The sequence below is a fragment of the Engystomops pustulosus genome, chromosome 3, assembly GCF_040894005.1.
Source record: "Engystomops pustulosus chromosome 3, aEngPut4.maternal, whole genome shotgun sequence".
In the NCBI taxonomy this organism is placed as follows: domain Eukaryota; kingdom Metazoa; phylum Chordata; class Amphibia; order Anura; family Leptodactylidae; genus Engystomops; species Engystomops pustulosus.
Window position 1 is genome coordinate 216,294,733 of NC_092413.1, and position 72,089 is coordinate 216,366,821.

Here is a 72,089-nt window from a genome sequence, read left to right on the forward strand (position 1 = left end):
AATATAACTACTATAATGCTGCCCCCTATGTACAAGAATATAACTACTATAACACTGCCCCCTATGTACAAGACTATAACTACTATAATACTGCCCCCTATGTACAGGAATATAACTACTATAATACTGCTTCCTATGTACAGAAATATAACTACTATAATACTGCCCCCTATGTACAAGAATATAACTACTATAATACTGCCCCCTATGTACAAGAATATAACTACTATAATACTGCCCCCTATGTACAAGAATATAACTACTATAATACTGCCCCCTATGTACAGGAATATAACTACTATAATACTATCCCCTATGTACAAGAATATAACTACTATAATACTGCCCCCTATGTACAAGAATATAACTACTATAATGCTGCCCCCTATGTACAAGAATATAACTACTATAACACTGCCCCCTATGTACAAGACTATAACTACTATAATACTGCCCCCTATGTACAGGAATATAACTACTATAATACTGCTTCCTATGTACAGGAATATAACTACTATAATACTGCCCCCTATGTGCAAGAATATAACTACTATAATACTGCCCCCTATGTACAAGAATATAATTACTATAATACTGCCCCCTATGTACAAGAATATAACTACTATAATACTATCCCATATGTACAAGAATATAACTACTATAATACTGCCCCCTATGTACAAGAATATAATTACTATAATACTGCCCCCTATGTACAAGAATATAACTACTATAATGCTGCCCCCTATGTACAAGAATATAACTACTATAATACTGCCCCTATGTACAGGAATATAACTACTATAATACTATCCCCTATGTACAAGAATATAACTACTATAATACTGCCCCCTATGTACAGGAATATAACTACTATAATACTATCCCCTATGTACAAGAATATAACTACTATAATACTGCCCCCTATGTACAAGAATATAACTACTATAATGCTGCCCCCTATGTACAAGAATATAACTACTATAACACTGCCCCCTATGTACAAGACTATAACTACTATAATACTGCCCCCTATGTACAGGAATATAACTACTATAATACTGCTTCCTATGTACAGGAATATAACTACTATAATACTGCCCCCTATGTACAAGAATATAACTACTATAATACTGCCCCCTATGTACAGGAATATAACTACTATAATACTGCCCCCTATGTACAAGAATATAACTACTATAATACTGCCCCCTATGTACAAGAATATAACTACTTTAATACTATCCCATATGTACAAGAATATAACTACTATAATACTGCCCCCTATGTACAAGAATATAATTACTATAATACTGCCCCCTATGTACAAGAATATAACTACTATAATACTGCCCCTATGTACAGGAATATAACTACTATAATACTGCCCCTATGTACAGGAATATAACTACTATAATACTGCCCCCTATGTACAAGAATATAACTACTATAATACTGCCCCTATGTACAGGAATATAACTACTATAATACTGCCCCCTATGTACAAGAATATAACTACTATAATACTGCCCCCTATGTACAAGAATATAACTACTATAATACTGCCTCCTATGTACAAGAATATAACTGCTATAATGCTGCTCCCTGTGGGATAGTACATAGTTCTGTAATGACATTATATCCTCTCAGGTTGTAAGATGTCACTTAGTTATGGAGATAATTATTTGCTGGTGATTGTAGGATGTCACATCATTAGGTGCAGCTATTACAGTCCACACAGCCTTCAGCCGTTGCTTATAGAGTGACAGTAAGAGCTGTATTTTAGCCATTTAGATAACCTCCCTGCAGACAGCCCATTAACAAGAGAGAATAACAGCCGCTCTCCAGATAGAGAGGAGAAAAATCAATGCTGATCCTGGTGCTGAGAGAGTGCGTGGCCTGGTACAGACAGGAGCCATGGACTCTGCCGAGCAAATTCCATCTCAGTGTAATGTAGGAAATATTAACAGCCGGAATATGTCCATGGCAAACAACAGAGATAGGTCCTACACTGCATGTAGACCAGAAGATCTGGGAACATATCTGGACTTATATGGAGTCAAGATACAGTACAGACATCAGTAGATTGGTGGACACATCTAACCTTACATGGTGCAGAGATCAGTAGATTGGTGGACATATCTAACCTTACATGGTGTAGAGATCAATAGATTGGTGGACACATCTAACCTTACATGGTACAGAGATCAGTACATTGGTGGACACATCTAACCTTACATGGTGCAGAGACCAGTAGATTGGTGGACACATCTAACCTTACATGGTGCAGAGATCAGTAGATTGGTGGACACATCTAACCTTACATGGTGCAGAGACCAGTAGATTGGTGGACACATCTAACCTTACATGGTGCAGAGATCAGTAGATTGGTGGACACATCTAACCTTACATGGTGCAGAGATCAGTAGATTGGTGGACACATCTAACCTTACATGGTGCAGAGATCAATAGATTGGTGGACACATCTAACCTTACATGGTGCAGAGACCAGTAGATTGGTGGACACATCTAACCTTACATGGTGCAGACATCAGTAGATTGGTGGACACATCTAACCTTACATGGTGCAGAGATCAGTAGATTGGTGGACACATCTAACCTTACATGGTGCAGAGATCAATAGATTGGTGGACACATCTAACCTTACATGGTGCAGAGATCAGTAGATTGGTGGACACATCTAACCTTACATGGTGCAGAGATCAATAGATTGGTGGACACATCTAACCTTACATGGTACAGAGACCAGTAGATTGGTGGACACATCTAACCTTACATGGTGCAGAGACCAGTAGATTGGTGGACACATCTAACCTTACATGGTGCAGAGATCAGTAGATTGGTGGACACATCTAACCTTACATGGTGCAGACATCAGTAGATTGGTGGACACCTCTAACCTTACATGGTGCAGACATCAGTAGATTGGTGGACACATCTAACCTTACATGGTGCAGACATCAGTAGATTGGTGGACACCTCTAACCTTACATGGTGCAGAGATTAATAGATTGGTGGACACATCTAACCTTACATGGTGCAGAGATCAGTAGATTGGTGGACACATCTAACCTTACATGGTGCAGAGATCAATAGATTGGTGGACACATCTAACCTTACATGGTGCAGAGATCAGTAGATTGGTGGACACATCTAACCTTACATGGTGCAGACATCAGTAGATTGGTGGACACCTCTAACCTTACATGGTGCAGAGATTAATAGATTGGTGGACACATCTAACCTTACATGATACAGAGATTAATAGATTGGTGGACACATCTAACCTTACATGATACAGAGACCAGTAGATTGGTGGACACATCTAACCTTACATGGTGTAGAGATTAATAGATTGGTGGACACATCTAACCTTACATGATACAGAGACCAGTAGATTGGTGGACACATCTAACCTTACATGGTGCAGAGATCAGTAGATTGGTGGACACATCTAACCTTACATGGTGCAGACATCAGTAGATTGGTGGACACCTCTAACCTTACATGGTGCAGAGATTAATAGATTGGTGGACACATCTAACCTTACATGATACAGAGATTAATAGATTGGTGGACACATCTAACCTTACATGATACAGAGACCAGTAGATTGGTGGACACATCTAACCTTACATGGTGTAGAGATTAATAGATTGGTGGACACATCTAACCTTACATGATACAGAGACCAGTAGATTGGTGGACACATCTAACCTTACATGGTGTAGAGATCAATAGATTGGTGGACACATCTAACCTTACATGGTGCAGAGATCAGTAGATTGGTGGACACATCTAACCTTACATGGTGCAGAGATCAGTAGATTGGTGGACACATCTAACCTTACATGGTACAGACATCAATAGATTGGTGGACACATCTAACCTTACATGGTGCAGAGATCAGTAGATTGGTGGACACATCTAACCTTACATGGTGCAGAGATCAGTAGATTGGTGGACACATCTAACCTTACATGGTGCAGAGATCAATAGACTGGTGGACACATCTAATCTTACATGGTACAGAGATCAATAGATTGGTGGACACATCTTATATTACATGGTACAGAGATCAGTAGATTGGTGGACACATCTAGCCTTACATGGTGTAGAGATCAGTAGATTGGTGGACACATCTAACCCCTCATGGTGCAGAGATCAATAGATTGGTGGACACATCTAACCTTACATGGTGCAGAGATCAGTAGATTGGTGGACACATCTAACCTTACATGGTGCAGAGATCAGTAGATTGGTGGACACATCTAACCTTACATGGTGCAGAGATCAATAGATTGGTGGACACATCTAACCTTACATGGTGCAGAGATTCCCATCTCAGAGGACACAGTAGGCACGTAAGACGGGAAGCTGTCTATGAGGAGTAATACGGCTCATTTATGGCTAATGGGGGTATCACTGTGACTAATAGCTACTGGGGGTATCACTGTGACTTATGGCTACTGGGGGCATCACTGTGACTAATGGCTACTGTAGGTCATCTCTGTGACTAACGGCTACTGGCGGCATTATTGTCGTTACTGGGGACAGGCACTGTGACTAATGGCTACTGGGGGCTGCTGGTGTGACTATTGGCTACTGTGGATGGCTTTGACTGATGGCTTCTTTATGGGGGCATCACTGTGACTAATGGCTACTGGGGGCATCACTGTGACTAGTGGCTACTGTGGGGCATCACTGTGACTAATGGCTACTGGGGGTCATCACTGTGTCTAACGTCTATTGGGGGCCTTATTGTCCTTACTGGGGACAGGCACTGTGACTAATGGCTACTGGGGGCTGCTGGTGTGACTATTAGCTACTGTCGATGGCTTTGACTATTGGCTTCTTTGTGGTTGCACTGTGACTAGATTACCTACTGTCGGTGGGTGTTTTGACTATATATATACAAAACATACATTATTTTAAAAATGTATGCTTGAATATTTTGTCTGCTGTGCGGGGCCACTATTACCATATTGGCTGCTGTGCGGGGCCACTGTTACTATATTGGCTGCTGTGCGGGGCCACTGTTACTATATTGGCTGCTGTGCGGGGCCACTGTTACTATATTGGCTGCTGTGCGGGGCCACTGTTACTATATTGGCTGCTGTGCGGGGCCACTGTTACTATATTGGCTGCTGTGCGGGGCCACTGTTACTATATTGGCTGCTGTGCGGGGCCACTGTTACTATATTGGCTGCTGTGCGGGGCCACTGTTACCATATTGGCTGCTGTGCGGGGCCACTGTTACTATATTGGCCGCTGTGTGGGGCCACTGCCACCAAGTGGCTGAAATAGGGAATTACTTGTGCAATGTTATCTATTTGTAACCTATAAGGATTAATTCTGACAGACCAAAACCAGAAATATTGGGTCGGCCTACAGCTCTGGGTATTTGAGTCCTGTCTTTTGACTTAGTCTCTTATATGAGTTTTTTAGTGAGATAACTGAGCTACCACAGAGATTGCTCAGGTGCTGCTGATGCAGCAGAGCCCACCTGGCTCCATATCAGATTGTGCCCAGTGAAGTGGACCACTGGTTAATGCTGATGTTCCTGCAAGCCAACGGCCAATTCTTCAGTCCTGCTAGACCCAGAGTGAGGAGTTATCGCCAGCCTGCTGTGTCCCTGGCCTGTGGCTACTGTCACCTACCTTCCACATAACATCTGCTGGTGAATTAGACCCACACTGAAAGTGCCCCACGGGAATACCTTCTATACAGGCGGCTCCCCCTCTTCTTTTTTCTGACCTGCCAGCCCTGATGAGATCTACAACAGGACTCTAGGCTTCCGTGACACCTGCAGCCTAGCCACCATCATAGCCAGCCACTCCGGGTTCAATTTCCTGCTGCCCCTGGTTGCTGTCAACCTCGGTGGGGAGGATGCAGATCCATTGGCCCAGATCTACTAAAGGATGTGCGCCAGTTTTCTGTCTGCACTTTCTTTTATGTGCAATCCGCACATGTATGTAAGAAGTGTCCGCACCACACGCAACCCGGCGTGGCACAAATTTCTGCACATAAATGGGTGATCCGGTGCACATTCAGACCATCTACCATCTATTTTATGGCCACTATGTAACTATTTCTGATGGAAACATCAGGTGGTGGTGATGATGATGATGTTGAGTTTTGTAGCACCACTAGGAGGTGCTGGTGTTGCACCCATGACATGACAGGTAACTGTTGGTAGCTGCACAGGGAGCCTGATATTCCACATATAGGATTACAGCGCCATCTAGTGCACAACATAGAATTATTCACATAAATTCTATAGATTCAGGGATAATTTACTGGAGGTGACAGATGTGTAATAATACAGTCACTATACTCCGCAGGCGGGAACTGATCACATCCAAATCATATCACCATCCTATGGTTCTCCCAATATCCAATACTGGATAATAATTTGGATTGTTTGGTTTGCTATTACCCTGCATAGTTATAGAAGAAAAAAGCCCCATATAAATGTGAGCCAGCTCCTGACACAGATATATACAGGAGCCATTGGAGGACCCTACAAAGGTCCACTAGAAATCCTTTGGCAATTTTAGTCCTAATACATTTCCAGGTCATAAATCTGACCCAAATATTCCTCTGTATAACCCAGGACAATCCACAAAACCCGATCAATGCAATCCATACCCACAAGAACCGGAACATCGATGAGCTCCCTATGTGGTTTATTTAGACAGTATATGGGTGGGCACCCAAGTGGTTTAATTACTCACCAGATCCTTTTCAATCTCAGATCCCCAGGATCAAGGTAAATCCATGACCCCCGAACCCACCAACCAGGGAATGCCCACTGCCCGTATGGTTTACACAAACTCTAAGTCTTTTTGGTTTAGAACCTGAAAAATTTTAACAATTGCAACCCCTAAAAAGTCCTCCTATCCTGGAAACTATTATAGAACCGGAAGCTTAATAGGGTCCATTCACAAATAATAAATGGAGTGTTACTGCCCCCATATGGTACACGGAGGAACAATAAAACTGGAATTTTGTTGTGATATTTTTTGGATGAGAGAGACATTTATAGATTTATATTTCTGCCATATTCCGGTCACCAGTAATTATATTATGGATGTAAAATGATACATGGATGGTTACAGAGGATGTATGTGGAGGTGACAGATCATGGGGATATCATCTGATGGTCTCAGCAGTAATCAGGGGTAGAATAAGACCACCATGGGTCCTGGGCTGTATGAATATTATAGCTCCTACAATCTGGGATCACTTCCTACATCTGATACTAGAATAACTTTCTTGGGGAATGGAGGATGAGTCCCTTCTGCTGCTTTCAGTCTGTAGTTTCAGGACCTGTGGAGGACCTTGAAATGTCTCTTGTGTACAAGTGTATTCAGAGCAGGAACAGACTTACAAGGATTTAAATAAAAGAGCCCAGAGAGACACATAAAGAGACTATAGGTGAACTTGAAGCTTAAAAAATATCATCTGTTGTTGTTTGAACCAAAGTAGACTTACTTGGAAACAACCAAAGAGAACAAACCACTAAGCTTCTGGGAGAATGTCCTATGGACACTAAAATCAAAATTTCTGCCAAGGCACATCAGCTCCATGGTCACAGATGGAAAATGAAGCAAATCTAGAAAAGACACTGTTCCTACTGTGACACATGGAAGAGGCTGCTATGTTCTGGGGCTTTGCTGCATCTAGCACAGGGGTCGTGTATCTGTGCCGGATATAATGACATCAGGGAGGTCAACCATAACCTTACAGTTCCTTTTATTCCAGAACACGACAATGGAAACAACAGCAAATACCGATCCAACGGGTCCAGGGCTGCTGGTTGGATGGTGTTCGGCAGAGATTGCCCGGTGTAAGTAGCTTCAGGCTGGAGGTGATTGGCTGCTTCAGCAGTGGGTTATGCAGACTCCTGAAGGTAGAGACCTGCAAATGCCTCAGTTGTAGGCCGTGTATCTGGGCCTCGTACACATCTACTTTCTATTAACTCCTTAAAGGGAACCTGTCACCAGGAGACCCATTTTTAGCACTCCCCCAGTCCCCACAGAGCATAGTACATACACTGCCAAAGTGTTTTTGTATAAAAAATAGGTTTTACAGAAAAAAAGATATGTTATATTGTACCTTTCATTAGCATCTGCTGTGTGGCTAGACACTCATCCCCTGGGAGTGGCTGGAAAGAAGCAGTTTCCCCCCCCCCCACCCTTGGGAAACTGCTCCTCCCTGTGTCCTTTTCAAATATATGAAAACACCCATCGCTGGGCTTAGCGACGCCCCCTGCTCCTCTACAGCCAATCCCGAGTGTGGGAGTTCTTCATATATTTGAAAAGGACACATGGAGGAGTGGTTTCCCAAGGGTGGGTGGGAAACTGCTCCTTTCCAGCCCCTCCCAGGGGACGAGTGCCTAGCAGATGCTAATGAAAGGTAAATTATAACATAGGGTTTTTTTTTTGTAAAACCGATTTTTTATACAAAAACACTTTGGCAGAGTATGTACTATGCTCTGTGGGGACTGGGGACTTCTTATGTGATATAAAATGGTGTAAAAGTCGCGTTTCGGACATTTGGGCGCCATTTTCCGTTATGGGGGTCATTGTTTAAATATATTTTGATAGATTGGGCATTTTGGGACGCGGCGATGTCTGGTGTGGCTGTGACTTTTACTGTTTATTACGTTTTATATCAGTTCAAGGGAAAGGGGGGTGGTTTGAACTTTTAGGTTTTTTCCTTTTTTTTTGTATTATTTTAAAACTTTTTTTAAAACTTTTTTTTTTTTTACTATTTTTTTTTTTGGACACTAACACATTAACCCTAGATGGTCTGATCGTTCCTACCATATACTATAATACTACTATATTGCAATATATGACATTTTTGCACAGTATACATTACAATGGGTCACTGGCTCATTGTAGCGAAACTGCAGAAACCAGACCCGAGCCGGTCATGGCAATGAATGGCCGCCCCCTGATGACATTCGGAGGAGCGACAATCGGATCCAAGATGGTGGCGCCAGTTATTATCTGTGATTGGTGCAAGCAATATGCGACAAACCCCCCCTGTGTATGAAGAGGAAGGCGAATGTAGAGAAACAAAGAATGGGAGACAAGCACACTGTAGGATAAGAGACACTCTTTTCTATGTTTTTATGATATTTATTTCCATTTAGTTATATTACAATAATTTTTGGTTAAAAAAATGTAATTTAATTTTACAAACTTCTTCATTTGAAATATTCTGACTTTCCGAATACTAGTAAGAACCCCGGACAGATATCTGTGGTATCACTGCTTGTCCTGGAGACTGGGAACTCCAATGGTTTGTAACTCTAGAGCTGCACATACAGGACATTACTTATCATGAGTTATGCTCCAGAGCTGCACTCACTATTCTTAAAATGCTGGGGAATGGCAGAATTTTTATCACAGCTCTGGAGTATTAAATATGTACAGTAAATGTTTAAGAATTGACCTATGTCTACATGTATCCAAAGAAGTATGTGGCGATATCGAATTATGTTTATTTTGGGTTCCACCCTCGGTGCCTGCACTAAGGGGTAAACACAAAGTCGAAAACACAATGGGGCACATTTACTTACCCAGTCCTGTTGCGATCCAACGGCGCGTTCTCCGATGCTGATTCGGGTCTTCCGGCGATTTACTAAGGTCGTGCGCCCGATATCCAGCAGGTTTCGCTGCTGCGCCGAGGTCCGCCGGAGTTCACCATCCTATTCCTGGTGCATGTAAGTGCGTGTCAAGTGACACATTTTTTTTCTTTAAATATTGCAGTTTTTCCAAATCCGTCGGGTTTTCCAACGGCCACGCCCCCAATTTCCATCGCATGCAACCCAGCGCTGATGCAACACAATCCGATCGTGTGCGCCAAAAACCCGGGGCAATTCGGCGCAAACCGGTAATTTTCGAGAAATCCGACGAAAATGAGCGATTCTGGCCCTTAGTAAATGAGCCCCATTGTACTAAAATTGTACTAAAAATGTAATAACTTTTACATTACACTAATAATAGACAAAAATAATAAAGAACTCTACAACACAAATGTTTGGAAATGCGATTTCTTATCTGACAATCCAATTCTGTAGGAGAAACCAGTAAGAAGACTATAAAGATCAGAGACACCATAGAAATAAGGGCTCCGGAGAGGTTACAGAGGACCTAAACTAGTCCATGTCTCCTGGACATTCAATGTCATGGCTGCTCCAATGGAGGTCCAACACTAGACATTCTTCACAAAAATGTGTCGGCATCGATACTTTTTGGACCTTGGAACTTGACAATTCCACCTTGTAAGTCTTTTAATCACTTCTTGACAAATACCATAGAGACGGAGACTAAATAAATGAAGGTCCAGGTCCTCATGGAAGTCATGGACATTGACAGTTTCTGGACACTTGGAACTTGTCTGTTCCCTCTTGGTACTTCTTTTTTTTTCATTTCTTCACAACTTTTCCACATGTTGATTGTTGCCGGCCATGACAAGAACCAACCTGGTGTCCATAAAAATAACATGTAATCAGTCAATGAGTCAACAATTAAGAAATTGAAAGTAAAAAGTGGTCCATGAACCATAAACACGAGCGATTTCACGTCTGACAATCCAGTTGAATCAGAGAAACCAACAACAAAAACTATGGAGATCGTAGACATCATAGAACCAAAGCCTCGATATACACAAGGTCCATGACATTCTTCATGGGAGTCCTTGGAAAGTTTTGGACCCCTGACACTGGTCAATATCTGACATGACCACGATCAACCATACTGGACAATCCATGAATAGTTCAAACATATCCAACTGGTGACCATTGGGTGGAAGAAGTCTTCTCCGATAAACTTTTGGTCAGTTCTATGAAATATTCTGTAACATTTTTAGGGGCATAAGTGCGGGTATTTCTTATCTTCTCTCCTGGATCACATGACCTGGTCTCCATGGAAAGTGATCTGTAAAGTCATTGTAAGGGTTCATCCTCGTACTGTTTCTCAGTGGCCGTACCAAAATCTTCTAGAACAGACTGTAGGTAATCAAACGTTGGCCTTTCCTCTGGCTTCTCCCTCCAGCATCTCAACATGACGCTGTACATCTCTGGAGTGCAGTTTTCAGGACAAGGCATGCGATAGCCTTCTTCTAGGAGCTGGATCACATCTGGGTTTGTCATACCTGAAGGACAAGACATAAAACATACCGTCATCATCATCATCATTAATGCTAATTACACAATGGATGGAATTAGTAATACATATGCATTATATGGCTGTAATCTGTAGGGTAGGGTTTGTGACTGTGAGGCTAACCCTGCCCAATGGCACCATGTAATGTCTTCTACAGGACTCTAACTCTACATCATGGTACACATTGCGGCAGATGTACTTACCCGGTCTTGTCACGATCCCCCGGTGCGTTGTCCGACGAGGATTCGGGTCCGGTGCAATTCACTTAGCTTGTGCGTCCAAGTTCCTGCATCCGTCTCTTCTGCGCCGAGGTTCGCCGGAGTTCACCTTCTTCTTCCCGGTACATGTGAGTGCTTGATCTTGCGACACAATTCTAAATGTTAAATCCTGCGTGTTGTCCAAATCCGTCGGGTTGTCCGATGGCCCGCCCCCCTGATTTGGCGCCGATGTGCCAAAATCCGTTCGTGTGTGCCAAAATCCCGGGGCAATTCGCCACAAAACGGAAATCGTTGGGAACCATACGAAAATGCGTCCGACGGACCGTTAGTAAATGAGCCCCAACGGGTGCCATGGCCAACCGATGCCATGTTATAGAGGTATTCTACCTGGAAGTATAGAGCACAATGTCTCATAAAGAGGCTTAATAGTTTTTTTAATAGTTCTGATACATTGTCATATGGAAGTACCACCCCTTATATTTCATTGGCTCATTTGGTCCATCAACCATTGTGTCCCTTTCCCTCCTGGACCATTGATATGCAAAGTATGAGGAAGGAGGACGCAGTGACAAGAAAAAAACTGAAAACTGTGTTTTGAGAAGATTTGGATCTCCAATTTACCACTCCCTTGACAGCCCCATTAGGTACCTTCTGGAGGCCCACCATCAATGCATACAGAACTCATACTGACTTCTAATTACATTTAGTATTATTATTGACACATTTATCATCATGGCAAAGTTCTAAGATGTAAAAAAGTTTAGGATTCAATACATTTGAATAGGTTAAAATTAACCCAAAATGGTCACCAGCAAGGGAGGAGCTCCATATCTATTTTATATAGGGTTGTACCCATGCTGTACCCGAGGAGCCCCAAACCAAGGCAGAACATGAGCCCACTGGAGGTTCTTCTGAGGCTCACCCAACCTCAGCTCAGTAGACCCCTCCAAGACGACTCTTGAGTATTTGTCCATGTGGTATATTACCTGGGTATGGGACTCGACCATATGTCACAATTTCGGTGAGAAGAATTCCAAAAGACCAGACGTCGGACTTGATGCTGAAGACTCCGAAGTTAATGGCCTCGGGAGCGGTCCACTTGATGGGAAACTTTGTACCTGAAATTGGTAATAAAAGAAATTTTTACAATAATTTTGTACTTTTTTTTTGTAAAGGCTTCACAGAATTGTCCAGGAATTGGCGTTGGATCTCATATTCTTGAACATGTCTCAGCAGTAAGTAATTGGCTCCATTCTCCCTACAGCTACCACAGACGTTTCCAGTCCGATTTTGGGCACTAACAAGTCAGACATTGCTGGGCTATCCTGTAACTGGCTGCAGCGTTATCATTTGTATGGGGCACGTCAGGAGACACGTAGGTCATGGTGCTGCAATAATTGTATGGCCATTGTTTTCCCGGACCAGGATTCCAGTATATATGTGGAAGTCCCGATATGTTTTTTACGAGTTTTACAATGCATTAATTATTAGGATTATGTTTGGTACAGGGTCCCAAAAACTGGTTCTTGTGATCAGCAGTCACGGCCGCCATCATGGGGGGGGGGTAGTGGTCATGGGGCCCCACTGTTTTGCAATTAATGGTGGGCCAAGATGAGTCACCGAGCCTACAACCACACCCCCTCTGAGGGGACATGCTGAGGGGGCATGTGCTGGGGCTATGTAAATACTAAGAGGGCATGTGTTGGGGCTATCTATATACTGAGGGGCATGTGCTGGGGCTATCTATATACTGACTGAGGGGCATGTGCTGGGGCTATCTATATACTGATTGAGGGGCATGTGCTGGGGCTATCTATTTACTGATTGAGGGGCATGTGCTGGGGTATCTATATCCTGAAGGGACATGTGCTGGGGCTATCTATATACTGAGGGGCATGTGCTGGAGCTATCTATATAGTGATTGAGGGGCATGTGCTGAGGCTATCTATCTATAAACTGAGGGGCATGTGCTGGGGCTATCTATATACTGATTGAGGGGCATGTGCTGGGGCTATCTATATACTGATTGAGGGGCATGTGCTGGGGCTATCTATATACTGACTGAGGGGCATGTGCTGGGGCTATCTATATACTGACTGAGGTGCATGTGCTGGGGCTATCTATATACTGACTGAGGGGCATGTGCTGGGGCTATCTATATACTGACTGAGGGACATGTGCTGGGGCTATCTATATACTGACTGAGGTGCATGTGCTGGGGCTATCTATAAACCGAGGGGCATGTGCTGGGGCTATCTATATACTGACTGAGGGGCATGTGCTGGGGCTATCTATATACTGACTGAGGGGCATGTGCTGGGGCTATCTATATACTGACTGAGGGGCATGTGCTGGGGCTATCTATATATTGACTGAGGGGCATGTGCTGGGGCTATCTATATACTGACTGAGGGGCATGTGCTGGGGCTATCTATAAACTGAGGGGCATGTACTGGGGCTATCTATATACTGACTGAGGGGCATGTGCTAGGGCTATCTATAAACTGAGGTGCATGTGTTGGGGCTATCTATATACGGAGCTGGCATGTTCTGGGGCTATCTATATACTGAGGGGCATGTGCTGGGGCTATCTATCTATATACTGAGGGAATGTCCTGGGGCTATCAATCTATATAGGGGGGGGCATGTGCTGGGGCTATCTATCTATAAACTGCGGGGCATGTGCTGGGGTTATCTATATACTGAGGGACATGTACTGGGGCTATCTATATATTGAGGGAGCAGGTACTGTGCTGGGGCTAGCCAACTACTAAGGGACATGTGCTTGGGCTATCTAAATATGGAGGGGGCATGTGCGAGGCCTATCTGTATACTGAGGGGCATTTGCTGGGTCTTTTTATATACAGGGTACAGGAACATTGGGGGACATTTATCATATCGTGCGCTGCATATTTGCAGCGGGGTACATCAGGAGGTGGAATAGTGGCAGGAGGCTGCGCCGCTTTTATTCTATGCCAGGCAGGGCTTGTCGTAGAGCTCCTGGTTATACGCAGTATCTTTGGCTCCTGTGCCGGCATGCGCAGCAGCTCCATAAAAGCCAGTGGTGACAACGCGAGGATGAGGAGGAGAGTGTTGTGGACACACAAGGAGACGACACTCCTGAGGTTACTGGGGCGGGGAGTAGCCTTAGCTCCCGGTGCTCCGCCAGGCTTCTCCACACCCCAGTAGCCTCTGCAGATAATTTATACATTGCTAAAATAAAGTTTTTAACAAGTCAGGTTCCAGGATTATTGAATTACAGATTTAGGGGTAGGAGGAATCTACCATCACATCTACTTCTGACAGTAGAGTCCTCATGGTAGGTTTCCTTTAAAATTTTCGAGCACTCACTAGAGTGCACCCGGTATTAGATAGTGTATGGATTACATGGACGATATAAAGCAGAACCACCCATCCAATATGAGACCCGAGAGGAATAGACACAATGTAACATGTCGCTCATTGTACATCAGGGTCTCAAAAATATTTTTCCAAAAATTTTCCTGCAGGTTTATAAAACTTCTTATATATTTTTAATAGCCGATTTCTCGCACATCGGTGAATGACGAAATAATTTCCTCCCGGTTCCAGCAAAGTAAAAAATATCTCCCCACTTCGTGATTTCTTCGTGTCCGCAGCCAGACACATGTGAAAGTAGAACTGATCACCAAACCGTCAGTATCAATATGAGAAGGTGAAGCTCCTACTTCTGCTTTCCCCCACGTGATCACAAAGCAAACAAACAAGACCCTTGAAATGTTCTCTGCTGGAAGCTGGAAGGAGATTTGCCATTTATACTGCCCATGTAATGATCAAGAGCTTACAATCTAATGGGGGAGGGGTAACAAAGAAGAATCTATTTTGTTGTAACCCAGTTTTTAAGCTTTAAGAACTGTGGGGAGGACAATCCAGATGATCCATGGTAGAGCATTCAAGAGTTTAGGTGCAGCATGAGAGAAGTCTCAGAATGTGAAATTGTGATCAGGGACTCTGGGTAATATTTAAAGGGCATTTCAAGATATTAATCACCTCTGCATAGTATAAGTAATCAATATCAGATCCTATATGTTATACTCTCACTGATCAGCTGGAAATTCATGCAGTACAATTCCATCGTCTATGTAATACCAGTTGATTCATAAAGTTGAGCTGTGGTAACGCAAGTCACCCAGTACAAAGAAAAGGAGCTATAATAATAACTCAAGAGGCAACTAGAATCCATAGATCATGGGGGTCTCAAGTCTGGGTTTCCCACTGATCTGAAATTATTGGCTCATATTATGGGTGGGTCATAACTAGAAAACCCTTTGACTGTGAATTTTCCATATGATTATATGTGAGACTAACAAGGGTAAAGCATTCCAGGCTTTAGGTGCAGCACAGGAGAAGACTCAGGAAAAGATCAGTGACGGATTGTGATGACGACCCATGGATAAAACTAAAAGTATTATTTGATGATTCCTTTAATTATGTGGTTTTAATATCCAATGTAAGGAAATACCTACCCAGCATGCCCTGGCATTGTTATGTAATTCCGGATAAGCAATTGTCTTATATAATGTAACACCATCCCTTATGCTCGGTCACTCACCCTCTTTGGCTATATATTCGCTATCGATGATTCTGGCCAGTCCAAAATCTCCGATCTTGCAGCAGAGTATATCAGACACCAGGACGTTGGCGGCTCTCAGGTCTCGGTGGATGTAATTCTTCTTCTCGATGTACGCCATGCCCTCAGCCACCTGGAATCAGAGAAGAATTACTGAGAATTCCTTAATATTGGCTATGGATCATTATCCGTACATTATCATTGCATCGATGGGATGTCTGCAATCTACCGGAGCCGGTTTGGCTCCCCATCAAAATCTAGTAATAAACTTTTAGGGTGCAACAGAGTATGTGGCCAATCACTGATCTCCATGGTAAACTGCTGCCATTGAAACAGAAACCAATGTTGGCCACTAGGGAGGTGCAGGACTCTTAAGAGAGGCAGTGCTGACCCAGTCCACACACAGAGGACAGCAAGTCCTATCTTTTGTAGGTGAAGTAATCAGGACCATCACATCCAATCACTGAGTGGTAGTGTGGTAAGCTGGACTCTTATTGTCTCTCTCTTAATATTCAACCAATTAGATTTACAGTTCATAAAAGACCTACACCACCTTACACATGTGGAGATGAATATACCTTGCTGTAGGGGCTACAACATAGATTCTGGGGAACTTTGAATTTTCTTTATAGCTCTCACTGATGCTGAGATATCAGTCCTGGTATCTGACCATTATAATCCTCTCCACTGTCTGAGAGGAGGTCCCGGGATGGAGCATATGTTATGCTAAACTTGTGAAAGAACCCAGTAGAATGGACTTTGGTATTCCCGGCACTCAAAAACTTTTCTGACTTCTTTTTACTCCCCGGCCTCTGCTCCAGCTCCTCCTCTCTGACAGTGGAGAGAATTATAATGGGCAGATACTGGGGCTGATATCCGAGTAACTCTAGAGGTAAGAAAGAAAAGTCAAAGTTATGTTCATCTCCACATGTGTGAGGTGGTGAAAGGTCCTCTTTATGCACCAAACTAATTCTCCCATGGGGGGGGGGGGGGCATATAGGTGCTTATCTAATACATTCTCCTGCCTCCAACTGGGAGCATTTTGAGCTTTCCACAAGTTTTCGACAATGGAAGGCCATCAACACTTGACTCGTAAGGAAGGTTTATGGGGGACCCATCTCTTTTAGGTTTGGACTTTGTTGTGATCGATGGCATCTTCTACAAAAAACAAAGCCATGAGTGTCGTGAGGACCTTCATCTTCAGGTCCTAACATTGTAGAGCCGTTAGTCACCGTTATCTAAGAGGATGTTTTCTTACTCAACATCAAGGCCACAAAAACAGCCGGAGACCAAACTTTTTGACATGTTTTTGACTTCTGTGGTTGTCTGCTCAGTAGACCGTGATGGACACGTGGTCTGGTAAGAGAGGTAGACACAGGATCGGGAGCGCTGATGATACGGATGATATACAGGGGCACATCTGCTCATCACCTGCTCAGGAGATCCATATCTGTTGTGGTTCTTAATCTTTGAGAGGTTTCTACTAAAAGCTCTGACTCAAATTTCACATTGTGGAATGGAAAATAATATGAGCGTCATCTTCCTGCCGCCAAATGTGACCACAAGCTAAATTTATCCCGGGGGTTGTCTATATATAACCACAAGCTTTTTATTATCACATTATATTAGATCTTTGCAGCGTAAAATGTCCGGGCATCCGGCGACTGTTTTGTGGAAACAGAGAATCTCTTATCCTGTGATTTTGTTTGATGTTACATCCATTTGAATGAAGTCAAACTACAATACCAGGCATGACCTGTGAATTAGGGTGGCACCCTTTTTCAATATCGGAAACCCCTTTTTTTTTACTTTTAAGTGAGGTCACGTGACTCCTGACAGAGATTTGGAATAATGACAGAGTTTGGGAGTACATTTGGAAGGGTGGGGGTCCTACACTCAAATAAGGTTTATTATTTTTGGACAATGGGGTATTTAAAAGTAAAAGAATAAATCTTGGATAACCCCATGACAGGCCTTCGGCTGCGCGGCCGCGGCTCCGGGGCCGGAACTACTGTGCATGCGCAGTAGACGGGGGACTCGGACGAGGGAGCGCAGCTACCAGGAACCGCGCGCCGAAGATTATCTGGTAGGCAGAGTAATGTGGCTACTGGGGCGTGGAGTAGCCGCGACTAGTAGCCTCATGTCCGGCTACTCCACGCCACAGTAGCCGCAACAAAAAAATTAGCATATAGCTACAATAAAGTTTTCTAAAAGACACCCAGGACGTGAGGAATTAGCCCAAAAAAGGGCTATCCTCGCGTCCCATCCATCCACCTACCACCCCTTCTACCTTTTGAGGTAGAATCGGGGTGGTATGTGCCCTTTAAGTTGTCAGGGTTATCGTTGATAGATATAAAAGCTGTGCACAGCACACGGAGACAGTGTCAACTTTATTACTTCTGCTCCTTCTCCTCTCTCACAGCATACAGTCACAGCAAGAGAAGTCAGTTATTGCAACAGCATCTTCCTCCTATCCTCTCCTCAATGACCACTATATACTATGTTACCGTAGATGGATTTGGGGGACAGTGAAGGTTTATGAATAATTCCAGAGTTCTTGGAGGCAGAAAAAGAGTGGAAGATAATAATACAAGTCCCCATGTATTTCCATGTTATACTGATACATCATAAATATACCAGTACAGTCAATCAAAACCCAACAAGTTACAGTATAACTGTGGATGATCCTGTCACCTACCTGTGCCGCCATGTCCACCAGCTTCGGAAAGCCCAACTTTGCCCCTTTCTCAGTCTTCAAAAAATCCACCAAACTCCCTGAAATCATACATTTATATATTTCATTATTTTATTTTTGCACAAGTATCAGTAAAGTTGTTTTCTGCTCTCCTAAAAATGTGATAAAAATGATTAAAAAAAAAGTTCAGCCATAGCTCAGAATAGTAAAAACTACACCTCATTCAGCAAAAAACAAGCCCTTACAAAAAAAAAAAAAAAAATGATTTTTCATTCTAAAAAAGTAGCAAAATATAAAAAACTATATACTGGATAGATTGTAATATAAGTTTTATATATTATTTTTATGAGTAGCACAGATACAGAATTTATGTTTTTTTTTCCTATTCTGAGTTTGTGAACCACAACCAGAGGCTGTCTTACTGGGAGCTGTTTGACAGCTGTCTTTCAGTATCTGATCCCTGGAAAGTTGGGTGGTTCATTGACGAGTAGAAATAAGCAGACACAAACTTTAGGTTCAGAGTCCTCTGTTTGTCCTCCCAGGCATGTTGCGTGATGGGCTTCAAAGCAGCCAATATGGCATCTTTACTCCCCTTGCAGCTAGGCATGGCTGTGTTTGGCCAGGTGTATCCACCAGGAGCATATAACTGACTGACTGGATGCTCTGCAGCCCATCAAGCAACATGTGCTGGTTAGGTGGAGCTGCCACACCTAAAGTTCAGGTCTGCTCAGCTCTGTTCACAAGGCAGGGACCTAGCCAGTCAGCTGCTGGGGGCGACATCCAGGAACTAGATAAATAGCTAATCTCATTTTACCCAGGGCTGGTTATACTTTCTTCTGTGACCTGTGGTCCTTCTGTCTGTTTTTGTTTAGCAGGACTTGGAACCTATAACTGGGCCTGTATCCAGCTTGAGCCCCAATCTGTATCCAACCTGTACCCTAAACCCCAATCTGAACAGGAAAATGTATAATAATAATAATAATTTATTTATATAGCGCACACAGATTACACAGCGCTGCACAAACGAATCAACCTACCAGTATGTTTTGGAGTGTGGAAGGAAACCGGAGGAAACCCACGCAAACATGGAGAGAACATACAAACTCTTTGCAGATGTTGACCCTGGGAATTGAACCCAGGACCCCAGCGCTGCAAGGCTGTAATTCTAACCACTGAGCAACTGTGCTGCCCTATAACTGAGCCTCTATCCAGCTGAACCGGTACCCCAGTCTGAACAGGAACTTATATCTGAGCCTGTACCCAGCTTGAGCTGTACCCTGAAAGTACATGACCCTGTATCCTGCCGGACCTGTAACCCTATTTTTTTTTCTTTTTTTCCAGGTGCTCGAGCCAGTCCCTTTATAGAGGACAGTCCCGTTCTAGAAGGCGCTGTCACACTCAGAGAATAGACTGGGATGGTATATCCATAAAAGCAATTTTAATAAAAAGTAAAGGGTAAAACACTACGCGTTTCGGCTCCGGGCTGGAGCCTTCGTCAGGTGGATAATGACACCCTCTATGGAATAACCCCATTTATAAAAAAAAAAGCTTATGAAAAAAACCCTCGTCCTGACATTATACGAAAATCCGAAATATTAGGCTTCATCTGGATTACTAAGCTGCTCCCAATTCTAGCAAATGCTGGTCGCAACTTCCATGGTGTTACTTCCGGAACATCCCTGCAGGGACCATAGATTTGAGCCCATAGTGATATATCCATAAAATGTATCAATGGCCATTCCCATATGACACGATAGAAGAGATTAGATACCATGTATCACCCACCGTTACTCATGTATTCCGTTACAATGTATATGGGCTCTTTGGTGACCACAGCAAATAACTGCACCAGTTTGTTGTGCCGGAGAGTTTTCATCAAGTTTGCTTCTTCCAGAAAGGCCAAGGGGGACATGCTGCCCGCTCTCAACATCTTTATGGCCACGGTTACATTGTTATTATATAAACCTAAGAACACAAGAAGAAAAAAATCATCCATTAATGAGGTCTTCTCCAATCTGTGCTGCCCCAAAACCACAACCACCAGCCTGTCCTGACCATCCAGGAGGCCTCAGGTCAGAGGTCATGTGGGAATAGCTTATTATCTATGATAAGGTCAAGGTTGGTGCCCATCATGGTGGGGGATCTTAAATATGGACCTTGAACATCCTTGACCCCAGTAGGTGTCAGTCTCACTATCATCCTTCAACTGTTCCTCAACCAGGGGGAACCCATGTCTCCTGATAGATCACAAGATCCTACAGTTCAAGAGATGTGAAACCTTTCCTGCAAAAGCTCATATTTTTAGTTTTCTGGGGAATATATAACATGTCCTCCACATTATCCTCCACCTCATACCCACAACTCAAGTTCTAAAGGATTACAAAAAATCCAAACTTAGTTGTGCACTAGGCAGATGCCTGCTTTGCCTTGTCTCAATTCAATGGCATATGTTATAAAAAACATTAAGCTCCTCCTCTTGAGTTAAGCTCCTCCCTCAACCATCTACTTATGTAGCCTAACCCTTGTCTCAACTCAACGGCATGTCTTATAAAAAAAAAATTAACTCCTCCTCTTGAGTTAAGCTCCTCCCTCAACCATCTACTTACTTAGCCTAACCCTTGTCTCAACTCAATGGCATATGTTATAAAAAAAATATTAAGCTCCTCCTCTTTAGTTAAGCTCCTCCCTCAACCATCTACCTGCTTAGCCTAACCCTTGTCTCAACTCAAAGGCAGATATTATAAAAAACATTAAGCTCCTCCTCTTGAGTTAAGCTCCACCCTCAACCATCTACCAAGCAAAAATGGAAAGAAACCGGAGAGGACAAACCATTTATGTTTTCTTACTATATTATTTTAGGAGATACAGAAATTTCTGTGATTTTCAAAAAAAAATTGCTTGTTTTTTTGTGTGTGTGGTTTGCTCATAGTTAAAGGGAAGGTTTGCTCATAGTTAAAGGGAAGGTTTACTCATAGTTAAAGGGAATGTGATGTTTATTGGCGCACATAACCATGAAATACTCACCCATCCAAACCTCTCCAAATTGTCCAGCTCCAAGTTTCCTTACAAGTTTCACCGAATCCCTCGGGATCTCCCAGACGTCGGTCTCCCATTTGCTTCGGATCAGCGCTGGGCACGGCCTCTCCAATTTGCGGCATAAACCATCCGGCTTGTCTGAAAAAGTTACAGGAGAAAAAATAGTGTCGGGTCCTTGTGTTCTGGGGGGAGGTGACCTGTATCTCCTGTAGGTCAATCCTTAGAATAATCACATCAGATAATTTGTTACAATGTATCAGTGCAGATAACAGGTATCAGCCAGGAGTCCAATCTCTGAGGAGTATCGACTGGACTCAAGTTTTTAAAAAAATTAGTTGTGATAAGAGTTGTCTACAGCCTCTGGTAATAAATATAATTGGCCATGATTAATGACAGCAAGCAGAGATCTTGAAAATGTCGGAACATTTTTTATATATCCGTGGAAATTAGATCTCTGCCAAACCAGTCATTCATTTATGGCAAATAATTTGTAAAAAAAAATGTATATCTAGGATTCTGTGACCACAGGTGCTATCTGGGGGACATTAATCATAGGGGGTCTCAGGTTCGCCTGTTTTTGCGCCTGGTTTGCTCTTCTTTTTGGCTCCTGATCTATGATGGATCTAGTTCTGCCATAGTAAATGCACTTTGGAATTGTCGCATGTCCCATTCATTTGCGCCAAATTTGTCTCAAATTGTTAGATCTCATTTGTGAGCAATAATGAAAGGAGACTGAGAAAATGTGACAGAACGTTCAGGGCTTCATCTCTGCACAAAACCTATCATTGTGATGTAACTGCAGGGACTAAAAGTTACAGAGATGGAAAAAATAAATTCTTGCTGAAATGAGTCTTTTCCTTTGTTATTATAATTTACAGTAAATGGCGTCTGATAATATTCTCAGATCTGTACAATAAGACAATAATCACTCCCAGAGATGATCCCATAGACAATGATGAAGTCCTTACTGGAGAAATGTTACATTATAAAACTGCTCCGAAGTATTTTCCATGTTGCATAGAGGGGATTCTACATTTGGGAACCTAAAATGTATGTTTTTAGTAATGAAAAGTGATTTTTTTTGGGAAGTGCAGCTGCTCAGAGGAGGGGCATTTCTGCGCCTATTTTGCAGCTTTTAAGGCGCAAATTTGTGATAGATCCTGTGCAAACATCTGTATAGGAGGCTCTCACTGGGGCAGATTTACTTACCCGGCCCATTCGCGATCCAGCAGCGCGTTCTCTGCGGTGGATTCGGGTCTTCCGGCGATTCACTTAGGTAGTTCCTCCGATGTCCACCAGGTGGCGCTGCTGCGCTGAAGTTCCCCGAGGCACGCTGGAATGCACTGAAGTTCACCGGCCTATTCCTGGGTGAAGGTAAGCGCGAGTCCCGCAACACTTTTTATTTTTAAATGCGGCGGTTTTTCCGAATCCGTCGGGTTTTCGTTCGGCCACGCCCCCCCCAAGATTTCCGTCGCGTGCATGCCAGTGCCGATGCGCCACAATCCGATCACGTGCGCCAAAATCCCAGGGCAATACAGGGAAAATTGGTGCAAATCGGAAATATTCAGGTAACACGTTGGGAAACCGCGAATCGGGCCCTTAGTAAATGACCCCCACTATGTCAGATAAGGCGCAGGGACTCAGAACCGCTAAGTGCCAGACTTTGCCGTGCGCCAGAAAATGGTGCATACATTAACGAGAAATTAACGACATAAAACGCTCAAAACAGTCTAACAGACTATGATTACTGTCCCCCTCTGTGTTTTCCTATTAAACCCCTCAGATGCCAAAGTCGGTAGCACCCGAGCATCTGAGAGGTCAGTCAAAGGGAGGGGCTAAAGTGAATGTATAGTGGTTCATTGCCTAAGAGATAAAATTATTTTATGTCAAAGTGCCCTCAGAGAAATGAAAAGGAAAGTAGAAAAATAAAAAGGAAAATTTCTACAAAAAAAAAAATATATAAAAGAAAAACATTTGCTTTTGTCAACTAAAGAAACAAAATGAAAATGAAGTTGATATGTGTTGAAATGATGAATATGTAACATTACCTAATCAATGCGCGATTTGCCAAATTTTTCATCGTACCAATAAATGGAATAAAAAATTGGCAAAATGTCTCTCAAATGTTAATGAAAACTTCAGCTCGCCCTGCAAAAAACAAGCCCTCACACAGCCGCATAGGTGAAAAATTTGAAATGTTCAAGGCGTCTTCCTCCAATAAAATACAAGTGTAAAGGTTGATTTATTTTTTATCATTTAGTAGTAAAACATATGAAAAACTATAGACATTTTGTATCTCCGCGAACAATAACGTGAAGTGAGACTCAAAAATCAAGGACAGAATTGCAATTTGTTTCCCCCCAAGGAGCCACAGAAATATTATTTTACAGTTCAATAAATGACAAGCTATAAACAGAAAATCTCCCACAAAAACCAAGTCCCCATACATCGATCAAATAAACGTACGATTCTTGGAAGAAGAAGGGGAAAACACAAAAACTGTCTATGACCTAAGCTTTATTTCTGTGAAAATAGAAAGCCCCTTTAAAGGGGTTTTCCAAGCCAAAATATTGGTGACCTTTCCCAGGAATAGGTCACATTGGAGGAGTCCAACCCCCAGCACTCTCACAGATCAGTCTCTCTCAGTAGCTCATAGACAATGAAAGGAACAGGAAGCAGACAGCGCCACTCTCTGTGTAGTGGCTGATCAGAGTCACTGCAGCTTGGCTCCCAATCAAAAAGTTGCAGTTCTCAGGTTTGAACACTACACAGAGAACGGCGCCATCTTCTTCCTGTTCCATTCTCTGTTCATCATCTGATCCATGGGGGGTGCTGGGATTTTGATCCCCCACCAATTGATACTTAAGGACCTATTCTATGGATATGTTATCAATATTTTCAGTGTGGAAAACCCCTTTAAGTATAACCACACATGAAGCTTAATTATTGTATCCACTTACTGGAATAATGTTTAATGAGTTCCTGTAGTGAGGAGAAGGTGAGTGCCGGGGAGATGTAGTATCCGCCATTGTCCAGCATCCGGATCTTATAGTGTTTGATGAGGTCTCCTCTGGATGGGTCCTTGTCACGGACTGATAGCGAGTAGGTGCCTGGCGACAGCGAAACGTAATATTATAACATGCTACCTGCAGATAGGACACTATGTAGAACCTGCTCAACTCCTCCTGCTCTATTACATGCTGCCTGCAGATAGGACACTATGTACAATCTTCTCAGCTGCTCCTGCTCTATAACATGCTGCCTGCAGATAGGACACTATGGGCCACATTTATCACTTTTGTGCGCCTAAGTGTAGCCTAAATTCTGGCGCACTGTTTTGCCAGAATTATCACAAGCTACAACCATTTGTGATAAGTATATTTCCTGCCTCTTATTAATCACTTTACTTTAACACAGTTTAGGCGCAATTTAGGCGCAATGTTAGATTCGGGCAGTTACATGTCATCCTGCTACAAGCTCCTCTCTGCTTCTCCCACAGCCCAGAATGAAGATAACACTCACAGCAGCACCCAGGTGTGTGACACCCTGCACCCAGTGACCTCCTCAGCAGGGGCTTCTCCTGGAGGGGATCCCACAGTGCTGGTCTCCTGCTGCACCCCTGTAATTCTGCACAATATCCCCCTCAGACACACTGGTGATACTGTGCAGAATTACATGGGGGACACTTGTTTGTCGTATCTGCAAACTTCTGCAAACTTCTCTTCTCTCTTGCTGTGAGCTCAGGAGTTTGCAGAATATTTTGTAAATAGAAGGTGATGAACTGTAAATAGAGTCTGCAGCTCCTGTCTGCAGTGTCTGTAATGTATCTATTATCTGTTCCAGTGTCTGTAGTGTATCTAATGTATCTATTATATGTTCTAGTGTCTGCAGTGTATCTAATGTATCTATTATATGTTCCAGTGTCTGCAGTGTATCTAATGTGTCTATTATATGTTCCAGTGTCTGCAGAGTATCTAATGTATCTATTATATGTTCTAGTGTCTGCAGTGTATCTAATGTATCTATTATATGTTCCAGTGTCTGTAATGTATCTAATGTATCTATTATATGTTCTAGTGTCTGCAGTGTATGTAATGTATCTATTATATGTTCTAGTGTCTGGCTGAGCTTTGCTGCTAGAAATGAGCTCTTCTGCAAAGGGGCTCAGTGCTTTCTTCTCAGTTAACGCCACCTTCGGGCTGGAGTGTTTTTGCGCCCGTTTTTGCGCCTAAATGCAAAAGTCGCACGTGATGAATATCATTAGGCGCAGCAAAACATCTGGAATTGAACGATAATTTGACGTTTAATCGCAAAAATGGCGCAAAAACGGTGCGCCTAAACGAAAAGGCGCAAAAACAACAGAAAAAGCAAGTGATAAATGTGGCCCTATGTACAATCTGCTCAGCTCCTCCTGCTCTATAACATGCTGCCTGCAGATAGGACACTATGTACAATCTTCTCAGCTGCTCCTGCTCTATAACATGCTACCTGCAGATAGGACACTATGTACAATCTGCTCAGCTCCTCCTGCTCTATAACATGCTGCCTGCAGATAGGACACTATGTACAACCTGCTCAGCCCCTCCTGCTCTATAACATGCTGCCTGCCGATAGGACACTATGTACAATCTGCTCAGCTCCTCCTGCTCTATAACATGCTGCCTGCAGATAGGACACCATGTACAACCTGCTCAGCTCCTCCTGCTCTATAACATGCTGTCTACAGATAGGACACTATGTACAATCTGCTCAGCTCCTCCTGCTCTATAACATGCTGCCTGCAGATAGGACACTATGTACAATCTTCTCAGCACCTCCTGCTCCATAACATGCTGCCTGCAGATAGGACCCTATGTACAATCTGCTCAGCACCTCCTGCTCTATAACATGCTGCTTGTCCATTGCATAGTAAGTGTTTGTGCCCCCTGCAGTGCCTCCGCAGGGTAAACAATGTATTACACAATTCCCTAAGCTCAATGAAACCGGCCATTTATTTGTTTCCGGTTTAATACATGGAATATATGGATTTATGAACCAATCAGAGATTTTATTTCTGTGAGTTTGTGCATTTGTAAACAGAGATGCAGCCGCCGTGTGACGTCCGGGTGGGTGACCAGATTGTCTCGTGTAGTTCTGTACCCGGGAGGTGTTAACCGCAGATGTGTGATAATGATACGAGGCGTCAGGAAGCAGCAGTGTGAGGTTTAATGATAAGTGTTAGCTGTGATTACAGGGTGCGAATTATCCACCAAACATCAAATAAAATATCACAAATCCATGGCCGTCCCCTCAGGGTGCACATCATCCACGCAAGACATTGGGGCTTATTAACTAAGGGTCCGCGGATCGCATTTCCGTCGAACTTCCCAACATTTTCAGGATTTTCACCGCTGTGACAGGGATTTAGCAGGAGATTGTGTCTCACACGCGATCGGATTTTGCCACAGTGACGCCGGCTTTCATGCGACAGAAGTCAGGGGCTGTGCCATCAGACGGAAGTGACACATGCAGGATATCGGGCACATGATCTTAGTGAATTGCGGCAGAGTTCATTCTCGTCGGACAATGCACTTTCGGGAACTCCGAGGGAGTGGGTAAGTAAATGTGCTCCATTGGGGGACATTTACTTACCCGTCTCTGGTGCTTTTCCCGATGTGCATTGTCTGACGAGAATGAACTCTGCCGTGATTCACTAAGATCATGTGCCCGATATCCTGCATGTGTCGCTTCCCCGCTCAGGTCCCTGGAGTTCACCTTCTTCTTCCTGGTGCATGTAAGTGCATTGGATGTGACACAATTTGAATGTTAAATCCTTCGGATCGTCCGACTGCCCACCCCCCTGATTTCTGCCGCATGAAAGCCGGCGCCGCTGCACCAAAATCTGATCGCGTGCAACACAATCCCCTTCTAAATACCTGTCACAACGGCGCAAATGCCGAAAACAACAGGAAGTCCGATGGAAATGTGATCCGTGGACCCTTAGTAAATAAGCCTCAATGTGCAGATGTCACCATATTGGCCGGGTATGACTGTACCTCCGGCCTGGGGAACATACAATGTAACAAAACTTCCTGCCGCAGCATAAAAAAATAACTATTTATGTATTAAAATGTACACAAATATAAAATGTAACAGAAAACCAACCCCCCCCCCCTTCACCAAGAGTCAGGCATTATATCATCTCATATAGTACATATCCAATGCAATCCAATCGTTAACAAAAATAGATTAAAATACAAGAAAAATGTAATAATAATAATGATAATAATAAAGAAAGGTATTATATGGTCTTTTATATTAGAAGAGTATTTTTCGGACTATAAGGCACACCGGATTATTAGGTGCACCATCAATAAATGCCTGCTAAAACATCTAGGTTCATATATAAGGCGCACCTGATTATAAGGATGAATGACCAGCAGGTGGCAGACCTGTGCACAGTTCTAGGCAGCTGTTGTCTGTAAGTACGGTTCATATATAAGGCGCACTGGACCATGAGGCGCACCTTTGATTTCTGAGAAAATCAAAGGATTTTTTGTGCGCCTTATAGTCCGAAAAATACGGTAAGTAAAAAAGTGCAATATGATTTAGCATAAAATGACTCTTTCCCCGCCCTCCCCAGGCCACGACTGTAATAACCTGAAGAATAAGGTGACATTATTTTACAGGAAATTTAAAAGAATGAAATATTCCAAATATTGCAGAAAAGGTCAAGAATCTTTTTTTCTGTATAGTATCTAAGATATAAAAATGACACATATATATTTCTACTAAGCACTAAAAATAATACAATTTTCTCGCATACAAATTTTTGGGCTTTTCTAAATAATATCTGTGTCCCTACCGAGGCTGGTTTCACTCTCCCGGATAAGGAAGGTCCCGGGGATGTTATCTGGAGCCAGGAGTTGTCTCTCCGCATCTTTCCGTGTGATATTATTAAAGAAGAACCTGGACGATATATATAAAAAAATTACTTATTCGTTCCCGTGTAGATCATTGAAGGGTTAACCCTTTAGAAAACCCCCCCTGCTGAAAGCTACGTCCTTCCATCCTGCTCCCTCCTGCTGAAAGCTACGTCCTTCCATCCTGCTCCCTCCTGCTGAAAGCTACGTCCTTCCATCCTGCTCCCTCCTGATGAAAGCTACGTCCTTCCATCCTGCTCCCTCCTGCTGAAAGCTATGTCCTTCCATCCTGCTCCCTCCTGCTGAAAGCTACGTCCTTCCATCCTGCTCCCTACTGCTGAAAGCTATGTCCTTCCATCCTGCTCCCTCCTGCTGAAAGCTACGTCCTTCCATCCTGCTCCCTCCTGCTGAAAGTTACGTCTTTCCATCCTGCTCCCTCCTGCTGAAAGCTACGTCCTTCCATCCTGCTCCCTGCTGCTGAAAGTTACGTCTTTCCATCCTGCTCCCTCCTGCTGAAAGCTACATCCTTCCATCCTGCTCCCTCCTGCTGGAAGCCACTTCCCACCATTCTGCTCCCTCCTGCTGAAAGCTACGTCCTTCCATCCTGCTCCCTCCTGCTGAAAGCTACGTCCTTCCATCCTGCTCCCCTCCTGCTGAAAGCTACGTCCTTCCATCCTGCTCCCTCCTGCTGAAAGCTACGTCCTTCCATCCTGCTCCCTCCTGCTTAAAGCCATGTCCTTCCATCCTGCTCCCTCCTGCTGAAAGCTACATCCTTCCATCCTGCTCCCTCCTGCTGAAAGCTACGTCTTTCCATCCTGCTCCCTCCTGCTTAAAGCCATGTCCTTCCATCCTGATTGATAAATTTCATTGATATAGTAAAAAAGCACAAAACACAAAGTAGTGCAGAAAAAAAATCCAAATAACCAAATATGTCATAAGTAATAAAAATATCAACACGTCCTTCCATCCTGCTCCCTGCTGCTGAAAGTTACGTCTTTCCATCCTGCTCCCTCCTGCTGAAAGCTACATCCTTCCATCCTGCTCCATCCTGCTGAAAGTTACGTCTTTCCATCCTGCTCCCTCCTGCTGAAAGCTACGTCCTTCCATTCTGCTCCCTCCTGCTGAAAGCTACGTCCTTCCATCCTGCTCCCTCCTGCTGAAAGCTACGTCCTTCCATCCTGCTCCCTCCTGCTGAAAGCTACGTCCTTCCATCCTGCTCCCTGCTGCTGAAAGTTACGTCTTTCCATCCTGCTCCCTGCTGCTGAAAGCTACGTCATTCCATCCTGCTCCCTCCTGCTGAAAGCTACATCCTTCCATCCTGCTCCCTGCTGCTGAAAGTTACGTCTTTCCATCCTGCTCCCTCCTGCTGAAAGCTACATCCTTCCATCCTGCTCCCTCCTGCTGAAAGCTACGTCCTTCCATCCTGCTCCCTCCTGCTGAAAGCTACGTCATTCCATCCGGCTCCCTCCTGCTGAAAGCTACATCCTTCCATCCTGCTCCCCTCCTGCTGAAAGCTACGTCCTTCCATCCTGCTCCCTCCTGCTGAAAGCTACGTCCTTCCATCCTGCTCCCTCCTGCTGAAAGCTACGTCTTTCCATCCTGCTCCCTCCTGCTGAAAGCTACGTCTTTCCATCCTGCTCCCCTCCTGCTGAAAGCTACGTCCTTCCATCCTGCTCCCTCCTGCTGAAAGCTACATCCTTCCATCCTGCTCCCTGCTGCTGAAAGTTACGTCTTTCCATCCTGCTCCCTGCTGCTGAAAGCTACGTCATTCCATCCTGCTCCCTCCTGCTGAAAGCTACATCCTTCCATCCTGCTCCCTGCTGCTGAAAGTTACGTCTTTCCATCCTGCTCCCTCCTGCTGAAAGCTACATCCTTCCATCCTGCTCCCTCCTGCTGAAAGCTACGTCCTTCCATCCTGCTCCCTCCTGCTGAAAGCTACGTCCTTCCATCCTGCTCCCTCCTGCTGAAAGCTACATCCTTCCATCCTGCTCCCTGCTGCTGAAAGTTACGTCTTTCCATCCTGCTCCCTCCTGCTGAAAGCTACATCCTTCCATCCTGCTCCCTCCTGCTGAAAGCTACATCCTTCCATCCTGCTCCCTGCTGCTGAAAGTTACGTCTTTCCATCCTGCTCCCTGCTGCTGAAAGCTACGTCATTCCATCCTGCTCCCTCCTGCTGAAAGCTACATCCTTCCATCCTGCTCCCTGCTGCTGAAAGTTACGTCTTTCCATCCTGCTCCCTCCTGCTGAAAGCTACATCCTTCCATCCTGCTCCCTCCTGCTGAAAGCTACGTCCTTCCATCCTGCTCCCTCCTGCTGAAAGCTACGTCATTCCATCCGGCTCCCTCCTGCTTAAAGCCATGTCCTTCCATCCTGCTCCCTCCTGTTGAAAGCTACATCCTTCCATCCTGCTCCCTCCTGCTGAAAGCTACGTCTTTCCATCCTGCTCCCTCCTGCTTAAAGCCATGTCCTTCCATCCTGATTGATAAATTTCAATGATATAGTAAAAAAGCACAAAACACAAAGTAGTGCAGAAAAAAAATCCAAATAACCAAATATGTCATAAGTAATAAAAATATCAACACGTCCTTCCATCCTGCTCCCTGCTGCTGAAAGTTACGTCTTTCCATCCTGCTCCCTCCTGCTGAAAGCTACATCCTTCCATCCTGCTCCATCCTGCTGAAAGTTACGTCTTTCCATCCTGCTCCCTCCTGCTGAAAGCTACGTCCTTCCATTCTGCTCCCTCCTGCTGAAAGCTACGTCCTTCCATCCTGCTCCCTCCTGCTGAAAGCTACGTCCTTCCATCCTGCTCCCTCCTGCTGAAAGCTACGTCCTTCCATCCTGCTCCCTGCTGCTGAAAGTTACGTCTTTCCATCCTGCTCCCTGCTGCTGAAAGCTACGTCATTCCATCCTGCTCCCTCCTGCTGAAAGCTACATCCTTCCATCCTGCTCCCTGCTGCTGAAAGTTACGTCTTTCCATCCTGCTCCCTCCTGCTGAAAGCTACATCCTTCCATCCTGCTCCCTCCTGCTGAAAGCTACGTCCTTCCATCCTGCTCCCTCCTGCTGAAAGCTACGTCATTCCATCCGGCTCCCTCCTGCTGAAAGCTACATCCTTCCATCCTGCTCCCCTCCTGCTGAAAGCTACGTCCTTCCATCCTGCTCCCTCCTGCTGAAAGCTACGTCCTTCCATCCTGCTCCCTCCTGCTGAAAGCTACGTCTTTCCATCCTGCTCCCTCCTGCTGAAAGCTACGTCTTTCCATCCTGCTCCCCTCCTGCTGAAAGCTACGTCCTTCCATCCTGCTCCCTCCTGCTGAAAGCTACATCCTTCCATCCTGCTCCCTGCTGCTGAAAGTTACGTCTTTCCATCCTGCTCCCTGCTGCTGAAAGCTACGTCATTCCATCCTGCTCCCTCCTGCTGAAAGCTACATCCTTCCATCCTGCTCCCTGCTGCTGAAAGTTACGTCTTTCCATCCTGCTCCCTCCTGCTGAAAGCTACATCCTTCCATCCTGCTCCCTCCTGCTGAAAGCTACGTCCTTCCATCCTGCTCCCTCCTGCTGAAAGCTACGTCATTCCATCCGGCTCCCTCCTGCTGAAAGCTACATCCTTCCATCCTGCTCCCCTCCTGCTGAAAGCTACGTCCTTCCATCCTGCTCCCTCCTGCTGAAAGCTACGTCCTTCCATCCTGCTCCCCTCCTGCTGAAAGCTACGTCCTTCCATCCTGCTCACTCCTGCTGAAAGCTACGTCCTTCCATCCTGCTCCCTCCTGCTGAAAGCTACGTCTTTCCATCCTGCTCCCTCCTGCTGAAAGCTACGTCTTTCCATCCTGCTCCCTCCTGCTGAAAACTACGTCCTTCCATCCTGCTCCCTCCTGCTGAAAGCTACGTCCTTCCATCCTGCTCCCTCCTGCTGAAAGCTACGTCCTTCCATCCTGCTCCCTCCTGCTGAAAGCTACGTCCTTCCATCCTGCTCCCCTCCTGCTGAAAGCTACGTCTTTCCATCCTGCTCCCTCCTGCTGAAAGCTACGTCTTTCCATCCTGCTCCCTCCTGCTGAAAGCTACGTCCTTCCATCCTGCTCCCTCCTGCTGAAAGCTACGTCCTTCCATCCTGCTCCCCTCCTGCTGAAAGCTACGTCCTTCCATCCTGCTCCCTCCTGCTGAAAGCTACGTCCTTCCATCCTGCTCCCTCCTGCTGAAAGCTACGTCTTTCCATCCTGCTCCCTCCTGCTGAAAGCTACGTCTTTCCATCCTGCTCCCTCCTGCTGAAAGCTACGTCTTTCCATCCTGCTCCCTCCTGCTGAAAGCTACGTCCTTCCATCCTGCTCCCTCCTGCTGAAAGCTACGTCCTTCCATCCTGCTCCCTCCTGCTGAAAGCTACGTCCTTCCATCCTGCTCCCCTCCTGCTGAAAGCTACGTCTTTCCATCCTGCTCCCTCCTGATGAAAGCTACGTCCTTCCATCCTGCTCCCTCCTGCTGAAAGCTACGTCCTTCCATCCTGCTCCCTCCTGCTGAAAGCTACGTCTTTCCATACGCTCCTAATATCATATTTTAATTTGATATTGTAAAGAATTCAACATCTGTCAATGAATTTCACATTTAAATAGTGCGAATATCTTAAAGCCTCAATAATATTCCACTCCACTCACAATATACAGGACATGTAATGCCAAATTATGTTATTAAAAAAAAAAATTACATTTTTTTAAAAAGTAATAATTAGATAATGCTGTAAATGCAAAAAAAATGCAAAAATTTTTTTAAATAAATTCCCATTTTACTCACTTTTCCAATTCCAGGCTGTGCACAGGGGTGACAAAGTTACTGGGGATGTAGCCTTCTGTGCCAGTGCGTTCAGACTTCGCCAACCACCAGTCTCCACCAGAACTGGGCAGAAATGATTAGATTTCAGACAATGCATTTATTTTACCTTTAAGTGTCCTAAATATTCTATCAACATAATAAGAAATAAACCTCTGAAACATTAAATAACAAATCTTGTGCAGAAGCCTCTCCTGACACTCACTGCCGGCTACAGGCGGCTTCTCCATTGAGCAGAGGAACCAGTCCGAGAAGCCTCCTGACATCTCAGTGTATTTCTATGTGTTCTAATTTATGCTGTGTTTTGGTCAGTTTTATATCAGTGTTTTTAAAGGGAACCTGTCACCGCTGTTTGAAAAAAATGAGCATTAGACCGGTTCCCATAGAGCCTTGTACACTCACCGGCCACTTTATTAGGTACACCTGTCCAACTGCTCGTTAACACTTAATTTGTAATCAGCCAATCACATGGCGGCAACTCAGTGCATTTAGGCATGTAGACATGGTCAAGACAATCTCCTGCAGTTCAAACCGAGCATCAGTATGGGGAAGAAAGGTGATTTGTGGCCTTTGAACGTGGCATGGTTGTTGGTGCTGGAAGGGCTGGTCTGAGTATTTCAGAAACTGTTGATCTACTGGGATTTTCACGCACAACCATCTCTAGGGTTTACAGAGAATAAGAAAAAGAAAAAACATCCAGTGAGCGGCAGTTCTGTGGGCGGAAATGCCTTGTTGATGCCAGAGTTCAGAGGAGAATGGGCAGACTGGTTCGAGCTGATAGAAAGGCAACAGTGACTCAAATCGCCCCCCGTTACAACCAAGGTAGGCAGAAGAGCATCTCTGAACGCACAGTACGTCGAACTTTGAGGCAGATGGGCTACAGCAGCAGAAGGCCACACCGGGTGCCACTCCTTTCAGCTAAGAACAGGAAACTGAGGCTACAATTTGCACAAGCTCATCGAAATTGGACAGTAGAAGATTGGAAAAACGTTGCCTGGTCTGATGAGTCTCGATTTCTGCTGCGACATTCGGATGGTAGGGTCAGAATTTGGCGTCAACAACATGAAAGCATGGATCCATCCTGCCTTGTATCAGCGGCTCAGGCTGGTGGTGGTGGTGTCATGGTGTCTTTGGGCCCCTTGGTACAACGCCACAGCCTACCTGAGTATTGTTGCTGCCAATGTCCATCCCTTTATGAGCACAATGTACCCTGTAACATCTGATGGCTACTTTCAGCAGGATAATGCGCCATGTCATAAAGCTGGAATCATCTCAGACTGGTTTCTTGAACATGACAATGAGGTCACTGGACACAAATGGCCTCCACAGTCACCAGATCTCAATCCAATAGAGCATCTTTGGGATGTGGTGGAACGGGAGATTCGCATCATGGATGTGCAGCCGACAAATCTGCGGCAACTGTGTGATGCCATCATGTCAATATGGAGCAAAATCCCTGAGGAGCTTCCAGCACCTTGTTGTATCTATGCCACGAAGAATTGAGGCAGTTCTGAAGGCAAAAGGAGGTCCAACCCGTTACTAGCATGGTCTACCTAATAAAGTGGCCGGTGAGTGTATATGCCTAAGGGCACCTTATTAACTAAGTTGATCGATGGTCACAAGTGGAGAGAATGAACTTTGATTCTCTGCCTGGTAACCAGAGAATCCAGCAAGTCGGACTGGGCGCATACTCACGCTTGAGTCTAGCAGCCGCCTACTCAGCACGTTATCAGTTCCTCCTCATTACACTCCCCCTTTCCAATATGTCACTTGGCCGTCTCAACGAAATCTTGCGCATACGTTTAAACCGCTTGCCGCTGTCATGTGCAATGAGCGCCTGAGCGGTCTGCGCCCTCTGATGCATCACTGCGAATGAGCGGCTTTTTCCCCTTCCGCATCGCAGTGAGGCGGCGGAGGGCGCGGATCGCTTGGACGCTCACTGCGCATGACAGCGGCTTATAGGGAATCAAAGTTAATTTTCTCCACTTGTGACCATCAATCAACTTAGTTAAAAATAAGGTGCCCTTAGGCCATAATGATCTATGGGAACAGGACTAATGCTCATTTTTTTCAAACAGCGATGACAGGTTCCCTTTAACCCCCTCGGAGAACATAAGGGATACGCACAGAGAGGTTCGGTCACTTCTCTGATGTCTCGGCCTGCAGTGAGTATTAGAGGAAGCAGCTACAAAAGTGAAGTAAAATGTAGATAAATGAGGGAGCAAAAGATGGAAATGCAAAGAGGAATAAATGGCATCTGTGGGAAGGGGTTAACGAGGACCTTATATCAATTTAACCAACCCGAACTGCGCACATTCATTAAAATACATTGTTCCACTGTTAATGATATATTTTGAATTTTCTCCCTATCTTACACTGTTCCCAAGTACTAATTGTGATTATTTTCACTTTTCTACTGTCAGATGGGAGGAGCCAGGTTGTCTGCTCCACCCATATGACAGTAGTAAGCATAATAAGTATAGTTATGCTATTCAATATATTGTACCCGATAATTTTACATAATGCTGAAAAGTAGTCGGTCCTGGGCTAAAGCTCACAGCCTGGCTCCGCCCATCTGACAGCAAAGACCAAAAAATGTAACTGTAGTGGGGACTAGAGAAAAAATCCAAACTACACCTGAACCAGATGTGTGGCCCAGGGGCGTAACTAGGAGAGGCCGTGCCCCATAGCAGACATCTGAATAAGGCACACTACTAGGGGCACACAACCCATGGGGCAATTTTCACCTCGGGCGGCGCCTCCTGCTGGATGATGGGAGGTGGAATTTTGGGGGCTAGTAATGAGCCCGGCCCTCCCCCCAGGCCAGTTTCATCGCATTTCAGCCTTGATTCGCACTGATATATACATTTATACACTCACACACATCTGTTCCAGTTGCTGTTGACCACATGGGGAAAGTAGACAACAGGAATTAGAGAGGAGAGTGGAAGATGTGCACTGTTATATACATATTATGGTGCACATCCTCCATACTTCAGTATGTCAGGTCAGATGCTGGGCCCCCTGATACTGTAAGCTCCATAGCAACCACTATGGCTGCTGAAGTTACACCTCTGGCATACCTCCCAACTTTTGTGGAGGAGAAAGAGGGACAAAATGGCGGCGCGCGAAGCGCGCCGCGGCGATTTTTTTACCCACAGAAGCCACACCCTAGCCACGCCCCCTAACCACACCCCCTGGCCACGCCACTGCTCATACCTTCAACGCATCCACTGGCACCAATGTATATTTATGTATATAATTGGGGGGCATATTCCACTCCCCCTAGACAACGAGCATGCCCTCCTAGACAACGAGCATGCCCCCCCCAGACAACGAGCATGTCCTCCCCTAGACAACGAGCATGTCCCCCCCTAGACAACGAGCATGTCCCCCCCAGACAACGGGCATGTCCGCCCCCAGACAACGAGCATGCCCTCCTAGACAACGAGCATGTCCTCCCCTAGACAACGAGCATGCCCCCCCCAGACAACGAGCATGTCCTTCCCTAGACAACGAGCATGTCCCCCCCTAGACAACGAGCATGTCCCCCCCAGACAACGGGCATGTCCGCCCCCAGACAACGAGCATGCCCCCCCCTAGACAACGAGCATGTCCCCCCCAGACAACGAGCATGTCCCCCCCAGACAACGGGCATGTCCGCCCCCAGACAACGAGCATGCCCCCCCCTAGACAACGAGCATGTCCCCCCCAGACAACGAGCATGCCCCCCCTAGACAACAAGCATGCCCCCCCTAGACAACGAGCATGTCCCCTAGACAACGAGCATGCCCCCCCCTAGACAACGAGCATGTACCCCCCCCTAGACAACGAGCATGTACCCCCACCTAGACAACGAGAATGTACCCCCACCTAGACAACGACCATGTCCCCCCCTAGACAACGAGCATGTCCCCCCCCCCTAGACAACGAGCATGTCCCCCACCTAGACAACGAGCCTGTCCCCCCCTGTGGCTGCGTGCCCTTTTTTGTGTGTTTGTGTTATTTTTGTCTTCCAGGACCGTGCCTGCTGTGGACTGCTTCCGATTCGAAGGATTACATCGATGACCGACAGTTCTAACAAATAAAATGGTCAACGAGGGTGTGTCTGCGTTTTTTGTTCAATAAAATTTTCTGAAAACGGTGTGATTATTTATTTTTTTGCGACACTCTTCATAGTTTGCCGTAGTAGTGGTGCCGGCTAGATGACGGTGCTCATTACTAAGGGCTGGCCTTAGTGTTTGCCTTAATTTTTTTGGCAAATTCACACTAACGCCCATACCATTACCCCGGTACCCACCGCCACCAGGGGTGCCGGGAAGAGCCGGGTACAAACCAGTACCTGACCGTCTATAGATGGTCAGGTGCTGGGGCGGCCGCAGGCTGTTATTGTTGCGCTGGAATAGCCCCCTAACAGTGACCTATCCCAGCTCAGTAATGGCAGGCTGCTGCTGCTTTTTTGTATCAGGCTGATTTGAAAAATAGAGGGCACCCCATGCCGTTTTTTCTTCAAATTTTTGACAAAAATATGCGTGGGGTCCCCCCTTTAAAGGGGGCTCCCAGGCTGTTTCCCCCATTTTTACAAAAAAATGGGGGGGAAAAACGGCATGGGGTGCCCCTATTGTTCAAATCAGCCAGATACAAAAAAGCAGCAGCAGCCTGCCATTACTGAGCTGGGATAGGCCACTGTTAGGGGGCTATTCCAGCGCAACAATAACAGCCTGCAGCCGCCCCACTACCTGACCATCTATAGACGGTCAGGTACTGGTTTGTACCCGGCTCTTCCCGGCACCCCTGGTGGCGGTGGGTACCGGGGTAATGGTATGGGCGTTAGTGTAAATTTGCCAAAAAAATTAAGGCAAACACTAAGGCCAGCCCTTAGTAATGAGCACCGTCACCTAGCCGGCACCACTACTACGGCAAACTATGAAGAGTGTCGCAAAAAAATAAATAATCACACCGTTTTCAGAAAATTTTATTGAACAAAAGACGCAGACACACCCTCGTTGACCATTTTATTTGTTAGAAATGTCGGTCATAGACGTAATCCTTCGAATCCGAAGCAGTCCACAGCAGGCACGGTCCTGGAAGACAAAAATAACACAAACACACAAAAAAGGGCACGCAGCCACAGGGGAGGACATGCTCGTTGTCTAGGGGTCAGGGGTAGACATGCTCGTTGTCTAGGGGGGGGGGAAATGCTAGTTGTCTAGGGGGGGGACATGCTCGTTGTCTAGGAGTCGGGGGGAGACATGCTCGTTGTCTAGGGGGGGGAATGCTCGTTGTCTGGGGGGGGGGACATGCTCGTTGTCTAGGGGGGGGGGGCATGCTCGTTGTCTAGGGGTCAGGGGGAGACATGCTCGTTGTCTAGGGGTCAGGGGGAGACATGCTCGTTGTCTAGCAGGGGGAAATGCTTGTTGTCTAGGGGGGGAAATCCTCGTTGTCTAGGGGGGGAAATCCTCGTTGTCTAGGGGGGGGACATGCTCGTTGTCGCAGTAAAGGGGAGGGGTCCTATGGAGCGCAGTAAAGGGGAGGGGTCCTATGGAGCGCAGTAAAGGGGAGGGGTCCTATGGAGCGCAGTAAAGGGGAGGGGTCCTATGGAGCGCAGTAAAGGGGAGGGGTCCTATGGAGCGCAGTAAAGGGGAGGGGTCCTATGGAGCGCAGTAAAGGGGAGGGGTCCTATGGAGCGCAGTAAAGGGGAGGGGTCCTATTGAGCGCGCAGTGAAAGCCATAAAAAACACATTTGATATTTTCCTTCCCGCTTCCCAGTACAGGGCCTGGAATATTTAATACTGTCACTAGGAAGTATAATTTGTTACGCAGAAACAGGCCGCACACAGCTCTGTACGTGGAAAAATAAAAAAGTTATTGATTTTTGAAAGTGGGGAGTGAAATATGGAAACGCAAAAATTGTTCCGTCAGAGTAATGGAGCAGACGGCCGTGTATGACCATTCTGCTCCATTATTGTCATAGAGCGATGACATGGACCTTATGTGGACCCCAACAGACCCCTTGTTTTCATGATCTATGGGGGTCACATCACTGAAACCCCCACACATCAGCAGGTTAAGCCCTGTCCTATGGATAGGGCCTAACTTGTATTTGTGGGAAAACCCCTTTAACCCCTTAACGCTCTGCGCCGTAGCTCTACGGCGCAGAGAGTATAAGGAGTGTATGAAGAGGGCTCACGGGCTGAGTCTTCTTCATACAAGGTGGGGGGTTTTGCATGTTGCAGAAAACCCCCACCGCTAATAACCGCAGTCGGTCATTGTCGCCGGCAAAGTCTTTTTTACGATCGCTGTGCCCCCGAACGTCATCGGGGGCGGCGATCGTTTGCCGTGGTAGCCTCGGGTCTTCTTTTGACACGAGGCTACATGGCTTCTGCAGGTTCGTTACAATGAGCCAGAAGTATTGCAGTATATGGTAGGAGCGATCTGACCATCTAGGGTTAATGTACCGTAGATGGTCTAAGAAATAGTGGAAAAAAAAGAAAAAACAGGTTTTAAAAATAAAAAAAATTTATAAAATATTAAAAATTCTAATCACCTCCCTTTCCCTAGAACGGATATAAAACATAATAAACAGTAAAGATCACAGACATATTAGGTATCGCCGCGTCCCAAAATGCCCGATCTATCAAAATATAAAAACGGTTACGGGCGGCGGTGACCTCCGAGGCGGGAAATGGCGCCCAAATGTCCGAAATGCGACTTTTACACCTTTTTACATCACATAAAAAATGAAATTAAAAATGATCAAAATGTCGCACAGACCTCAAAATGGTAGCAATGAAAACGTCGCCTCATTTCGCCAAAAATGACCCCACCCCCAGCTCCGTGCACCGAAATATGAAAAAGTTATTAGCGTCAGAAGATGGCAAAAATTTTTTTTTTTTTTTTTTTGCACACATGCGTTTAATTTTTGAAAATGTATTAAAACACAATAAAACCTATAAATCCGGTATCACCGCGATCGCACCAAACCAAAGAATAAAGCTGACGTGTTATTTTGAGTGCACAGTCAAAGTCGAAAAAACTGAGCCCACAAGAACGTGACATGTGCGGTTTTTTAAAAAATTTTTTCCACATTTGGAATTTTTTGCAGCTTCGCAGTACACGGCATGTTAAAATAAATAACATTACGGGAAAGTAAAATTTGTTACGCACAAAATAAGCCCTCACACAGCTCTGTACACGGAAACATGAAAAAGTTATGGATTTTTGAAGTTGGAGAGCGAGAAATGAGAGAAAAACCCTGCGTCCTTAAGGGGTTAAGGGATTAAGTATATGGTACAATAAAAGCAGAATAGAAGGGCACTGGGGGGGTTAGGGATGGGGGCAGGGGGTCTATGGAGGAAAGTGTTTAACCCTTTAGCTGCTGCCTGCAGTCACTGTAGAGTACCTGTTATCACACTGCAGCAGCTGCACACACTCGGCTCTGCTTCATCAGACGAACTTCAGTGAGGAGCAGGAGGAGGAGGTGGGGGCAGGGAGCCATTGATGTAGCAGTGCTGGAGAGTTCCTGCCTGCACGGAGGCTGATCCCCTGGGGCTGCTGTGCAGGGGCAGTGCAGAGAATATGACACTCTGCACTGCTCCATCCATCCATCCATCCATGTGCCTGCAAGTGGCAGCCTGAGGACAGGGAGGGCTCTGCCTCCCAGGGGAGGGGATGGGGGAGGTGCCGGCTCTGCAGCAGACAGCCCGGGAGCTGGAGAGGAGGAGGACGCTGTACCCCGCCCCCTGGCTTCTCTGTATCCTGAGCAGGACGGGGGCGGGACTCGGGGGCGGGACTCGGGGGGGGGGCGGGACTCGGGGGCGGGACAAAACGGAAAAATCCGTGAAACCGCAAAAAAACCGGGACTTTCACTTAACGGTCCGTGCAGGCGGGACAAGGGTTAAAAAACGGGACTGTCCCGCCCAAAACGGGACGGTTGGGAGGTATGCCTCTGGTGTGGCCCCTATTACAGGAAGCAATGAGTTGGTGTAAGGGAATAGAAAATCTTCACTATGAGGGTAAACATGTTGGCACTTACTCTGCCAGGAGCTGGAGCTTCTCTCCTTTCTGTAGCTCCAGGTCTCCATTATTTAGAGGAGTATAATCGTATAACGCAGCAACAAATCTCTTCTCTGTGCACAATAGAAAGATGTCCAAAGGTTAGTAATAAACACTATTCCAAAAATAAGAGAAACATTCCTTAGGCTACAATAATCCTTAAAGGGGTTGTCCTTTTCATTGGACACTGATCATCTTGGATCTCAATCCTGGTACTTCTACAAACAGGATACCTTTAGGGATAAGTGGTAACAGTTGTGTTCGGCTTAACCTCGGTTCAGGTACGCCCGCTAACATCAGCGCCCATCGCGAGTGTCAACCCAGTTAAATGCCGGTGCCATATGAGTGCCACCACTTTTCCTTGGATTGCCACGAGGAGTAAGGGTGCTCTACACGGTGCCCATCAACCAGCCCATCAGGATGAACCTGAACATCAATGTGAAGTCTGGTTTTTGGGAACCCAAAAATTATGTTTTTGCTCTGCTCATCACAATGTTTGGAAAAGCCATGGACCATCACATGGTGGTCATTGAGATGAATGACCATGCTTGTAATACAAGGATGAGTTTATTAGACCACAACTGAAACCATTCTTGGAGAAGTGGTCCACCTTTTTGATCCCCCCCACCATGACATCTAAAAGCCTTTATTGGGTCTATGGATATAGGGTGTCTCCATCAACGCTCACGTCAAAATGCAAGTGCAGGACCTGCTCAAAAGCTGTTGTAGACTACAGGCCCATGACTTCTTGTGGCAAGACTCTCTCACTCCATATTCTATCATATATTTCTCCATTATCGAAGCCCCTTGGGTATGATATTCTAATAACACTTTCTGATGGGCTCGTTGCATGGCCTTCCACGAAATGTTTGTATACCATCAGTTAGAGTAGATGTAGGGCCTCTCACCTTTCTGAGATACTTGGCAACGTGTGGCAGGATGCTGAGGTCGTGTGGCTGGAACCTGAAATCAGAATGGAGCATGAGATCATCTGAGCTTCACGTACAAGACTAGTGATGTGAAGTCTAGTGACAAAATAAGGACCAACAGGCACCTTGACATTATGGGATCCATTGGTAGTTTTGGTCATAACGGGGCATCCAACCACGTCCCAGGTAGAGCAGGGAGCCATCATTCTTGTGGACCAACTGGCCCCTTGAAATGATGAGATTTATTGGTGGTTTTGGTCACACCTGTACAGCCAACCACATCCAAGGTAGAGCAGGGAGCCTTTTTTTACATGGAAAAAGAAGGTTTGTAGCCTTACAGGCCACACAAGGGGCACAACAGAACTGCGTGGTGCCATATTACTGCGTGGTGCCATATTACTGTGTGTTACCATATGACTGCGTGGTGCCATATTACTGTGTGGTGCCATATTACTGCGTGGTACCATATGACTGTGTGGTGCCATATTACTGCATGGTGCCATATTACTGTGTGGTGCCATATTACTGCGTGGTGCCATATTACTGCGTGGTGCCATATTACTGTGTGTTACCATATGACTGCGTGGTGCCATATTACTGTGTGGTGCCATATTACTGTGTGGTGCCATATTACTGTGTGGTGCCATATTACTGCGTGGTGCCATATTACTGTGTGTTACCATATGACTGCGTGGTGCCATATTACTGTGTGGTGCCATATTACTGCATGGTGCCATATTACTGTGTGGTGCCATATTACTGCGTGGTACCATATGACTGTGTGGTGCCATATTACTGCATGGTGCCATATTACTGTGTGGTGCCATATTACTGCGTGGTACCATATGACTGTGTGGTGCCATATTACTGTGTGGTGCCATATTACTGCATGGTGCCATATTACTGCGTGGTGCCATATTACTGCGTGGTGCCACATTACTGTGTGGTGCCGTATGACTGTGTGGTACCATATTACTGTGTGGTGCCATATTACTGTGTGGTGCCATATTACTGTGTGGTGCCATATTACTGTGCTGTGCCACATTACTGTGTGGTGCCATATTACTGTGTGGTGCCATATTACTGTGCGGTGCCACATTACTGTGTGGTGCCATATTACTGTGTGGTGCCATATTACTGTGCGGTGCCATATGACTGTGTGGTGCCGTATTACTGTGTGGTGCCATATTACTGTGTGGTGCCACATTACTGTGTGGTGCCACATTACTGTGTGGTGCCATATGACTGTGTGGTGCCATATTACTGTGTGGTGCCACATTACTGTGTGGTGCCACATTACTGTGTGGTGCCATATGACTGTGTGGTGCCATATTACTGTGTGGTGCCATATGACTGTGTGGTGCCATATTACTGTGTGGTGCCATATTACTGTGTGGTGCCATATTACTGTGTGGTGCTACATTACTGTGTGGTGCCATATTACTGTGTGGTGCCATATGACTGTGTGGTGCCATATTACTGTGTGGTACTACATTACTGTGTGGTGCCATATTACTGTGTGGTGCCATATTACTGGGTGGTACTACATTACTGTGTGGTGCCATATTACTGTGTGGTGCCATATTACTGTGTGGTACCGCATTACTGTGTGGTGCCATATTACTGTGTGGTGGCACCAAAATTGTAAAGAATTGTATGGATTTTCATCTTTATGGCACTTTATGGATAGATGGGCCAGCAAAAGGCAAAAACCTGGGGAGTATTTGTAGAAGATGGAAGAACAAGGGTAGAGGGCAGAAAAGTTATAAGAAAAGTTTTCTGGTCTGGCATCACCTTTGGCCCCGACTTACTATTGGAGGATGTGAGGGCTTGTAGAACTGACCGGCAGGAGGATTCAGATTATAACGTTCATCCTTCTTCCAAGAAAACGTCTTACTACCAATCACCCCCATCCTGGAAGCAAATGTAAAAATGTATCATAACGTAATAAAAAGGAGAATAAAATGTCATAAACTAAGGCTAATATCACAACGCAACAATCTACTATATTGTAGGTGGACATCAGAGAGGTTACTCTGCAGAAGACAAGAAGATGACCTAGTGATTGTTACAGGGGAGTATTGTGGGCATGCTCTGTGAGGAGGAGGGGGAAGAGGTGAGTGGTGACATCGCCAAGTAGGAAGTTCCAAACTTGATGATGATAATAATGAGATGAAAGCTGAGAAGTGATCTCCACAGAACAGGAAGTGCCTGAACATTTTAAGGCCAAGTGGTCAAAGTGGAGATTGCAGGTCTGGTGGGACTATTCCCCCCCGGCTAATACTCTACTTGCCACAATGAGGGTAAATACAGAGGGTCCCTTAGATGGAGGATTGGTGCACTCATGAGGAAGCTAGCCTCCAATTCAGCCAGGAAAAGACAGCTGTAACAAAAAATAGTTCTGGATGAAGATAAGCCGACCCGTAGTTTCAGTTGTTCGGCCGCACAATCTGGACATATTGGCCGATCCTGCCAATTGACACCCCTGCTACTAGCCAGGGGTGGCCAATCATGGCCAGGGGTAATAGCAAGGAGACGCCAATCTGGCAATACGTGGAGGTCGTGGGGCTGAACCCTAATGCCGAACCTGAACCAAAACTACGGGTCACTCCTCCATAGTGCTGGATACTGGCCGCTGGTAGGTGGCCCTGCACCGTGACTATGGACATGCACAATGAGGTCCATCTGGTCTCCATTGTCTACCATGGTGCGTGTTCCAGTTGTATCCGACCTTGTAAATTTAACCACATCTATACATTTACAGAAAGTGACCTGACTCTTCGTGCAGCGACCTATGCAGTGTCAGTGCCACATCCTGGTCTCTAATCTCCAAATATCAGCACTGGGATTGGATTTTGGGAGGATTTGTCGGATTTGTTTCTATTATGACTTTTCTTATTCTGCGGATCAGTTGTGTAGTGTTTATGTTCCTTGTATCTTACTAGGGATATGATGATCTTATGTCATCCTCCTGACATATCACCCCGGGCCGCGCTATACTATGTGCAGGCCGTCAGTATCAGCATTTCCTGAGGTCAGGGCAGGAAGCCGGTCTATATTTGCTGCACTAGTTACGCTCATTACCGGTCACATCTTCTGCTGCTCTAGTTATACCAAGAATGAATAAAAATAACACAATCAGACTCAATGGAGGTCAAGTATCTAATATCTCTCCATACCGCCATATGGTTCACAGAGCGCTCTGCATACTGCCATATGGTGCACAGAGCACTCTGCATACCACCATATGGTGCACAGAGCGCTCTGCATACCGCCATTTGATGCACAGAGCCCTCTGCATACTGCCATATGGTGAACCTGTTACTCTGCATACCGCCATATGGTGCACAGAGCACTCTCCATAACGCCATATGGTGCACAGAGCACTTTGCATACCGCCATATGGTGCACAAAGCACTTTGCATACCGCCATATGGTGCACAGAGCACTCTGCATACTGCCATATGGTGCACAGAGCGCTCTGCATACTGTCATATGGTGCACAGAGCAATCTCCATACCGCAATATGGTGCACAGAGCACTTTGCATACCCTATATGGTGCACAAAGCACTTTGCATACCACCATAGGGTGCACAGAGCACTCTGCATACCGCCATAGGGTGCACAGAGCACTCTGCATACCGCCATTTGAACCAAACATACAATGAGAATGCTGAAGTTACACTGATGCAGAAACATATCTTGTTTAATCCCTGATCTGAGTGGTTTTGCTCCAAAAATAAAATTCAGGACCTTGGGAAACACATTACACACCGAGCTTCCAGAACTGTCCAGACAGGACTAATCAACCTGATCTGGATGACTCATAACAGCAGCTGGGCAGTGGTGCAGCAATTGATTATTATGCCTGTTAGGCACAACACATCATTCTCTGTTGCAGCACATAACTAATGTGAGAGGAAAAAAACGCCAGAGTCAGGCAAAGGAGTGACGGAGCCTCATTATCATAATTTTATAATAATTTTTTCAAATTGGTAGTTTTCTTTTCATAGCTACTAATCCAGAGTTTTCTCACTAGCCCCCCCTGTTCCTGAGCAATTAGTGTCATTATTTTCAAATCTAAACAGTCATATGGGTGGAGCCAGGCAGTCGCTCCCTGCCAAGCTCCACGCCTCTGACAGTTAAAGAAATTAACCCCTTAACAGCCCCCCGTGAGCCCTCTCCATAGACGGCAAGTGTTTGCAGTATATTTGCAGCAAACACTTACTGGTAACACCAACGAATGGTGCTAGCACCGATCGCGGCTGTTAAACCGTCCATCGCAGCCGGCAAAGCTGCCAGCGACTTCAAGAAGGTGGAGGTGTCCCTCCCCGTAACATCATATGGGGGCGGGGATCGGTTGCCATGACAGCCTCGGGTTTTCCGGTCTGCTTCTAAACCTATTCATTACAATGTCCGATTCGCACATTGTAATGAATAATGAGCAAAATCCCCATATACTGCCAGACTGTAGTATGTCAGTATATGGTAGGATCAATCAGACAACCTAGGGTTAAAGTACCTTAGGGGGTCTGAAAAATAGTAAAACAATAAATCAAAAAAGTTAAAAAAAAAAAAGTTAAAAAAAATAAATAAATAATTAAAAAACCCGTAAAAATTCTATTAACCCCCCTTTCCCTAGAAGTCATATAAATATACATAAACAGTAAAAATCATAAACATGTCAGGTATCACCACCTGTCCGACCTATCAACACACAATGGGGGTCATTTACTAAGGGCCCGATTCGCGTTTTCCCGACGTGTTACCCGAATATTTCCGATTTGCGCCGATTTTCCCTGTACTGCCCCGGGATTTTGGTGCACGCGATCGGATTGTGGCGCATCGGCGCCGGCATGCACGCGACGGAAATCGGGGGGCGTGGCCGAGCGAAAACCCGACGGATTCGGAAAAACCGCCGCATTTAAAAAAAGAAATGTGTCGCTTGGGACGCGCTTACCTTCACTCAGCCCGAGCCGGTGAACTCCAGCGCGTTCCGATGCTTTTCCACTGGTGGACGGTGGAGGAACTACCTTAATAAATCCCGGCCGGACCCGAATCCAGCGCAGAGAACGCGCCGCTGGATCGCGAACGGACCGGGTAAGTAAATCTGCCCCAATGAGTGTTTTTCACTGCGTTTAACTCCATAATGGAAAATAGCACCCAAAGTCAAAAATGTTAAAAAAGTGATCAAAAAGCCGCACAGTCCTAAAAAATGGTAGCATTGAAACCGTCATCAAAAGTCGCAAAAAATGACACCACCCACAGCTCCGTGCATCAAAGTATGAAAAAGTTATTAGCGCCACAAGATGGCAAAATAAAAAAAAAAAATTTGTACAGGAGGTTTTAATTTTTGTAACTGTATGAAAATATTATAAAACCTATACAAATTTGTTATCCACGTGATCGCACCGACCCAAAGAATAAAGTAGACCTGTGGGGCGCACAGTGAAAACCGTAAAATCCAAGCCCACAAGAAAACGGCGCAAATGCGTTTTTTCACCAATTTCACTGCACTTGGAATTTTTTTCCTGCTTCCCAATACACGGCATTGGAATATTAAACATGGAAGTATAAGGCCCCTTCCACACTAGCGTTGCATTTCACGTCAGGGTGCAATGCGTGAAAAACTGACGTTTTTGGCTGCGTTTTTGTTCCATTTTTCCTTGGAGTCATTAGCGTTTTTGAGTTTTTCACGCGCGTGTTGTTCGCGTTTTTTTGCGTTTTCGGTGCGTTTTTCACGCGCGTTTTTTAAGTCAATGGGACTTTTTCAAAGGGACCATGGTTCGGGAATAAAATGTTTTATTTAATTGAAAAAGAATGTCTTCTGATAAGTTAGCAGATGTATGCAAACATCTGCAATCTATTCTTCACTGTTCCGCGCGTATATTATCTCCCGACAAGTTAGCAGATGTGAAGAACAGTGAAGAATAGAATAAAAACAGTGAACACAGGATCATTTAAGAGAAAAACACAGTAAAGAACACAGTGAAGAATAGATTACAGATGTCCGGCACATCTGCTTACTTGTCGGGAGATACGCGCGGAACGGTGCGAACAAAATAGCATGTGAAGAACAATATATATGTGTGAAGAACACATTGCAGATGTATGGAAACATCTATTATATGTTCTTTACACACATATATATTGTTCTTCACATACTATTTTGTTCGCACCGTTCCGCGCGTATCTCCCGACAAGTAAGCAGATGTGCCAAACATCTGTAATCTATTCTGCACTGTATTCACTGTTTTTATTCTATACTTCACTGTTCTTCACTGTGTTTTTTTAATTAAATGCTCGATCTCGAGCAGGGGAAATAGTCTTATTCATGTCACCTAGCAACCCATCCATTTAAAACGCATTGCACTCGCATTGCACTTGCAATGCTTGCGAGTGCAATGCATTTTTGATTCGTCTCCATAGACTTGAATGGGGCGGGAAAAATGTGCGTGAAACGCGCAAAAGTAGAGCATGCTGCGATTTTGACGCGTGTCAAAGCAAACGCAAGCACGCGTGTGAAAAACAACGCAAATGAGGAAAGGCCCATTGGAAACAATGAGACAGAGTGCAATGCAAGTTCTGCGCGTCAAAAGCATGCGCAGAACTCGCACGTGAAAAACGCTAGTGTGGAAGGGGCCTAACAGCTCTGTATATGGAAATATAGCATATTTTCTACTGAAGTTCCATTGAATCTATGCTAATAAGGTTCCCTACTGTCGGATGAGTGGTCCTGCGCTGGAGCAAAGTCTGGCTCCACCCATCTGACAGTAAAGATCTGAAAATAAAGACGTGAATTGCTTGGGAATGGTGGGGGCTAGAGATAAAATTCCAAATACACCCAAATAAGTGGGAGATTTCCTCTTAACCCCTTCCCGTCTAGGCCTTTTTTAGCATTCGTGTTTCCATTTTTTGCTCCCCCCCTTTAAAAATCCATAACTTTTTATTTTTCTGTGTACAGAGCTGTGTGAGGACTTGTTTTCTTCTCATCCTTCCTAGTGACAGTATGTAATATTCCCGACCGTGTACTGGGAAGCAGGAAAATAATTCCAAATGCTGTGAAATCGACAAGTAATTGCATTCGTGCCGTTTTCGCGTGGGCTTCGTTTTTATGGTGCACTAAAAATGACTCCTGTACTTTACTCTCTTTTTCATACTTCCGTACACGGAGCCAGGTAAGGTGTCATTTTTTGAGGCACAAGCTGATGTTTTTATTGTTACCATTTTGGGGACTGTTTGACCTTTTCATAAATTTTTATCCCAATTCTTGTGACTTGCAAAATGACCAAATAGGGGTTGATTCAGACATTTGGGGGCTATTTTCCATGACAGGGTTCACCCATTTTTATATTTTGATAGATCAGGACTTTTATGATGTCACATAAGTTTTTTTTGGTTATTTTTATTTCATTTCTAGGGGGGGGGTTATTTGAATTTTTTTTTGTTTCGTTTAAAAAATTTTTTTTTTACTGTATTTGTAGGCCCTCTCGTGCAGTGATGGGGAACCTTTCAGAGAGCCCAAACTACATCTACAACCGAGGTATTTATTGAAAGTGCCAACACTTCCCCAGAAGTGTTCTCACCTTTAACTCTTAGTAAAGTTTTAGAAGACTTTTGTAAAGTTTCTCACTTCTCTACTTGTTGATGTAGAATGGAAACCTCTTTATTGTTTGTCTTTATATTTGGCACAAACTCCATAACAAGTGCAATCTAACTGTAACCAACCCTGCACCTGCGTCTGATCACATGACCGCCACTTATTTGTGTCGTCTAGTAGTAAAACATAATCACTCTGTAACAACACATAATGTAACTACACGGACTTATGTCAGGGGTCACCCAGAGGCAGGTGTAACAATGAAGCGTTATAAGAACAATGGAATTGTGGTGTATTACAGGCAGTCCCCGGGTTACATACAAGATAGGGTCCGGAGGTTTGTTCTTAAGTTGAATTTGTATGTAAGTCGAAACTGTATATGTTATAATTGAAGTTCTAGACAAATTTTTTTCTTTTGCCCCAGTGACAATTGAAGTTTCAAAATTTTTGCTGTAATTGGACCAAGAATTATGAATAAAGCTTCATTACAGACATCTTACAGCTGATCATTGCAGTCTGGGACTATAGTAACATCCAGAGAGGTCACCAGAGGTCACAGTGGGCAGAGGGGTCCGTCTGTAACTATGGGTTGTCTGTAAGTCAGGTGTCCTTAAGTAGGGGACCACCTGTATATGAATAACCAGACAGCCAAGACTTCAAACATACGAGGGGGCCAAAAAAATTGTTAAAAGAACAAGATAAAATAAATAAAAAAATGATTAAATTGGGGAATTAGAATGGACAGACTGTATTTTTATAAAAGGGAAATACAACAAAAACTTTGTCCAATTAAAAATGCTTTTTGTATGAATAAAAGGAAAATGTATAAATAGTTATCACATTCCGAAACTATAAAGTTACCGCAAAATTTTGTCCACAGGCTAAAAGCCACAACAGGAAAAAATGCTAAATGATCCCCCCCCCCCAAATACATAGATAAATAAGTTGTATGTATGTGTGTTTCCAAAATGCTCACAAATGACAATTCCTACTCCTATAGGAAAAAACAAGCCCTCGCGCAGAGTATAGAAATGTAGGTTTTTGGTGCAAAAGTAGTAAAGTGTAAAAACCCAATAAATATTTGTTCTCCTTATGGAGACTTTGCCAATTAAGGCCACTATGTAGGTGTGTGGAGACTTATAGCCATTGATGCTTCACTAGGGAATTCTGGGAAATATGTAAATATGTTTTCCAAGGTGGAAAAAGGAAAACAATGCCTCTTTTTGATACCATGAAAGGCAGCCCCCTTACACCAAGCATGTCTGACGCGTTACTGATGTGTGATGTATCTGCTGGTGCTTGGAGAAGGCTCATGGGCTGAGCCCTCTCCATAGCCAGTAAGTGTTTGCTGCATATTGGGAACATAGAAGAATAAACCAAGAGGAGTAGTTGGGGCTATGCTGATGGGGCTTCTGTTTCAAGTTCTCGGTACTTCCGGGTCACTGGGCCGTAACCAAAGCGCTCACATAGCAGAAAACGAGAGGACACCTGAGCTACGACTCTGAAGAACCTCAAGATGGGAAAGATCTGAAACTGCTCCTTGTCTCTAATGGTCTTACAGAAGAATCTGTTCCATATGAACAATCGCGGCACCAGTAACAATGACATCATTCACATGTAAAAAAATGCCCAACACGGCCCACCTGATAAATGCCCAGCATGGCCCACCTGATAAATGCCCAGCACGGCCCACCTAATAAATGCCCAGCACGGCCCACCTAATAAATGCCCAGCAGGGTCCCCAGTATCATAAAATGTCAAGCAAAAAAATAATAACCATATACTTACCCTCCAGCGCTCCCTTCAGCTCCTCTCCTTCTCGCCGCTCCTCCAGGCAGAGGGTAGTCTATGCACTCTGCCCGCACACACCAGCAGGAGGCGACACCCCACATTATAATGTGTGCGGGGGCAGAGCGCATAGACTCCTGTGAGGGGCTTGGAGCACCCGCGAGGAGAAGAAGACGCCAGGAGGTGAGTGCCGGAGGGTAAGTATATTTACTATTTTTCTATACAGGCAGTCCCCTGGTTACATACAAGATAGGTTCCATAGGTTTGTTCTGAATTTGTATGTAAGTCTGTAAACTGTATACTTTATAATTGTAGCTGCAGACAAAAATTTTTTTGCCCCAGTGACATTTGGAGTTTAAAATTTTTTTGCTGTAATGGGACCAAGGATAATCAATAAATCTTCATTACAGACTCCTTACAGCTGATCATTGCAGTCTGGGACTATAGTAACATCCAGAGAGGTCACCAGAGGTCACAGTGGGCAGAGGGGATCGTCTGTAAGTCCGGTGTCCTTAAGTAGGGGACAGCCTGTACTCGAGTATGAAACCAATCTACTCCTCATTCTTCACCACATTTCATACATTTATCATTATATTTATTTCTATATCTTGTGCATCCATTCTGGAGTTCTGTGAAGTCTGTGAATAACAAAATCTAAAATACTGAGACATTGTATAAGATCCATCGCTGGACACCAGTAACCGTACGATCAGTACATATTCCTATACATCTCCCCATGTAAATGAGGTCTTTTTAGAAGTTTTAATGAAAAAATTTTTAAGAACCCAATAAAGAACCAAGTGTTGAGAAGTAAAACTAATGACCCGAGCGCAGGGAACCTTTGCTTCGGCTCAGTCATATTTGGCTCATGGACATTCAGAGGGTTATTTGTAGCCGATCTCTTATGGGATGATCCCACATTTCCTATTGATCTTATTACTGACATGGAAGATGAAGATGGAGGGAAGACGTCATCGATGGCTCCAAAGAATCCTTGTCCTTCATTGAGTTATAAAAATTTGGCCATAAACAGAGGACATCACCTGCCAAAACCCACCGATTTCAGTAGGACCATCCTCCCTTATAATATAAACGGGGGTCTCCGGACTCTTATAGTAGATTTTGTGGAGATGAAATTGGATTCTTAGTGTCCGATCCTTTTGTTCTGAGGAGAAAAGCGACTACCAAAAATATGTACAATCAGCCAAGCCGGGGGTGCATGTGCTGGGGGTGCATGTGCTGGGGGTGCATGAGCCGGGGGTGCATGTGCTGAGGGTGCATGTGCTGGGGGTGCATTAGCTGGGGGTGCATGTGCGGGGTGTGTATGTGCTGGGCGTGCAAGTGCTGGGCGTGCAAGTGTTGCGGGTGCATGTGCTGGGGGTGCATGAGATGGGGGAGCATGAGCCGGGGGTGCATGTGCTTGGGGGTGCATGAGCCGGGGGTGCATGTGCTTGGGGGTGCATGAGCTGGGGGTGCATGTGCTGGGGGTGCATGTGCTGGGGGTGCATATGCTGGGTGTGCATATGCTGGGTGTGCATGTGCTGGGGGTTCATGTGCATGGGATAGTCAAAAGCTCCACAAAATGTACGCCCGGATTAACGTTACCTGACTGAGCCCTGAGGGTCTATATTATATAGACACACATCGAAAGAGACCAATAATAATAATAATTTCTGTCCATCTACCAGATCCATCAATAATGTAATCATTGTTATATATTATAAAAAATGTAAAATAATAATGATAAGCTAAGAATCAGCTCTTATACCACTCATCATCAACAATTACAGTAATAATATAATAAAAAATAATATAGTAGAAAATATGTCAAAAATGCTAAATTAAGACATCACAAGTAGTTGCAATGAAGTATTACCGCTAAATATATTCGTAAAAATGTATTAAACGAATGTCAAATAAAATATAAAAACAATAACGACATATGGTAATGTCATAACAAATAATAATACAAATAATAATAGACATTATAATGCTAATAATCTAAGTCATAAAAAAAAATACCAAAAATAATATGCATAATAATACAAAAATAATGCTAATAACACAATAAACAAAACAATACATTTATAATCCTAATAAAATAATCGTCATAGTAATAATGATAAAAATTTAAAATAATTATTATTGTTATAAAAGTAAATTCTTAGCCCAATTATCTCACCTTTAAGCTCAAATTACTCATAAAGTCATGAAGATCTTGTGTTCAGCTTTTTTGTGCACCCCCCCCCCCAAAAATATCATTATTATTATTATTATATTGTTATATTATTGTTATTTTTCCTTTAACATTAATTCACAAACAAAGTCATAACGATTCAGCATTTAATGTGCAACCCCCGACACAAAAAAGTAAAAAATATGCAAGTAATTCTGATACAGGCGGTCCCCTACTTAAGGACACCCAACTTACAGACGACCCCTAGTTACAGACGAACCCCTCTGCCCCCTGTGACCTCTGGTGACCTCTCTGGATGTTACTATAGTCCCAAGCTGCAATAATCAGCTGTAAGGTGTCTGTAATGAAGCTTTATTGATGATCCTTGGTCCAATTACAGCAAAAATTGCCACTGGGGCAAAAAAAATTTTTTGTTTAGAATTACTAATTGTAAAATGTTGTAATTGTAATTGTAAAATATACAGTTTCGACACTTAAGACCGAACCTATGGAACCTCTCTTATGTGTAACCCGGGGACTGCCTGTATATCCCTTTTATTGGTTTATAAAAATTGCATAAAAAACAACCAAAAAAACTGCATGTATGACCGCAGCCTTAATAATCCACCAGAAGCACTTGCCCCTCGGCCCGTCTGCTGTACGCACCCTAATAGAGGCAGGGAGGCGATTCGAGCTCCTCCGGATCATGTAAGGAGGTGACTTTTTGCTACAAATGTTGCAACTTTTATGTTTAATGTTTGTAAATAAACACTTACTACAATAGTTTCCTGCATTCTATACATTGTGGAATAATAACAGAAGTTTTATCTTCTTTTTAAGACGTCACTTACCCTGAAAACCCTCTTTTACAAGAAAATCTATAAAGCTCAGACCCCCGCAACTTGTTTTTCTTCCAGAATGTGAATTATCCCTGGTGTCTTACCTGGCAGGTCAGTGCATGGATGTCAGAGAGTCCATGGAGCTGCTGGTGTCCCGGAGGCTGCGGTGAGTGTATGAGCCGCCCCATACACTGACATGTAGCAGTTACAAGACACGACCTCTGCTTCCTGCCAGGCCTGTGGTGATAAATATGTTTGGTCGCTGGTGACGTTCACAGATACCAAAAATAGCACCCAAGGGTGTCGCTGGTTCCCACTTTACTACCCTGCGCTCAGTGTCAGACGTCTATTATTTCTATCCCCTCATAAGGAGGAGACATCTGACGGACAGGAGGGAAATGTCTACAGGTTTCATATCTAGAATTTTATTGTTATATTTCCACTATTATGTGACCCAATGGGGCTCATTTGCTTACCAGGTCACTCGAGTTCACTGAAAGTGCATTGTCTGTGTATAATGGGTACAGCGATTCACTAAGATCATGCGCCAGAAATCATGAATGTGTTGCCTCCCCGCTCAGGTCCGACAGAGTTCACCAACTTTTTTGTGGTGCGCCTTTAACACATGGGGGGTCATTTACTAAGGGCCGGATTTGCGTTTTCCCGACGTGTTACCCGAATATTTCCGATTTGCGCCAATTGTACTTGAATTGCCCCGGGATTTTGGCACACGCGATCAGATTGTGGCGCATCGGCGCTGGCATGCACGCGACGGAAATCGGGGGGCGTGGCCGAACGAAAACCCGACGGATTCGGAAAAACCGCCACATTTAAGACAAAAAATGTGTTGCGAAAATTACACTTACCTTCACCAGGTATAGGCCGGTGAATTTTATGGGCATTCCAGCGCGCCTCCGGGGAACTTCAGCGCAGCAGCGCCACCTGGTGGACGGCGGAGGTACTACCTTAGTGAATCCCGGCCGGACCCGAATCCAGCGCAGAGAACGCGCCGCTGGATCGCGAACGGACCGGGTAAGTAAATCTGCCCCATTGAGTGCGACACAATTTCAAAGTTAAATATGGTGATCGGTCCTTATCAGCCGGACCGTCCATCAGCACGCCTTCTAATGTGTGTCGCATGGAGACCAGCGCAGCCGTACCACAAAAGGGTCGCATGCGCCACAATCCCGGTGCAGACACTTCTTACCAGTGCAAGAAGTTTTAGCCATGAAGAATGTGCACAGTCCGACTGAAGTGCATCACAAAGCCCTTAGTAAATGAGCCCCAGTGAGGAAGTTGTGTTCACCAAGTGCCTGCTCATGTCTGTTTGAAGGGGACGTCACCATTTATGTACTTATTATACTGCGGAGCTGCACTCACTATTCTGCTGATGGATAAACCTATGCACTGCTGATATTACTAGTTTTCCGACCTACATAGAATGGAGAGATCTGCATATTTTTATCATAGGTCATAGGTCAGAGATAGAATCTAAAAATAATTCAGAAATTCACAATGTAAGATTTATTTAAATAATTAATTTGCATTTTATTGCATGAACTATGTATCTGATCACCTACCAAACAACAAGAATTCTGTCTCTCTCAGATCTGTTTTCTGTAAGAAGCTCCTCCTACCCTGCACTCATTACCTGTAGTCCCTCCTACCCTGTACTGATTACCTGTAGCCCCTCCTACCCTGCACTCATTACCTGTAGCCCCTCCTACCCTGCACTCATTACCTGTACCCCCTTCTACCCTGTACTGATTACCTGTAGCCCCTCCTACCCTGCACTCATTACCTGTAGCCCCTCCTACCCTGCACTCATTACCTGTAGCCCCTCCTACCCTGTACTGATTACCTGTAGCCCCTCCTACCCTGCACTCATTACCTGTAGCTCCTCCTACCCTGCACTCATTACCTGTAGCCCCTCCTACCCTGTACTGATTATCTGTAGCCCCTCCTACCCTGTACTGATTACCTGTAGCCCCTCCTACCCTGCACTCATTACCTGTAGCCCCTCCTACCCTGCACTCATTACCTGTACCCCCTTCTACCCTGTACTGATTACCTGTAGCCCCTCCTACCCTGTACTGATTACCTGTAGTCCCTCCTACCCTGTACTGATTACCTGTAGCCCCTCCTACCCTGTACTGATTACCTGTAGCCCCTCCTACCCTGCACTCATTACCTGTAGCCCCTCCTACCCTGCACTCATTACCTGTAGCTTATCCTACCCTGTACTGATTACCTGTAGCTCATCCTACCCTGTACTCATTACCTCTAGCTCCTCCTACTCCACACTCATTACCTGTAGCTCCTCCTACCTTGTACTCATTACCTGTAGCCCCTCCTACCCTGTACTCATTACCTGTAGCTCCTCCTACGCCACACTCATTACCTGTAGCCCCTCCTACCCTGCACTCATTACCTGTAGCCCCTCCTACCCTGCACTCATTACCTGTAGCTCATCCTACTCTGTACTGATTACCTGTAGCTCATCCTACCCTGCACTCATTACCTGTAGCTCCTCCTACCCTGCACTCATTACCTGTAGCTCCTCCTACCCTGCACTCATTACCTGTAGCCCCTCCTACCCTGTACTGATTATCTGTAGCCCCTCCTACCCTGTACTGATTACCTGTAGCCCCTCCTACCCTGCACTCATTACCTGTAGCCCCTCCTACCCTGTACTGATTACCTGCAGCTCATCCTACCCTGTACTCATTACCTGTAGCTCCTCCTACGCCACACTCATTACCTGTAGCCCTTCCTACCCTGCACTCATTACCTGTAGCTCCTCCTACCCTGCACTCATTACCTGTAGCACCTCCTACCCTGCACTCATTACCTGTAGCTCCTCCTACCCTGCACTCATTACCTGTAGCTCATCCTACCCTGCACGCATTACCTTTAGCTCCTCCTACCCTGTACTGATTATCTGTAGCCCCTCCTACCCTGTACTCATTACCTGTAGCCCCTCCCACCCTGCACTCATTACCTGTAGCCCCTCCTACCCTGTACTGATTACCTGTAGCTCATCCTAACCTGCACTCATTACCTCTAGCTCCTCCTACTCCACACTCATTACCTGTAGCTCCTCTTACCTTGTACTCATTACCTGTAGCTCCTCCTACGCCACACTCATTACCTGTAGCTCCTCCTACGCCACACTCATTACCTGTAGCTCCTCCTACCCTGCACTCATTACCTGTAGCTCCTCCTACCCTGTACTCATTACCTGTAGCTCCTCCTACCCTGTACTCATTACCTGTAGCTCCTCCTACCCTGCACTCATTACCTGTAGCTCCTCCTACCCTGCACTCATTACCTGTAGCTCCTCCTACCCTGCACTCATTACCTGTAGCTCCTCCTACCCTGCACTCATTACCTGTAGCTCCTCCTACGCCACACTCATTACCTGTAGCTCCTCCTACCCTGCACTCATTACCTGTAGCTCCTCCTACCCTGTACTCATTACCTGTAGCTCCTCCTACCCTGTACTCATTACCTGTAGCTCCTCCTACCCTGCACTCATTACCTGTAGCTCCTCCTACCCTGCACTCATTACCTGTAGATCCTCCTACCCTGCACTCATTACCTGTAGCTCCTCCTACCCTGCACTCATTACCTGTAGCTCCTCCTACCCTGTACTCATTACCTGTAGCTCCTCCTACCCTGTACTCATTACCTGTAGCTCCTCCTACCCTGCACTCATGACCTGTAGCTCCTCCTACCCTGCACTCATTACCTGTAGCTCCTCCTACCCTGCACTCATTACCTGTAGCTCCTCCTACCCTGCACTCATTACCTGTAGCTCCTCCTACCCTGCACTCATTACCTGTAGCTCCTCCTACCCTGTACTCATTACCTGTAGCTCCTCCTACCCTGTACTCATTACCTGTAGCTCCTCCTACCCTGCACTCATTACCTGTAGCTCCTCCTACCCTGCACTCATTACCTGTAGCTCCTCCTACCCTGCACTCATTACCTGTAGCTCCTCCTACTCCACTCTCATTAGCTGAACTAACTGCGCCTGTTTAGACTTGTTACCTCTATAAAAGACACCTGTCCACTCTCCAACCTGTTCACCATGGCCAAGACCAATGAGTTGCCTCAGGACACCAGGGACACCAGGGACACCAGGATCGGTTGGGCTACAGGACTATAGGCAGCAGCTTGGTGAGAAGCCAGGAACTGTTGGTGCAAATATTAGGGAATGGTAAAAACACAAGATGACTTTCAGTCCTCCCCGGTCTGGGGCTCCGTGTAAGGTCTTGCCTCGTGGGATAAGGACAAATCTGAGAATGCGTGAAAATGGTGATATCATGCAACACCAAATCCTTTCATCCTCCCATAATGCATTGGTGAGCGTCACCACACACTTCTATAATTCTGAGCAAGGTCCGGATAGTCTCATAGATCACCGGTAAACATGAGATATAGCAAGAAAAAATGAATATGATAAGTGGCGCTCAATGGGTTTATATAGTGTTTGGGGGAACTAAGCCCCAACGATGGGCAGATTATTGAGTTTATCGGATCCAGAGGGGAAGATAATTGCTCCCGGGAAGGGGGTTGCTGTAGTGCTCCCGGGAAGGGGGTTGCTGTAGTGCTCTCCTTATGGTAAATTTCTGAAAGTAAAACCATACTTTTAGTATGGACTAAGGGAAAAAGGAATAAAGGAGATCTCTACTGTGTTGCCTTAGAGATCTCCTTTTTTTGTTTAGTTCATAGATTACCGCTAGTAGCACCCTAAACTGTCATCTGGGTGATCCTGGGGAAGCATGGGAGAAGGTCATGTGGTCAGGAAGAAGAAGTATGAGAACAACATAAAGAACACAGTCCCAACTGTGAAGCATGGGGCTTGGAAACATACTTTGGGGTGTGGGGGGAGGCTGCTGGACATTTCAGTAGTGGGGGAAGCTGCTGGGCATCTCAGTAGTGGGGGAGGCTGCTGGTCATTTCAGTAGTGGGGGGAGGCTGCTGGATATTTCAGTAGTGGGGGAAGCTGCTGGGCATCTCCGTAGTGGGGGAGGCTGCTGGTCATTTCAGTAGTGGGGGAGGCTGCTGGTCATTTCAGTAGTGGAGGAAGCTGCTGGGCATTTCAGTAGTGGTGGAGGCTGCTGGACATTTCAGTAGTGGAGGAAGCTGCTGGTCATTTCAGTAGTGGGGGAGGCTGCTGGTCATTTCAGTAGTGTGGAGGCTGCTGGATATTTCAGTAGTGGGGAGGCTGCTGGACATTTCAGTAGTGGGGGAGGCTGCTGGTCATTTCAGTAGTGGGGGAGGCTGCTGGACATTTCAGTAGTGGGGGAGGCTGCTGGTCATTTCAGTAGTGGGGGAGGCTGCTGGTCATTTCAGTAGTGGAGGAAGCTGCTGGGCATCTCCGTAGTGGGGGAGGCTGCTGGTCATTTCAGTAGTGGGGGAGGCTGCTGGTCATTTCAGTAGTGGAGGAAGCTGCTGGTCATTTCAGTAGTGGGGGAGGCTGCTGGTCATTTCAGTAGTGGAGGAAGCTGCTGGTCATTTCAGTAGTGGAGGAAGCTGCTGGGCATCTCCGTAGTGGGGGAGGCTGCTGGTCATTTCAGTAGTGGGGGGAGGCTGCTGGGCATTTCAGTAGTGGGGGAGGCTGCTGGTCATTTCAGTAGTGGGGGAAGCTGCTGGGCATCTCCGTAGTGGGGGAGGCTGCTGGTCATTTCAGTAGTGGGGGGAGGCTGCTGGGCATCTCCGTAGTAGGGGAGGCTGCTGGGCATTTCAGTAGTGGGGAAGGCTGCTGGTCATTTCAGTAGTGGGGAAGGCTGCTGGGCATTTCAGTAGCGGGGGAATCTGCTGGACATTTCAGTAGCAGGGGAATCTGCTGGACATTTCAGTAGCAGGGGAATCTGCTGGACATTTCAGTAGCGGGGGAGGCTGCTGGGCATTTCAGTAGTGGGGAGGCTGCTGGACATTTCAGTAGTGGGGGAGGCTGCTGGACATTTCAGTAGTGGTGGAGGCTGCTGGACATTTCAGTAGTGGTGGAGGCTGCTGGACATTTCAGGAGTTGGGGAGGCTGCTGGACATTTCAGTAGTGGTGGAGGCTGCTGGATATTTCAGGAGTTGGGGAGGCTGCTGGACATTTCAGTAGTGGTGGAGGCTGCTGGACATTTCAGTAGTGGTGGAGGCTGCTGGACATTTCAGTAGTGGTGGAGGCTGCTGGACATTTCAGGAGTTGGGGAGGCTGCTGGACATTTCAGTAGTGGTGGAGGCTGCTGGATATTTCAGGAGTTGGGGAGGCTGCTGGACATTTCAGTAGTGGTGGAGGCTGCTGGACATTTCAGTAGTGGTGGAGGCTGCTGGACATTTCAGTAGTGGTGGAGGCTGCTGGACATTTCAGGAGTTGGGGAGGCTGCTGGACATTTCAGTAGTGGTGGAGGCTGCTGGATATTTCAGGAGTTGGGGAGGCTGCTGGACATTTCAGTAGTGGGGGAAGCTGCTGGACATTTCAGTAGTGGGGGAAGCTGCTGGACATTTCAGTAGTGGTGGAGGCTGCTGGACATTTCAGGAGTTGGGGAGGCTGCTGGACATTTCAGTAGTGGTGGAGGCTGCTGGGCATTTCAGTAGTGGGGAGACTGTCACACAAAACGGGTAGAGCAGTTCCTTGGAAAAAAAAACTGTGAAACAATGAAATGGTCACAGCCCTGAGTCCTGATCTAAACTCAATAAAAAAACCTCTAAAAAATCTTAGGTGACAAAGTTATGGCCTAGAAACCCACAACAGTCACAGAACTGTGCTGAGGTCCTGTGGCCGGTGCTGAGGTCCTGTGGCCGGTGCTGAGGTCCTGTGGCCGGTGCTGAGGTCCTGTGGCCGGTGCTGAGGTCCTGTGGGCGGTGCTGAGGTCCTGTGGGCGTTGCTGAGGTCCTGTGGCCAGTGCTGAGGTCCTGTGGCCAGTGCTGAGGTCCTGTGGCCGGTGCTGAGGTCCTGTGGCCAGTGCTGAGGTCCTGTGCTCTCCCTACTGATCGGTGACTACTGGAACCTTTGGAAAATATCCTTATAATCTCTCTCTGTGCTGCAGTTATTGTCACTGTTCTCCAATTATCATCATCACATATTTTGCAAGATAAAGGTTTTCTGTTGCTACTTTGGTAATTATGTAAATCCCTGTTCTCGTGACCTCTTATAAAACTCCAATGGAGATGACATTATTTCTGAAAATTCAAGTGATTAAACATTGTTCTCTAATTTTGATTCTCTCATTTCTCTTTGGTAGGAAAGGGGGGGGGGGGAGTTTCAGTGAAAGGTGAAGCTTCTTCTCATTATTACAAATATTTACTGGGAATAAATTGCAATTTTTCTTTTTGTTGACTTCTGACATCCTGGGGATGGACCTTTATTATCGTAACCCCTCTGAGTCACTTGTATTGTTATGGCTGAGTTTGGGGACCCTAATTTATTGTATTTCCGCACGTTGTAGGGTTATTTGATGTCTGTGGGAATCTCTCATACATGTAGATAGTAGATGAGGGCAGCTGGAGGTAATGTCCAAGTTCGGTGTAAAAATATTGAATATTAAGTGCATAAAAGTGAGCTGAGGTGCAAAACCAGCACTTACTATAATGCTATGACTGGTCACAAAATTTTTTGAGGTTTCTCACTTCATCATCTCCTCTTCCTTCTTATCACAAACTTAATACTATAGTAACCAATATAGTAAAAGTCCTCTCATAGTCGCCAATACAGTAAGGGTGCCCCACACAGTTTCCAAAAGTCCCAGTGCTCTCACACAGTAGCCAATTACTCACTTGTCACCAGTATCCAGTAGTCACAGTGATGCCCCTGGTAGTCACAGTGATGCCCCTGGTAGTCACAGTGGTGCCTCCAGTAGCCCTTGACCTGGCACAGTCAGATGCATCATCACACATCCCCTTCTCTGCTGCTTGTGATGTATGCAGAGCACAGGAGGTTGGAGCCGGCACTCTGCCCTGGCTTGGTGAGCCGGCCATGACTTTAACCCACCCTGGGGTATTCTAGTGTGAATGCTGAGATTGCTAGTTTTCCATGTTTTACTTGCAGCAATCTTTTCGCAGGAGGGGCTCAAATTGAGTTCACCAGACCCCAGTGTCCTGTAGTCCTTTTCCCTACTTTCTGGATAGGACTTCATGCTCAGAGAGAGAGAAGTTGTTGGATCCAGAGCTAGTCCGGGGGAGCGGATCATCACCCGCAGGCAGGGACTAGCTCAGACGTATTGTAAGGGACAGTTTTCTCTTCCCTGTTTCCTTAGTTCTTGTTCTCTCTCTACAAGGTTTACTGCATCTGTGTGAACCGTGAGCCTAGAGATCTCTCCCTCTCTCAGCATGAAGTCCCAGCATCAATCATATAATTACATTTCAAGAGAGACAACCAACCATGTTGTGGAGAAATGCTCAGTGTTTTACAGGATACTGATATCATCTTTGGCCATTATGCCGTTTCTGAGAAATTCTTATTTTAATCCGTATGCTAATGAGGCAGTTGTTGCACCTGGAGCTATTCCGGCGTAACTATTCCCACCTGGATCACTTCCCTTTTCTTCCTGCGTCTCCTCTTGATTCTCACATACAAATATCCTACTTACCTGATTGAATGGAGCGGTCCAGTCAGGGATAGCAGCGCTCCAGGTGCTGAGCTCCGCCCTCCGGCGCACCAGCTGCCTCATTACCATACAGAATAACTCAGGGACTTACCAGAAATGGCAAAATGGACAGAAATAATAAAGGTTAGGAATCAGTGTACGATATGCTGCAGCTATAACACTTGGAGGAGATGGTAGACTCCATCTGACAAGATCCTCCAGGTAATACATAGGGACTACAATGTATATATATATACATCATCAATGGGGTCACTATGCATTGTCTCTCTCTCTCTCTATATATATATATATATATGCTGTCATTTTCTTTGCTGTCCTTCTGTTTCCTCTCATCTCCTGGTCTTTGTCCTTGATTGTCTGTAAGATGGATCCACCGTCTGTAGAGAGTGAAAATAAACAAAATGAATCATAAGAATCGGGGACAAGGTCGGCACTTTTGTCTTCATTACGGTTTAAAGCCTGATAAGAAACCTGACCTCACCTTTAACACTGCGGCTGCCAACTGTCCTGTGTATACTATACAGAGTAAACCCAAGTTCATGTCCAGAAGCCCTTCTCCTTGTGTGGAGTAGACCTGCAGGTAGGTGTCCATTCACTGAATCATCCATTTATATCCAGGTCCTGTGACACGAGGGGCAAAAACAGTTTTGGGTCTTAAATTATGGGCCAACCTCTAGCTATGAAATAGACCCCCAAAGTCTATGGGTTCTGCTGGACCTCTAAGGTCTAGTATTGGGTTATAGCCCGGGCCCACCGGAGTATTCTCCGATTCCATGGTGGGCCAGTCCGACACTAGGTACAAGGGACCCACCACCACAAGAGAAGACACCAGAATAATCAATGGTACATTATAGATATGTTATAGATTTTGTACTGGGACTCGGGAGCTTCCCATTACACCTCATGCAGGAGTACAGAAAAGCTGAGTGACTGCCCTGAACGGAAGTGAATAGACTGAGAATAACTTTGTTTCCACTTGTTCTCCTGTAATAAGGAAGAGAGAGTTTGTGGTCACCGCTTCCCCTTTCCTACAAGATTCTCAAGTGCAGGTTCATCTTCTATTTCCATCCCCATCCAGAAGCACCGACCTGCAGACTCCCGCCATACCGTGCTAATATAATACCACAATACGGTGCTCAAATAATACCACAAAACAGTGCTCCAATGATGGCGCCTTACAGGCTGAGATAATAACATCATACAGGGATTAAATAATATAGCAATACACTACTAAAACTATACAGCCATACAGTGCCAAACTAATGCCGCCATATGGTGCTCAAATAACAGTCATCTGTTAACATGATATATGAAGTCTATAAATTCTTCTATTCCATTTATAATGAACTTATCTGTGACGAGTCTCCTATTCCCAGGCCAGAGGTGGCGCCTCCTACAGTAAGAACGAATCATAATCATAAAACCGCTATACAGTGCTCAAATAATATCGCAAAACGGCCGTCCAATGATGCCACCATACAGTGCAGAGATAATATCATATCAACATCATATTGGCTCAACTAATATGGCAAAGCACTACTCAAACTATACTGCCATATGGTGCTGTACTAATGCCGCCATACGGTGCTATATCTGATAACATGATATACGAGGTCTTCAAATGCTTCTATTTAAATAAAATAAACTTGTTTGCTAGTGATGAGACTCCTGGTCCCAGACAGAAGTGGCGCCCCCTTCAGAAAGGATGAGGCATAACCATCCACCTGAGACTGTGCCTGCATGGAGATTACATAGGAGTCACTATAAGATTATTATAAAGATTATCATTATGATATTATTAGTCACTATAGGTCTGCGTTACATGTGTCTCTATAGCGGGATTCCATATTCTCCCCATATGTACAATGTAAAGGGCAGCACACCTCCATAAGGCTGGGTCCACACCTGTATATGGTCTTCATAGGCTCATCGTAGGCTCCGGGTGATGTATAATGTGTCCATACAATACAGATGAGTATTCCCTTCCCTTCTCCCTAAATCTCCACCAAACAGCCTGACTGGCACATATCATAAAATATGGATAATATATAGAATGCAGAGTGAATACGATATCCTGCAGGGGGCAGTATAGCTTCTATGCATTACTATACATACTATACGTACAGCAGTAACCTGAGCCTCGGTGTACACCCTGAACTCCCGGCCTTAGGGTGAAGACACATGTGGCATTTTTGGGCCGTTTTTAATTAGTGCGTTTTCAGATCGTAAAAAACGCATGCGTTTTTGTCCGTTTTTCCGAATTTGCGCAATTAAAAACTGACAAAAATGCATGCGTTTTTTTACGATCTGAAAACACACTAACTAAAAACGGCCCAAAAACGCCACGTGTGTCTTCACCCTTAGGGTGCACAGAGCCCAAGCAGCTGCTTCCGGAGAAAACCATAATCTAAACGACCAGCAGAGGGCGCCTGATCCCTGGTTATTGCTCCAGGAGACAGTTACTCATCACCTGATGCTGTAAAATATAAGGGTTTATGTATATTTTAAGGGGAAAGTATTTTTTTTGCAATGTAATGATTTACAGCCATTTTAGGGCATGCGGTGTCGTGTGTGCTGAGGAGTGGCCCTGCATGCTGAGTAGTGGCCCTGTGTGTTGAGTAGTGGCCTTGTGTGCAGTGGTCCTGCATGCTGGTTACTGGTTCTGTGTGCTGAGTAGTGGCCCTGTGTCCTAGAAAGTGTCCCTTCATGCTGATTAGTGGTCCTGCATGCTGAGTAGTGGTCCTGTGTGCTGGTAAGACCTGAGTGAAGTTGGCCCCCCCACCTTGCTCAAATCAAACAATCTTTTTGCTACGTTTGCGCAGCAGAAGTTTTCATTTGTGCCGCTGTCGTTATGCAAGATAAAAGATAAAAGTTTCCAGAGTTCATCAGAGGATAACCTCTTTGTGCTGCTTTTGTTCTGAATATATTAACAAATTTTTAAAGGTCAAATGGTCAACCAGCCCCCCCACATTATTCGAATCAAACAAAACTGGTGTCAAATGTAAGTGCTCCGTTTGTGCTGGTTTGTGCAGCAAAAAAAATTTGTGCTGCTATAATTTTTAAGGTATGTTTAGGTTTTTACACGGGTTTAAGTTTTAAGGATGAACTGGTAAAAAAACATACCTAGTGACACTTCTCTGGTTTGATCACCAGGGGGAGCTAGAAAACACCTTGTACTATGGAAGGAATGAACTCTGCTGACCTCTGGAAAAAAATATGAATATATTAAAAATGATAGCAGCACAAACAAAAATTTTGCTGCACAAACGTAGCACTAATGTTTGACACCAGTTTTGTTTGATTCGTTTAATGTGGGGGGGGAGGGGGTTGGGCTCGCTGACCTTTTAAAATATGTTAATATATTCAAAAGCAGCACAAACCAGCACAATTGATTGGCACCAGTTTTGTTTGATTTGGGCAATGTGGGGGGGCTGGTTGACCTCTAATGACCTCTGGAAACTTTTATTAATATCGTATAAACGATAGCGGCACAAACGAAAATTTCTGCTGCTTTCTGCTGTTTGATTTGAACAAGGTAGGGGGGCCAACTTCACTCAGGTGCTGGTAAGTGGTCCTTCATGCTGAGTAGTGGTCCTGTGTGCTAAATATTGGTCCTGCATGCTGGGTAATGGCCATGTGTGCTGCTGTATGATCCTGTAGATCCGTTTGTAGTTTTATTACTTTTGTTATAATTTATTACATATTGTTACTTTGTGTATTTTGTACAATAACTTTGGATACAGTGGGGTAGATTTACTTACCCGGTCCATTCGCGATCCAGTGGCGCGTTCTCTGTGCTGGGTCCGGCCGGGATTCATTAAGGTAGTTCCTCCGCCGTCCACCAGGTGGCGCTGCTGCGCTAAAAAGCATCAGAACGAGCTGGAGTTTACCGGCTCGGGCTGAGTGAAGGTAAGTGCTAGCTTTGCGACAGATTTTTTGTTTTAAATGCGGCGGTTTTTCCGAATCCGTCGGGTTTTCGTTCGGCCACGCCCCCCCCCCCCCAAATCCGTTGTGTGCATGCCAGCGCCGATGCGCCAATCAGAAATATTCGGGTAACACGTCGGGAAAACGCGAATCGGGCCCTTAGTAAATGACCCCCAGTGTATTGGACTCAATGACCTCTTGTGGCCACAGCTAGTATTGCATCCATCATCTTGCATGGTCTGTTTGCAGACACCTGATTGGTGGAGTTAGTAATTAAAGGGTCACTGTTATTTCCTGTTCTCAGCGTCCCATGTGAATAAGGCCGGAGGCTCTGAGCGTCAAACGCCTTCACATAAAAATAATTTCCCTTCTAATTATATTTCTCTAACTCATAACTTGTCGTACTTGAAAAACCTCCTGTTTTGGAGCTGGAGCCGGTTATTGCTGTGATCTGACACCTCGTACAGAAGGGAGATTTCTGCTGATGACGGATCCTGTAATGATGATCCACAGCTGCCAAGAGGAACTAACAGAGGGACAAATGTACCATAATCCTTGTCCTCCAGCCCCAGCCATGGACAGATGGGCACCCACATTCAGGGTGCAGCATGAGATGTAATGGGTGCTGTCCCCTCACCCTATAGAGATATGACATGGTACTTGGTAGTGTGTTACAGATCTTGTCCGGATTTTCTACACTTTTCTCCATTCCCTCAACATCTCATGACCTTCTGATGCCTAGAGAAGTAGATATAATGGTCATTTATGGGAAACCTCATGTCATTATGGACAGAAATATACAAGTCACAAGGATGAAGCACTTACCCACTGGATCATGAGGACACTACATCACTAGGTCAAAAGAATGAAATATTAGATGTCTAGAAGAGCAAATCATAAGGTCAAATAGGTTAAAATTAGGTCAATCACCAGGACCCTACATCATTATAGCAAAGCGATTGGACACTTACCCACTGGATCACCAGGATACTATGTCACTAGGTCAAAAAGACAGAAACAAAAGACAGGAACATTCCCTTCGGATGACCACAGTACAACACCAATATGTCATAAGAAGTAATACATCTAATGGATCACTAGGTACTGTATAGCATTAGGTCAAAATGCCCGGGCACATAGCAGCTGGATAACCAGTACCAGGCATCGATGGGTTAACAGGACTAAATACACCGACAAGATAATATACTGTAACAATAGATCAAAAGGACTCACTATACCTCCTGGATTACCAGGACACTACATCATTAGGTCCACAGGACTGGATACTTACCCACTGGATCACAAGGGCACAACATCACTAGGTCAACAGGACTAGACACTTATACACTGGATCACAAGGACACAACATCATTACATAAACAGGACTGGACACTTACCCACTGGATCACAAGGACACAACATCCCTACGTCAACAGGACTGGACACTTACCCACTGGATCACAAGGACACAACATCCCTACTTCCACAGGACCGGACACTTACCCACTGGATCACAAGGACACAACATCACTACGTCAACAGGACTGGACACTTACTCACTGGATCGTAAGGACACAACATCACTGGGTAAAAAGAACTGGACACTTACCAACTGGATCGGAAGGAGAATATCTCTTTGGGTCAACAAGATTGGGCACTTACCAACTGGATCACCAGGATTCTACATCGCAAGGTCAAAAAGACTAGACACAACCTATGGATGACCAGGAAACTGCATCACAATGTCAAAAGGAGTAATACACCTACCGGATCCCTAGGACACTGGATGTTCAGGACCAAAACATTCAGTGGGTCAAAAGAACTAAACACTTTCCTGGTGGATCACTAACATTCTACATTATTCGGTTAAAAGAACTGGACACTTACCCACTGGATCACCAGGATTCTACATCACTGGGTCAAAAGGAGTAATACACCTACCGGATCCCTAGGACACTGTGTTAGTAGGTCAAAGGACTGGACACGTTCCAGTTACAAATACTGGACTCTTACCCACCGGAGCACCGAAACACAAGCCCTGGGCATAATACAGATATAAAAGACTGCGCCGTCTCCCCCATATTCTCCATGATGTGACCATTAGGAGGACGTCCCTGGTGTCTCCCATCTCCCTTCCTGCTGACAGTTTCCTGTCTCCTGGATAATTGCAGTCAGTATCCGGAGGGGCAGATGATACTAAATGACCCGCGATAATTGACACGACACGACTGCAAAGCGAGCGACACCGAAAATACTCCCATTATCCAAAAAGTTACTTTTATCCCAAAAATATCTTCAATTACAAGTAGGAAATCCGCCTCATAATTATGGAGGACGAAGCTTCCAAATAATCTCCATGGACATACTACTAGAGTATCCAGTGTATCTAAGCCTGATGCATGGGCGTTGCTAGGGTGGGAAAAGATCCGGGGCACGGGCCCCAATGCATTTGTATCAGAATTTTAGTAACCCCCTCACACGTGGTTGTGCCAATAACAACTTTACTAAGGGTATATACAGCTACAGAAACACCAGAGAAATCCTGACTTACATCCAGAGACTGCAGGTGACATGTCCACTTCACTATTAGGGTGGTGGCACACGTGACCTTTTGAACCCATTTTTTCTCAAGCATTTTCAGTCTGTTAAAAACGCATTCGTTTTTGTCCGGTTTTCCCAATTATCTTAATTAAAAACGGACAAAAACGGATGGGTTTTCAAAAAACGGACTAAAACCTGGATCAAAACGCCACATGTGCTACCACCCATAGGCCCGGCATCACCACGTCTCCTTCCTGTGGAGTTCACCGCACAGACATCTTATGTCCTTCATTGTCCCGAAATCTTGGTTCTCCGAAGTTGCGTTCACATGTTGCAGTTACAACTGCATCGCAATCAGCTTTGAGAAGGTTTTAGGTGCAGTTTTATTATTTTATCAAGTGAAAGACATTTGTGGAGCAGGTTTCCCCTTTAATCTCACATTCACCCATTCAGATCATGTCTTTCACTTGTTAAAGAAGCAAAACTGCACCTAAAACCCCCTCAAAGCTGATTGTGATGCAGTTGTAACTGCAACTTATGACTGCACCCTCAGTGTTGTCCTGCTGCTGCCCCTAACACTCTCCCAAAATACTGTAAGGCTGCGCTCACAGGTTTGCATCTAAACAAATACAAGACACCAGATGCTCTTATCCATCACATAACCATCACTGGAAACTCATGTGAGATCGAACCTAGGCTCTTCCTACTGCCACGTGTGAACACGCCCCCAGTAATGTCCCCACAGCCCCCCAGTAATGTCCCCCACACAGCCCCCAGTAATGTCCCCCAGTAATGTCCTCCACACAGTCCCCCAGTAATGTCCTCCACACAGTCCTCCCAGTAATGTCCTCCACACAGTCCCCCAGTAATGTCCCCCACACAGCCCCCAGTAATGTCCCCCAGTAATGTCCTCCACACAGTCCCCCAGTAATGTCCTCCACACAGTCCTCCCAGTAATGTCCTCCACACAGTCCCCCAGTAATGTCCTCCACACAGTCCTCCCAGTAATGTCCTCCACACAGCCCCCAGTAATGTCCCCCAGTAATGTCCTCCACACAGTCCCCCAGTAATGTCCTCCACACAGTCCTCCCAGTAATGTCCTCCACACAGTCCCCCAGTAATGTCCCCCACACAGCCCCCAGTAATGTCCCCCACACAGCCCCCAGTAATGTCCCCCACACAGTCCACCCAGTAATGTCCTCCACACAGTCCCCCAGTAATGTCCCCCACACAGCCCCCAGTAATGTCCCCCACACAGCCCCCAGTAATGTCCCCCACACAGCCCCCAGTAATGTCCCCCACACAGTCCTCCCAGTAATGTCCCCCCGCCCCCCAAGTAATGTCACCCACTCATCCCCCAGTAATGTCACCCAAACGGGTCCCAGTAATGTCTTCCAAACACCCCCCCCCCCCAAGTAATTTCACCTACACATCCCCTCAGTAACGTCCTCACACATCCATCCAGTAATGAGCCCCACACAGCCCCCCTATAATGTGCCCCATACAGGTCCTCCTGTAATGTCACCACACAGATCCCCCTATAATGTGCCCCATACAGGTCCTCCTGTAATGTCACCACACAGATCCCCCTGTAATGTGCCCCACACAGATCCCCCTGTAATGTGCCCCATACAGATCCCCCTGTAATGTGCCCCACACAGATCCCCCTGTAATGTGCCCCACACAGATCCCCCTGTAATGTGCCCCACACAGATCCCCCTGTAATGTGCCCCACACACAGATCCCCATGTAATGTGCCCCACACAGATCCCCCTGTAATGTGCCCCATACAGATCCCCCTGTAATGTGCCCCACACAGATCCCCCTGTAATGTGCCCCACACACAGATCCCCATGTAATGTGCCCCACACAGATCCCCCTGTAATGTGCCCCACACAGATCCCCCTGTAATGTGCCCCATACAGATCCCCCTGTAATGTGCCCCACACACAGATCCCCCTGTAATGTGCCCCACACAGATCCCCCTGTAATGTGCCCCATACAGATCCCCCTGTAATGTGCCCCATACAGATCCCCCTGTAATGTGCCCCACACAGATCCCCCTGTAATGTGCCCCACACACAGATCCCCCTGTAATGTGCCCCACACAGATCCCCCTATAATGTGCCCCACACAGATCCCCCTGTAATGTG

The 72,089-nt window shown here is 45.5% G+C and overlaps 1 protein-coding gene and 1 long non-coding RNA gene across 3 annotated transcripts in view; both read right to left on the reverse strand.

The window, feature by feature from the left end:
* Positions 1–9,183: 9,183 nt before the first annotated feature.
* Positions 9,184–59,039, reverse strand: BLK (BLK proto-oncogene, Src family tyrosine kinase). 2 transcript variants are annotated; one of them, XM_072143811.1, is made up of 15 exons: positions 58,919–59,039; positions 56,246–56,297; positions 54,970–55,102; positions 44,273–44,375; positions 42,441–42,495; positions 41,513–41,606; positions 33,442–33,543; positions 28,607–28,710; positions 24,723–24,872; positions 21,751–21,900; positions 20,512–20,691; positions 18,730–18,806; positions 16,014–16,164; positions 12,409–12,540; positions 9,184–11,193 (listed from the first exon to the last, which is right to left on the reverse strand). In XM_072143811.1, the coding sequence occupies exons 4-15, from the start codon at positions 44,372–44,374 to the stop codon at positions 10,985–10,987; spliced, it is 1,506 nt and encodes a 501-aa protein (XP_071999912.1). In that variant the 5' UTR covers position 44,375; positions 54,970–55,102; positions 56,246–56,297; positions 58,919–59,039; the 3' UTR covers positions 9,184–10,984. The 2 variants fall into 2 exon arrangements, with proteins under 2 accessions (XP_071999912.1, XP_071999913.1); XM_072143812.1 differs by lacking the exons at positions 54,970–55,102; positions 56,246–56,297; positions 58,919–59,039 and adding an exon at positions 54,878–54,898.
* Positions 59,040–68,019: 8,980 nt separating this feature from the next.
* Positions 68,020–72,089, reverse strand: part of LOC140120731 (uncharacterized) — a 9,681-nt gene continuing 5,611 nt past the window's right edge. Inside the window, exons 2-3 of the long non-coding RNA XR_011853962.1 lie at positions 68,221–68,247; positions 68,020–68,133 (exon numbers count right to left, since the gene is read on the reverse strand). This is a non-coding gene — a long non-coding RNA (uncharacterized lncRNA). The remainder of the gene's footprint in view (positions 68,134–68,220; positions 68,248–72,089) is intronic.

Coding starts and splice junctions, on each gene's coding strand:
- BLK (XM_072143811.1), bottom strand. CDS start 44,374: ATGGGGGTGATTGGTAGTAAGACGTTTTCTTGGAAGAAGGATGAACGT. Junction 33,544..41,512: donor AAGCTCCAGCTCCTGGCAGA/GTAAGTGCCAAC, acceptor ATTTCTGCCCAG/TTCTGGTGGAGACTGGTGGT. Junction 21,901..24,722: donor ACTCATTAAACATTATTCCA/GTAAGTGGATAC, acceptor TAACTTTTTCAG/ACAAGCCGGATGGTTTATGC.